Below are 72089 nucleotides of genomic sequence, written 5' to 3'. Positions count from 1 at the left end.
GTAGGTGAGATCTCTGATGGAATTTTGATAAAATCCCCATGACATGTGAGTCACCATCAAGGACTACACATTTTGGTTCTATTTGCCATGAAGTTTGAGGTATGTTTTTTCTTGCATTTGCTTCTCTCATTATCTACCCATCATCCAATACACAATACCTTAATGAAAAGCTATTGGTTTTGGAGTATATGAAGTGTGTGAGTAGAAAGAGGTGTTTTGGAGAGTTTTTGAGTGATTTGTAGTGTTTTTAAGAGTTTTAGTTGTCAAATCATAGGAAACGATAGACAAGGTGATTGTTACGGCATGGATGTTGTCAATAGCAATAAAAAAGACCCAAAAATAATGTTGGGTGGGAATTTTGAAGTTTCTTGACGTGACAAGTTTGTCACATTTTGAAAACACCCCCATTGTGCTTGTAAATGTGTTGTTCTTTTGTTTTGTTTGTTTCATTAGGTAGAGTAGTAGAGTAGCACAAACAAGGCCCAAAAAACCTTGCTTAAAAACCATGTTTTTGCAAAATATCCCCAAATGTAGGTCCATGAACTATGTAAGAAGACCCCCACGGAATTAGAAATTAATTTAGTGCCTCATTGAATTACTAATTTAGCATGTTAAATTAGCACTAACATCACCTAACTTGAATGCATCCACCCACTACCAACTAGAAATTTTAATATGATAGCTCATCAACCCAATAGAGTTAGAAAAAAGTCAACCCTAAGAGTTGGTGGTCTGCCACGTTGAAAGTGCTTCCAAAATTAGCAAATCCATAATAATCACTTAATTAAGTGTAAGAATATGAGGAAATTCACTTATAATAGAAAATCTTGAGTCATTGCATCAAACGTCAAATTAAGGCTCATTCAACAACTCATGCTGAATTAAGCCGAAGCCAATGCATTGGGTTAATAACTAAGCATCTATGGAGTTAAGCTAGCTCCACACCCCATTGAGTTAGATTGTGGACTACAGTTTGGCCAGTTCTAATTATAGAAACCTACCAATGTTGGACACACACATTGCTTCACATACATGCTCGTAGGGTTTGGTAGAGTCCTTGCAGGAGAGCCTGATCTGAAAGATAGTGCTTCAAATAACATTTTGTACAGCTACCTACCCAGCTTTGCATTAGTCCAATTTGGAAGTTCATTCTTAACTCACACTCTATGCATGGACCATCCCAAAGTGACATATCCATCTTTAAGGAATCCATGAGTTTTAATGGAGACATGGGTGAAAACCAAATGTTGGAGCCTCAATTGCTCCCAAACTCCAGCTCGGTTGTCCTCAGTCCCCTACTTCCATCACAGCATCTTGAATACAAGAAACCTTTTTGAATATGATGAGAAGGTTTGGACTAATTGAACCAGCAGACATGGTCAATCCCTTTGCAAGGTTGAATGGAGTGCTAGAAGAGCCACAAGCTCCAACTCAATCACCTATGTCAAGAAGATATGCGTAGTATACCTATTCCCACCACACTACCGGCGGTGAGCAATCTAACATCGCAAGTACGTTTCTTTGAAGGAGAACCTTAATACAATGGTACATTTGGCCCCAAGATACCATAGGACTATCAACCATAGGGTCAAGTAGGGCAAATGGATGACCCAAACAAGCTAGTAGAAAACCCATTGCCTAGATTCCCAATGTCGCAAGCCCCACCATATCCAACTTAGGCAAAAGGCATGGAAGTCATTCCATATCCATCAACTACTCCATATAGACCTATGCTCAGTATGAATATGTTGATTCCTAGGGGACCTCCAATGCAACCCATTAGGCCTCCCATTAGGCCTAATCAGCCTCGAGCCACAGTTTTAATGCCTATTGGGTCGGGTTCTACAAACCCCACAATTGTTCGACTACCCAACCCTTGAACCCTCCACTTGGACAACCCAATCATGCTAGCCGACCTTGATTTCAAAATAGCCCACACAACTACTAAGCATTCTAATTCTGTTGCTGAGTATCTAGATTCGGGATCTGACAATGACCTCATGTAGACTATAGGTCTCCAATGATCATCAAAGTCTTGTTGTAGTAATAATGTGCCGAGGCCTTGATCTGAAGTGTCGGTATGCATCAAAAATAATTAAGACATATCTAAGTGTCTCAATAGAGTGTCCTCGTTGAGAATTTCCCGAATTGTATTGAATGCTTGTTAGCGACCATAAGAATTGATAGCGGAAGTGAGAGAGGGAGAGAGAGAGAGGAGTGCACATGATATACCTACCTGTACACTAAGTTGTATTGAACATGAAGATGAAGATATACATGTGAACCCCTTAGGTTTAGGGTTAGGGTTTGCCCCTATGCCCTATGTAGATGGTGCAATTTACACCATCCTCAACACTCCCTCTTAAATTGCACTCGGTAAGTAGAGAGTGCATGTATAAGACCTATTTGTGGATTCCGTTTGGTGCATATGATAGCATCCAAAACTGAAAAGAAAACTAAAAAGAAATCAGAATAGTGTGTGCATATGTGAGCACAGTGGCTATGTAGCAGAAGCATGTACAATGAGTACAACTTACGATCATGTACATATCATGGATTTCCCCCTCTTAAATTGTGTGATCCTTCTCCTTTGGGAATGAAACCCAAAAAATAGGCCGAAGGGAAGAGGAAGGAAATATGCAGAAAGTAAAGTCCACCTAGATCAAAGACTAATCGATCGAATGATGACCGTGAATGACAGTGTGTATGGTTGCGTGTTGAACATGTCAAAGCTGAACATGTCATAAGTCACCATGGATTGTGCAGCTGCTTAGTAGAGGAGGCATCCGGATGTGAGGCTAGTCAATGTAGCTATGGCGATGTGATCCGATAGGTTGTGACATACGAGAGTGTCACCAACCCAGAAAAACTAATAGCAATGGTGAAGGTATGATGCAGTAGAATTGTAATCTCTATCAAATGATGCGAAGTCGAAGAAGACTGCATAGTCGATGTGGACACAGTGATCTAGGGGCTGAAAATCTAGGGCTGAAGGTGCAAGTATGATACATTGCTGAAGAAGAGGCCTGTAAAACTGACAAAGTACGGCAACTTGTAAAACTTGTATGCTCAACTGGCATGAGCTGAAGGTTGTCTGATGTGTATATGGCTAAACATCCATCGGCATGGGATGTAGCATCTATTGTAGGCTCGTTGAGAAGGAGCTAACAGTATAAAGGCCTAGAAACCTAAAATACAACTGAAAAATCATAAGATGTCCTTGAGGCATATGCGGTACCGATTGCTAATTAGTTGTGGATCCAAACACTGATCTACATCAAGTATGGACTATATACGACAGCCATAAGTGCATGATGAAACACCGAGTCTCCTGATGGCTAAACCTAATGATGTCTACTGCACCATCGCAGGACTGCTCTGATGCATAGGTATCCTCGTGTTGAGGAATGATCTGCTAATTGAAGGAGGTGGTGGTGATAACTGGATCCAAGGGTGGTGCAATATGGCATGACTGAGCCGATGCTGTAATGTCGTGAAGGCTGATCTGTTGATCTATATTGCTCGTGGAGACTGTGTTTAAGGAGATTATGTGCTCTGTATCAGAGGTGAAAGCATCAGTGATGATGGATGCTGGAATGAAATCACCTAAAGAGATGGATGCACTGTGGCATATATCTTTGCATGCGGTAAAAGATGTGAGTGCCTCATACTGAGGACTTACATTCTGAATAACTGCATGATCAATGCTGAACTCCTGCTCTATATCTGCATCTGATGTGACAGTAGATGGAGTTGAATCCATGCATGAAGTTGATAGCTATGCGTCATAGGAATCAGACTGTGCTGATGTGAGTGGGACTACCTCATAGTGAGGACTTACCATCAAATTTGCCTCGTGCTGAGGGCTTATTGCTGAATGTGCCTTGTGCTGAGGGCTTATTGAGGAATGTGCATGATCAAAAACTACAAGCTGATCCATGCTAACATGTGGAGCATCTGTGTCCGATCGCTCAAGACCAATGAGGCTCGATTCTACATCATAGACCGGTACATACCTTGTGGCAAGGAATGGTGAGAGTAGGTTCTCTTTCCACTCAAGGATCTCTCGTCTAGAGTCATGACCGGTGTATAATCAGCTGTGTGATGTGGATAACTCCATGCTGGAGGCAGTCTAGTGCTCTATGCAAGAGGCTTACCCGTGTACCAGCAGCGAGAGTCTTTACCCATGAGAACATTGTGTATGAGCTGCCATTGGGGGCTTACGCTAAACTATCAGAACCAAGTCATGTGAGAACTACGGTGTGCCACTTGAGGATCAAACCTGTAGAATGATGGTGGCAATTGAGTGTCGGCCATAGCCAAGACGTTGTACAATGCTGATGTATGTGTGCAGGAACTAATGCCAAAATAGACAACAAATGTGACTGTACATAGGTGGCATATGTGCGTGCAAGAAGTATGCAACCATCCTGAATCCGAGAGAGGGATAACTCTGCCAAGTGTCACATTGACTGATGAACTACCGAATACCAAGAGTACTGAGCTGGTGTCAGATGTGTGAATGTGTAACAGATGATAGATCCGAAAGGACTGACATCAGTGGAAACTAATCGAGTAATGTGGCAATGGCTTACTTGGCTTGGTGGAGTTGGATCTCCTCTACAACTACTCTAGTCTATCGAAGCGTCAAATGTAGCAAATGAATTTTATCTTGATTCATTTTAAGTGCTAGGTGCATTGCTGTGGAGCAAGAGGTGGTTCCGATGGGCAATGATGCTAACCTACGAAAATATTAGATGTGAAATCTGAGGTAATAAGTGCACAGAGCACGAGTTGGCCAGAAATTTTTCTTTTTAGAGCACTGCGAAATTCCCTCTAGATCAAAAGATACGGCGCCCGGAAGGATAGGCCAAACTTTTATCCCAAGAAGGCCAAAAAATGATGATGTGGCTTGTGGTGAGGTGGCAGGTTGAGGTCACATGTTGTTTACACAATGTGCCTGTGAAGAGACAGGTGTGCCTAGTAGGCACATGCTGATGTGGCATTGCCACATGGCTTGATGAGATGGCACCACAAGTGGGACTGAGGACTTGTCAAAGCATACTGACTGGGCACTGCTGAGGGGACCACGGATGATATGGCATTGCTTAGATGTCAATGATGTGGTAGCTAACAAGAATGCGTTGACATGGCACTAGGCATGTTCATGATGATGTGGCCTATGTCGTGGCCTATAAGAGTTTAGTGAAACCTAGCCTCGGTTAAGTAAACTCGGGTGATGTGGCAACTGCACAATCAACAGATGATGTGGCAAAGGGTAGGATTGCCATGTGGCAAGAATTTAACCACCGCTTATACCTTGGATGAACTCAACCCAACCATGTTACATCGTATCCTCCACGTGTCAATCACTTGTGGAGGACAAATTCCATTGGAATCGCCCGAATCTATAAGGATTCCGGCAACGGACGTCTTGCCCGTCGTAGAGCCGTGGATCCTCGATTGTGGGCTTGTCTGAAGCGTTGTGGAGCCGCGTCTGGTGTTTTCCTTGTAGGTGCTGTGTTGGAGACGTCTACGGAGATGAAAGGAGCTCATGAGTGCTGCCGTGGTGTATGCCTTGTAGGGACCTATGAGCATTCGTCACCACATCCGCCCGCGCTGCTTGTTGAGAGAGCTCTGAGGGTGATCGTTAGGTAGCTGCCCGTTGGAGCGTCGTAGGAGCCTTCTGCTGTGCAGGTCGCGGAGGACTTGAAGGATCTTGCCGTAGTGCAGAGCATTGGCGCTCTGTTGGTGCAGCTCGTGTCGCTTTGGAGCCTTGCATGGGCGAGGTGACTAGTTGTTGAGTCGCCTTCGTTGAAGGAGTCGCCTACAGTCCGTTGTGGCTGGGAAGCCGCGAATTGCTATTTGCCAGGTTGATGGAGCGTCGTAGGAGCTTGTAGAGGTCGCTAGGAGCCCGTTGTGGGATGCCTCGACCTTGATGGATAAGGTTGGAGGGTGAGGTGGAGGGTGAGGTGATGCGCTCACTTACAGGACGTTGGCTGCACTTGGAGGAGGCTTGTTTGGCCGGTCGTGGTAGATCTGGCTCTTTCACCGATCGTGAGTATGGAGGCTTTGCCTTGCTTTTTGTAAAGCTTTGCCTCTGTGTTGAGGCTTGGACTCATCGGAGAGGAGTTGTTTGCAATCCGCACTTCTCACGCTACCCATGTAGCCTCGCTTGGCCGCGCTGCGGTGGAGGAGCCTTAGAGGAAGTTGAGAGCTGAGGCTTGTTGTAGAGGCTGAGCCGCCGCCTGGGCTTTGGAGCCGTGAAGTCGGAGAAGAAGCTAGTGGCTTATCTTCAGGAGATAGTCGGCTGGAGCAGCCTTTGCATGGAGCAGGGTGGCTGCTGAGGTTGGAGGCGCACTTGATGGCAGCCCATTTTGGTGAGGCTTGAGAGGCGCTAATTGGCCAACCATTGAGTCGTTGAGGTTATGGAGCCGGTTGCAGGTGGATCCTTGAAGCTGTGGAGTCGCCAAGGTCGCTTAGTTGAGGGTCGAGCTTAAGAGTTCTGGTCCAAGTGAGTACACAGAGAAAGCAGGTGATCTTCTCTCCCATCTCAAAACACCATGTTGAAGATGACCCTTAGAGAGTGTGAAAACCTCACAAAGGATCCTCTCAAAGACAATGGATCACTTAACGAATGGACATCAACACTCAAAAGAGGATATCTTAAGCTCCATGTGACGGAATCGGAAGCTTTCTGAAGCTTTCTGATGCAAAATGGAGAGCGGAATGAGCTCTACAAGATAAGCAAGATAGACAATGAAGGTGCCTCATGGAAAGGGCTTGTGCCTTGACGAAAGCAAGAGCTTAAAGCCTTGATGAAGCAAGGGCTTTCTTTCTCTCTGACGGAAATCTCTCTCAATGGAAGATGCCTCACGGAAGGAGGGTTTACACTCATGAAGGGAGTGGGAGCACCTGGTGCTCTGATACCATGATAGCGAAAGTGAGAGAGGGAGAGAGAGAGGAGTGCACACGATATAGCTACCTGTACACTAAGTTGTATTGAACATGAACATGAAGATATACATGTGACAAGGGACAAGAGGAGTATTTGGAAGATGAATATATTTATTCTTGAAGTCAATTATGGCTGGACGATTTGTCAACCAGTTTCAATCTAGGGTAATAGAAAAATTGTGATTCTCTAGGATAGTAGTAATTTGCAATTTCTACTTCTAAGGTAGCACTAGAATTGGACATAGTTGAAGCAATATTATATCCAAAGGTAATGTGGCTAGATGATAGAGAATAGATAGGGATTTCTTGACCTCACACAAAAGGTAAAAATCAATATGTAATAGAACTACCTGAGTCGACTAACACAATGAACTTCTATGACAAATGCTATGGGTTTAGGAGAACCAAATGGACCTGGAGGTTGTACCTCCTTTTGTTGAGATTTCAGCTAGAGAGTGAACACAAGGGAAGCTAGGAGGGAGCTTGAGAGCATTAGAGGAAGTGAGAGCAAGAGAGGCTAATCTACATGCATGGAAGAGAAAGGAGAGACCACAAAGTGAAGACTTTGACCATACAAAGGATTAGGTTCCTTGTATTTCAGCCTTAAGAAATACTCTCTTGGGCTACTTTAAATAGAGCCAAGAGTTCCACCAAGTGAGATAAGGCACCCACTTGGTTGTACAATATCCATACACTTGTTTTCATCCAAAACCACAAGTATAAGAGACATGTTCCATGTGAACCTATCCGTGAAACCCATGTGCCCATGTGTTTCATAATGAGAATGCCATGTGATCACACCACTCCCCATTTCACTCTAGTGAATGATACAAAGCACAATTCTCAACAGCTTTACTGCTCCAGGTGTTCTTTTCCCAACACTAACGAGTTGGCATAGATTTGGGATTGTGAGTTTTGGATGCCTTATAATTGTGACAATTCTTTTGTACATGTCCATATTTGTTACACGCAAAACATCGGGGTCTTCCTTGCAGGTCATGATCGACGAGAAGCCGAGCTTTATCGAGAATTTGGGATTTATATCAGAAATTAGACCTATTAGCATTTTGTGCATTCTATACAGCAATGTACATTCGGGTCGAGACAGCAGAACAATTTCAAATCTTTAATCATCCGTAGCAACAAGTGTGTGAGTTTGACTCAAAATTGTGAGACTATCTCATTGGGGAGATGTTTGAGCTCTTGCAATTGCATCAACGTGTCTTTCATTACATCAGAAATTAGACCTATTAGCATTTTGTGCATTCTATACAACAATGTACATTCGGGTCGAGACAGCAGAACAATTTCAAATCTTTAATCATCCGTAGCAACAAGTGTGTGAGTTTGACTCAAAATTGTGAGACTATCTCATTGGGGAGATGTTTGAGCTCTTGCAATTGCATCAACGTGTCTTTCATTACATCAAAATTTCCAAATGCCCGCATAAGAGTTGTGTGGCTAATACATCTGGTGTAATCTGATGTGACAATAATGTAGCTTGTAAAACTTCAGTGTCATATTCCATGTCTGCCAAGCGTCTCCACCAAAAAAGATGTAACGACTATTGACAAAGAGACAGAGAGAAGATGATTACATAGCGACAATGCGCCAAGTTGTGAAGTTAAGAATTATCTTTTTATTAATCAATCCTTGGTTTATACAAGGGGAAAACCCCCAATGGCTTGCATGCGAGATCTTGGAGTGGAATAGGGCACATGACAGCATGTCAATGAGCTAGGGGACATGTGGCAACGGGGAGCGCCAACTGGACAGAGGACAAGTCGTCATGTTATCGAGGCACAAAATTGGTACAAGAGAAACTCGAACAATGACTCAAGGAAAGTGAGGGAGCTAACACCATCTACCCTTGTGCAATAAGTATCCAATCGAGCATATAAAGCCTTAAGTCTACCTGAGAGGGTAGAAGAGGAAGGTGTACCTAGTTCAATGGCAGGATGATCTTTGCTAAGGCATAAGATGTTTGAATAAGACCCTACTTGGCACCAATTAAAGGATGAGGACAATATTCCCTTTTATGGATTTGAAGAGCCACAGTCGTTGATCGGCTTCAAACCGATGGATTTTATGGATTTGAAGAGCCACAATCGGGGGCTTTGAGTTGGTCACACAACCCCGAGCTATGGCTAGATTGGCTACATTTCTATCGACCGAATGAAAAATGCCCATTGCTACATTATTACGAGGTAACCCTACTCTTTGGAGGAACCTCTCCGATTGGATGAATGGGCAAATAGTGACACAAGAGCCATTAGACCCAGACATTGTCGAATCTCCAATTGACACCTACACACACACACACACACACACACACACAAAATCTTATGAAGGTGCTGATCAACAAATTGGGCCAGTACTTTGAGAGTGACAATACAAATGTGGTACCACCTATCTCCTACCATGAGAATTATGTCATAGCAATTTTAGACGAACGAGCAAGTGTGAACATTATCATTGGGAGAAATGGAAAAGGCCCAAAATGGATAGTATACCCTTGGTGGTTAAACTAGCCAATAGAGCGATGGCTCAACAAATGATTGTCCTAAGGGATATTAAGACAAAAGCCTTTGGCGTCACATGTCGGGTGTGGTTCATTGTAATGGATTTTACATCAAAAGTTCTCTGCCCCATAGTAGTAGTAGTATTGTGAGAAGAAGCAAATTGTCGAGGAGAAGTAGTATTGTGAGAAGAAGCACGGGAAGTCTTCTATCAGAATTAGTAGTACTGAGATGGACCACGTGATAGATCAGTCAACTCATCTCTTCCTTATGGACCACCTGAGTAACAACCCTGATAACAACAATACTCGAATATGCATGTAAGGACATGAACATCTGCGCTTTTGACCCTTCCCTGGAAGTTCTCTATTGGGTTGTTGCAGGGAATGGAGGAACTTCTCTCTTGACATATTCTCATTGTGCACTTTAACAGAGGCGCTCGTAGGGTCATCACGCGAGATGGGTATCTTGAAGAGGGGTGGGGGTGGTGAGGCTTTCTACGGTTCTAAGAGAGCAGCAATCTTCTGATCTTGAGTGGGTGGCACACACAGTGCCGCGGTGCTCTCGTCAGGTAAGGGACGAGGAGAGCCACAGCAGTGGAACTGATAGGGACGGGGGCAAGAGGTTGTGTTCCCTGGGATGCCATATTGCTCTGCTCTTGACATCACATCTCCTCTCTTTCTTTCTCCTCTCTCTCTGCAAGATTATGTAGTTGTACTAGAAGCATGTTCTCCTCTTTTGCCAAGTTATCCTCTTTCTGGTCGTACACTTGCAACTGAGACTGGGTTTGGAGAATTTTCTGCAAACTATCACTTGGCTCCTAGTTGCAGACATAGATTTAGAAAAAAAATCCATAACATCAACATTGTTATTGTTAAGAACTTTAGTGCATCAGGTAAATCAAATTGATGATAGTGCAGCAACACGGACAACATTCTAGTTGGAGGGAGCTCTATTAGGCATGTCACCCAGCAGTAAGTAGGCATAGTTGAACGGGAGCCTGGCTTATTGTAGCTATGCTGAAGACCACAGAATTCTGAAAAGTCCACAGTTAAGGAACAAGTATGGGATGTCCTCTTGTGCACTTAGACATCTCTTGCACTATCTGTCACTATGGCCTATCCTCCACGATCGACTAGCTGACCAGACTCCTTTGTGCAAGATTAACTAAAGAAGGCGAGATTGTTTTTCTGAGATGTTCTTGTCCTACACCTTTTCAAAACTCTTATTCCAAGTTCTGTTCGAGTCTCTCCTGTGCCATTTCACGTTGAGGAGCCTTATTACCTCTTCCTATCCTTCTACCAAATGGGGAGAGGAGTCATCTGTGTTTGACTTACCCATCTGAACTCCTTTAGGGACGGGGTGGCCTCCCACTTACGGAATATTATCTCTCAACCACAGTAGTTGTCTCTCATGTATCAGTGCTTGGCTATCAACATTTTGTGATCCAACCACTTTCCCTGCTCTCAATGGTTCCAGAGATCACCCCAAACTTTGACTCCCTTCTTGTTAAGTCGAAGGGCTCCTTTCAGGTCTTCGTCGCTCACCCATGAGTTCGGCCAGATTAAGGGCAACCCGATTGAGTCTTGGCTACAAAGGTACCCATTCTTCTTGAGAAGCCCTTCTAGGTGATATACGAGCATGTTGATTCCCACGCTTGCCATATTCCCTTCCAAAGTTTTGAGCCTTTAGCAACACATGGTTCTTTGCTCAGGAGTGCAATCCCATACGGAATCTGCTTCCAATACTTGCATCTTTTGAGCCTGAGTTTGTTTACGTTACGAAGGATTAGTGTAGCCCAATGCTTGCATCTTTTGAGCCTGAGTCGGGTTCTAGAAGGCTTTGCTTATCCATTGGTTCATGAATCTTGTAGAAGATCCACAATACCTAACCCTCCTGTCTCTTTGGGCATCGTGCAGACTTGCCATTTTAAATTGGTCATTTTGTGGTGGTCTATGTCCATCCCCCACAGGAAGACCGGAAAAGGTTGTTAATCTTCCCCAGACTCTTTTTGGTTGGTGCCCAACAGGAAATAAAGTAAAGAATTGAGGGGTAGATGTAATGATTCAAGAAAAACTTTCTCCTTGCGAACGTTGGTTGCAAGCCTTGCCATTTGTTAATTTTATCGTTGATTATGTCAATAACCTAGTCCCATAGATCGTTTATTGAGCATCTGAAACCCCCAGGAATTCCTAGTAATCTGAAGACCTCTCTATCTCCTATGACTTTGCATCCTTTGTTTATAAGGAACAAGGGAGGCGCATTCCTGGTGACATATATAATTGTTTTTCATGATTGATTCTGGAGCCAGAGGCTAGACAAAACACCTTTAAGCAATCAAGAATGTCAACCACTGATTGCTCATCGTTGTGCGGCGTAAGATCGGTATCATCTACAAATTGTTGATAGATGATCTATCTTCCCTTTTCAACCTAGATACCTTTCAACGTTCACTTATCCGCCTTATCCTAAATAAGCCAACCAAGGGCATCCGCTACTATTGTGAAAAGCAAGGGTGCTAGAGGGCATCCTTGTCTGATGGATCTCTATAACGCAAAGTAGGGTGAAGCCTTACCATTAATCTCTATCTTTCCTCTGGCCTAGCAAAGGAGGACGCCCACATAGGAGATGAAGCTAGGACCTTCTCCCATGTCCTATAACGATGATAGGATCCTGTCGTAAGCTTTGCCAAAGTCAACTTTGAGGAAGCAAATGTCTTGTTGGGTTTCATCTGCTACTTCAAGACCTTCCCAGAGGGTAAGGATTGCCTCGAGGATGAGTTGTCCTGGAATAAAGCCTTTCTGCTCCTCTTATCCACTTATGTATCTTGATCCTTCGTCTGATGGCCAATGCTTTGGCAAAAAATTTATAACCGGTGTTCATCATGGTTAGAGGTCTCCAATTTTTAATCTCATCTTTAGGGCCTCCTTTTGGAATTAGCTTGATAATGCCTGTGTTGATTCTTGGATCCAAGAACCCTTTTTCTTTTGATTCCTGCCAAAGCTTCATTAACTAGGGGCCTACCGTATCCCAAAAAACTTGGTAGGAGCCCATCATCCCCTAGTGTCTTGCCTTTTTCCATTGCATCAACCGCTTCTTTTAATTCTTCTATTGTGAGGTCTCTATCTAGGTAATGACAATCAAAGGTGAAGACCTGCTTGATTCTAGTCTGGCGGTAAAGTTCTCTAGCTCTGAGTTTTTTGGTTGATAGTACCTCAATCTCTCCAAGTATAACCTGGAAGTAGGACAAGACTAATTCCATAATCTCGCCTGGATCTTGCACCACCCTCCCATCTTTCTATAGGGCATCTAACGATTCCTTAGCGTGCTTCTTTCGTAGGCTTATGAACATATCACCGTTGACTCGATCACCTTTACCTGCCCACCACTCTCGTGTAGATTCTGGCCTATCTTGCTTCCATCTCTGCCTCAGCTTTCAAGTTGTTTCTTGCATTCCTTAGTTGTGCCTGCCCCTGAGGTGAATTGACATCCTCAAGTCCCTTTATCTGCCCTTAGTGATGATCATAAAGAAGCCATCTTTTCTCTGATAGAAATGCTACCACAATAGGCACTTCTGGCCACTCTGGAGCTACACAGACCTTACTTAACTAAACATTTAAAGCCAATTGGAACTAATCATATTGGTTGGCCAATCCTCGCTTGTAGCATATGATATAGGGACTATTTGACAGCTTAGGTTTAGCTCTCACCCATTTATCTGACATGCTAGCAATTCCACAGAAAGCATTTTGCCAAAGTATTACAATTTTAATTTGCACATACAGTAGCTGGAAGAAAAAGGGGTTCACCTTGAACCGAGATCTAAAGCTACTCCCTTCACCCTTTTCTAGGGAGATTAGAACTGGTTTATGATCCGCTGGCCTTATGGCCGAGAGCATCATCCAAAATTCTTCTAGAGAATATGCTCTGTACAGCCGAGCTTTTCTGTGGTACTGTCCTATCTAGCTGTTTGACTGTCCTATCTAGCTGTTTGACCAAGTGAAAGATGCGCCTTCTAAGGCGTCAATCAAAATGACTCTTTTTTGACATGACAATATAAACCCGCATTCAAAATTTTAAAAAAAAAAAGTAAATTCGGGCCTACATTGGCTTAGGTATGTTGGGTCTCTCTCTTATCAGCGCCTTTACAATTAGCCTAGCTTGTATCAATTTTGGAGCATAATATCCCTCCAAAATCTTGGAAGTGTACTCCAGTATAGAGCAGAGTAATATCACAAGTTTGAACCAAGATCACTGAACATGTGTCTCATAAGTCCAACAGGAATTCAGCAGCCAGGACCAGCAGCCTCTCTTAATGGGCTTCTCACAATCTCATAGACCTGCATCTCATTACGATTGGTTATCCAAGTAGGTTTGAAGCAATAACTCAAGCATTTGTCTTATAACTTATAAGCAGCTGCAGTAATTGTTAATTTCCTAGGGTTTGATAAATCCTCCAAGATGCACAACGTAAGCAATTGAAAACAAGCCAATGAGCATAGAAAAGTTTGGTTTTAAAAAATTATTAGCATCAGGATCATCGAGATGTACTTCACTCCTAAGAGAGCTATCGAACATTTTCTTGCAAGAAGAGAACATATTAGAGCCAGTGTCCACGGGTCGTATTAGCGAGGTAGCCACATATATAAACTAGGAAACAAACGGACTCTTCTGTTAACACACTCACTTAACTAGAAAGCCACTGAAAACTTGACTGGACTTATTGAAGAGAACGGGAAAGAATTCATAGACCATGAGATTATGTCATAAAGTGTAGAGTACAAAACATACAGAGTTGCTGACCAAAATTGGTCGACTTGGCATAAATGAATTTTACTCGGATTTCTAATAAAATTACAAGCTCCCCACAAATGGGCAGCCAAAGAATGTAACGCTAGAACAGATCCTCCAAAAAATTGTGAAGACTCCTAACTCTTGACGAAGCGTCAAGAGTGATGTACAGATGCCCTGCAATGCAATTCATATGTAACTTTTGTCGAAAACTAACGACGAAAAAGTGAGTAGAGAAAAGGTCAAAACATCTACGTGAAAATTGTCACCACATCTCTTCTATATCCACGGACCATAAGCAGTCTTGGAATGCTCTCTACAAGCAAATCCATATATTCCATATAAAAACGAGCGGGATGATGGGGAGGTGGTGGGGGAAGACTGACCAATACAACTGCTGCCATTCTAGAGTACCTCAGGATTATTGAGTTCAATTTTAACGTGGTATAAAGGAATTTGTTCACCTGCTGCTCACTGAAAACCAAATCCTCCTGCCTGCTCTGAGTAGACTCCTTCAGCTCAGCTGCTTCCACAGCAATCCGCTTTCTTGCCTTGGAGAAAGCTTCCATGGCATCCTCTCTCCCGGCTTGCGCTTCCTGATCCTCCTGATGTACCTCCCATGATTTCATTGTGACAACAATCACTTCTGCTTGCATACGAAGATCATAAAGAAATTTCCGCACATCTGCTTTTAGTTCCTCTGCTGATGTATCTTCTTCCGCAATGCAGAAAACCTGAATCTTGCAGCTTTCAAAGCTTTCTTTTGAACGAAGCAATTGCGAAAGTAGCAACATAAGACCCCCATCCCGAACAATCCAGTACAAATCAATTGTGCCATACTGCTTTTGAAACTCTCCTGGCCACTCATCAAGACCCTTGACAATGACAACAGCCTTATTTGCCGTGATGCAATCATTGATCATACTGACAAAATTCAGTGGGATTTCGTTGGCATTCTCCTCTCTCCATATCTCTGGATATCTCATTACAACAATGTTTGGCTTTAAATTTCCCAAACCCATCGTTTGTATCACACCACGGAAACCTTCCCGCATGTTATTTGCAACAATTATTTCCCCCACACCTTCGCAATTCTTATAGTCAATATATGTACTAAGAAGTTTACATGCATGACGAGCTTCCTCATCTTTCTCTGGGTAGTCACCATCAATTATGGACAAGAAAATAGACATGCCACGGCCTTTTTTCTTCATACAGTTTGCAAAATCTGCAAGCTTGGGATGACATGGGACATCTTGTGGCAGGCTGCCCCACGGCCTACAGAATACCAAAGGTATAGGATACCAATTCTTTGGGTGGACTTGGTTTGCTGCAAGGAAATTAGCCACATAGAAAGAGCCTTAGTAGAACATTTGAAAAACATTACCCGAAGAAATAACAATCCATTCTAATTCCAACTCGCTCAGGGCATTGAATAATGAGAGAGGCGGGGGGCGGGGGAGGAAGGGTATCGTGTTTGACAGAGACCAACCCAGAGAACGTTCTCCAACAAACAAGCCCTTTCACACTGATCAACTAACAAGCATAACATTTTGCTTCAAAATCTGAAATTTACAGGCACCAAAGCAAAAGCTAGGAGAAGAGGGGCAAGAAGGGATTTTGTTGTTCTCATCTTCTCTTTAGTTAGCCAAAAGATTGCCTTTTTCTCTTTTTTCTTTGGGGGCATTGTTAAGGAGGTGGGGCAGCCAGGAAGCTTAACAACCTTCGCCAAGGCCCCCCCTCCCCATTGTTTTTGCTGTTGTTATCGTTGTTGTTGTTGTTGTTACTATTACTATTATTATTATTATTATTACGAGAGAGAGAGAGAGAGAGAAAGAGAGAGAGAGAGAGAGAGAGTGAATCAATACATCCAATAAGAGCTGCGAAGAAACAGACCTCCAAGAGAACGAAGACTTTGCAAAGCCAGTTGAAAATAGGCGCTTTTAAAACCATCACCCCAATCACCACCTTTTCCCTTTATACTCACATAGTAGTATAGAAGGCTCGCAAGTGCCAGTGACACAACCGTAAATGACCATGATATCAAAAACATGATTGCTGGTGCAGAAAAGCTAATCAGTACAACATAGCATAGCCAAAGCACATTCAGACAGAAACCACCAGCGCTAGGAAATAGAACATTACCCACACAAAGTAGAGCACCAAAAAGCGACAGGCTCCAGTGATGAAATTTCCAACGAGGGCGCCAGCTTGGAGCATCAAGCAAGTCAAGCAGGAAGCACGATAAGTTGACCCCCCCATAACACATTAAGAAAAACATCGTGATCACAGGAGTGATAAGATCCAAGTTGCCAATGATCACACATCCAGCACAAATAAGCATTGTGAAAAGAGTTGCAAGATGTGGCTCCACACTGTCTGGAGCCTTGAAATACTTCAAAACTGGGAGTATGTCATCATTTGCAATGGCTGCCAGTAGACGAGGAGCGCCTGTCAAACTCTGAAGGGCGGCTCCAAGCGTTGATAAAATAATACCAATCTGCACCACCGCAGCTACAGGCCATGCCACTGAAGCTGTAAGCAGCCTAAGTCACGTAAAGGACTGCCGATCTGTTAGTTTAAGATCCTACTTTGATACGAAGTACTTAAACCAAAACAATCATAAACACAAATTGAGTTAACTTTGCAATATATTCTATCCATGTTTTTGCTCAATCTCATCCCAAAAGCAACAGAAAGCTCTCTCTCCCAGTCACAGAGTACCAACCCACTACAGTTCATGCATAACACCAATTCATTGCTACGATCAAATGACTCAAAACATAACAGTATCTCAAAGGCATTATAAGTAGCATTATTATCACTTCCTTCACCTCAGCAGCACAAGAAGCTGCACGTCAGGATAACATTTGAGGATGAGTGCATTCCAATTAAATGGATTTAAATAAGATTTTGAATTTCTACAAGTTAAGAATGATCTTTCAAACAAGTAAGAAAAGTTTTGAGCTGAGAAAAAGAGACTAAAAAAACAGGGTGATCAGGGAACGAGAGAAATTAGGAAAATTCTCCAACACCCAAGAGGCTAGGAGTCCCAAAAAGGGTATATAGTACTCGAATGGAGATGCAGTACTGTAAATAAAAGGGGTGAGATCTGCTATTATAACTAACACAATGAAGTTAGATGTATCCAAACCAATCTACTCCATTTACATATATGAGAATTTAGATATCCCCAATAGCATGTCCACAACCTGTTTCCGCTAGCCTCTGGTCCCAGCAGCCTAGGTAACCCTGTCTATGACAAGTGGTAGCCCGGGTCCAATAACCTATTACCTATCAGGCAGAGGATGCCACCAATCTCCTGGATGCATCAATGCAGACCCCTCTAGTTGAACAACTTGTAAGGATGGAGAACTCGTCCATGTGTATGATAGCTGAGGCCATATGTGTGCTAGTAGGTGAGGCAGTACATGCAAATGTACTAGTACATCTGGAATGCTGGTTCATGGAATCTCCTTAACCTCTACTGAATCCCTCCTTGTCCTCTTGGATAAAAGGGGCGACCAATGTCTGTTGCATATCTGGTCATGTGATATTGCAAGCTCTTCATAGCTGCTGTGATAAAAGGGGTGATCAGTGTCTGGTATATATGGCCATGTGATTTCACAAGCTCTTCATAGCTGTTGTGTCTGTCTCCTGATCTCCAAAATGACTCTCCCATAAACTTCTCTGCTCGCTAAAGAAAGTTCACAATAGTACAAGATCCAACAGTTCTTAGGTGAGTTGCAATATAACTCAGGGCGGCTGAGGCATGCTGTCACCAGCTGATACAACAAAATGAAAATGGTGAAACGCAAATCGAAAGGGGGGAGAAATGCTATCATAAGTAACACAATGGAGATAGATGTATCCAACCAATGTCCTCCATTTAAATATGTGAGAATTAAGATATCCAGAGCTGAGTGGCGAAGGTCTAGCAGGTGTGTGCCCTCATTGCATGTCCACGATCTGTTGACTATTGTCCCAGCAGCTTAAGTAATCCTCACGTGCATAGCTCAGGCAGCTGAATGCTGCCAATCTCCTGATGCATCAATGCAGATCCCTCTAGTCGAACCACTTGTGAGAATGAAGAACTTGGCCATGTATATGATAGCTGAGGTCATAAGTGTGCTAGTAGGTGATGTAAGAAATCCTAGATTTACTATATTTAGAACTGTGCTAAGGAACAGAAAAGAGACTGAGATAGCAGAGAACAAGGAATAACTGTATTGCTTGAATATCTGTAGGGTGGATGTGATTGTGATCCATACAATTTGACCTCTCTTATATAGAGAGTGAAGAGTCACACATGAAAAGGTGTGTACTCCAAAGGGTATGTGCATGAAGAGGTGTGTACCCCTTGTGAAGGGTGTGACCCTTGATGAGAGGGTACATTACAATAGGAATGTCTCTTCATTAGAATGTCTCTTGTGAAGGGTTGTGCCTCATTAGGAAGTGTCCCGTCGAAAGGGCAAGTGTCCCGTCGAAAGGTCATACCCTTCCACAAGTGTCCATTCATTAAACCATCCATAAGTCTAGAAAGAGAAAGGAATACGTCACAGATCGTGACATCCCCTCCCACTCAAAAGAAGACCCTGGTGGAGATAATGAACTGATGTAGAGAATATCATGGTAGATTCTGAAAATACTGCTGTAAAAGATCAGGGTACTGCTGTAAGTCTTCATCAGACTGCCAAGTAGCGTCGGAGTCGTCCAGATCTCGCCAAAGAACAAGGAATTCCGTGATAATTCGATGTCGAGTCTCTCGCTGTCGATGGTCCAGAATACGCTCAGGAATAAGGAGAACATAATCGTCTTCGATTTCTGGGACATAATCACCTGCAGGAGGAACTGCTTCATCGCCTGGAATGTACGTCTTTAGCCAAGAAATATGAAATGTTGGATGGATTTTACCCCATGATGGTGGTAATTCCAATTTATAATTTAAAGGTGAATTTTTCTTGACGATCCGGAAAGGTCCATAGTATCTTGGTCGCAACTTAGGAAACACAGACTTAACCGTCTTATAGCGATGTGGGGCTACAAATAATAGCACCATGTCACCAGTGTTAAATTCCAGGTGACGTCTATGTTTGTTGGCAGACCGTTGATACCGCTCTTGCGCTTTTCGCATATGATCCCTGACTTGCAGTAGAATGTCTTGCATTTCTTGAACCAATTGATCAGCTAGGGCCACTCGATGTTGAAGTACAAAATTTGTTGGTACAATCGGAGTGTGTCCATAAGCTGCTTGGAATGGAGTCATGCTGATGGCACTATGGAAAGAGTTATTATAAGCAAACTCAAGGAGTGGTAGATACTCTTCCCAGGCTGCGAGGCGTGACTGAACATAATGTCGAAGCATTTCTTCCAGAACTTGGTTGACTCTTTCAGTCTGTCCATCTGATTCTGGGTGGTAAGCTGAACTGAACAGTAGAGTAGTACCCAAAGATTCGAACAGTGAAATCCAAAAGTGACTGGTAAACTTAGGATCTCTGTCGGATATGATATTCTTGGGTAATCCATGGTGTCGGAAAATGTGTTGTATAAAGAGTTTGGCTATGTCCGGGGCCTGTGCACTGCTTTTGCAAGCAACAAAGTGTGCCAATTTGGACAAGCGATCAACAATTACCATAATCTGAGTGTTACCTCGGGAAGATCGTGGTAGTGTTGTAATGAAATCCATGGAAATACTTTCCCACCTTTCAGTTGGTACTGGAAGAGGCTGAAGAAGTCCTGTTGGAAGTCGTCGACTTGCTTTCATTTGTTGACATGATAAGCAAGATGTGACCATTTTGATGACATCTCTTTTCATCTGAGGCCAGTAGTATGTTGCACTGAGTAACCGATAAGTCTTATTGATGCCTGGATCGGCAGCATAAGGAACTACATGATGCTCTTTTAACAAAAGACGTCGAACATCCTTGTCATGTGGTACACAGACGCGATCTTGATAATACAGAAGGTCGTCCGTATAAGAATAGGATGAGAAAATCTTTTGTTCGCAAGTCGAAGGTTGATCTTTGAAAAGAACCTGTACTGCGGTGCCGAAGTCTTTATCATTGAAATACTTTCCTTTGAATGAATTCGGAACATCCACAGATAATGTAGAGATTACCATGGCTGATGCTAGAGGTAACCTGCTGAGAGCATCTGCAACTACATTGCGTAGTCCTGGTATGTACTCAATGGTCATGTGAAAGTTGGCCAAAAACTCAACCCAGCGTGCTTGTCGAGCGTTCATGACTGGCTGAGTAAAAATATACTTGAGAGAGTGATGGTCTGTCTTGACCACAGAGTCGGCACCCATGAGATAATGTTTCCAAGAGCGATAAGCATGTACAACAGCAAGAAACTCCTTATCATAGACCGAATATCGGGTTTGGATATCAGAATGTTTATGGCTATCAAAAGCAATAACTCTGCCTTCTTGCATCAAGACTGCTCCTGTAGCGATGTCGGAAGCGTCGGTCATGACCTCAAATGGAAGATTTGGGTCAGCAATAGCCATAACTGGTGTAGTAGTGAGTGCTTGCTTGAGTTGTTGGAAACTATACTCTGTTTCGGGAAGCCACTGAAAAATTGCTGTGCTTTTCAATAATTCGGACATAGGAGCTGCGATTTCGGAAAACTGATAGACCTTTGTATGATAGAAGTTTGCCAATCCGAGAAAAGAGCGGACATCATGAACATTCTTAGGAGTAGGCCAGTGTCGGATTACCTCGACCTTCTTGGGATCCACAGAGATACCTTGAGCTGAAATAACATGTCCCAAATATTCAAGTTGGGTCTTGAAGAACTCACTCTTCTCAATGTTGATGTAGAGAGAATTTGCGCGGAGAACTTCAAAAACTTGGTGAAGATGTTGTTTATGCTCATGTAGTGATCTGCTGAAAACGAGGATGTCATCGAGGTAAACGATGACGAACTTATCGAGGAAAGGCCTGAAGATGTCGTTCATTAATGTCATGAATGTGGCCGGGGCATTGTTTAACCCAAAAGGCATGACCAAACATTCATAGTGTCCATATTTTGTTCGAAAAGCTGTCTTGTACTCATCGCCTTCTCGTATACGAAGTTGATGATAACCTGAACGAAGATCAATCTTGGAGAAGTGTGTTGCATGTAGAAGTTGATCAAAAAGGTCATCAATGCGAGGCAATGGATACTTGTTTTTGATAGCGAGCTTGTTGAGGGCTCGGTAGTCGATGCAGAGGCGCATAGACTTGTTCTTTTTTTCCACAAGTAGTACAGGAGATCCGAAAGGGCTGCGACTGGGCCGAATGTGACCTTTGTCGAGTAGCTCGGTGACCTGTCTTTGGATTTCTTCATTTTGAGTGTGAGAAACCCGATAAGGAGGTTTCGACGGTGGATTACTGCCGGGAATAAGTTCGATTGGGTGATCCACTGGTCGTCGAGGTGGTAACTGCTTTGGCAATTCCTGTGGAAAAAGATCCAGGTAAGGCTGGAAAAAAGGTTGGTTGAGGTATTCAGGAGGATCCTTTGTTGGTGTCTCCTCGACTGCCGTAACCGACAGAAGTGAAGTCTTTGCTTGGCGTTTACGAACCCACTTCTTTACTTGTAGGGCAGAGGCAACTGGGGTTGAAGGAGAGCCCCTAGAACCAGTTAGCTCAATAAGTTTTCCCTGGTGGACAAACTGGATAGTATGGCTGCGAAAACTGATTGATGGATCATAGTCGTAGAGCCATTCTTGTCCGAGTATGACATCGTACCGAGAAAGAGGCATAATGTCGAAGTTTAACTTGTCCGTATAATGTTGGATGCGAAAAGACAAGTTTTTGATCCTGGTGTTGCACAAGAAAGTTGTTCCATTTGCGAGTTCAATCTGATAGTCCATGAGGCTAGGACTGGTGGTCAACCGAAGTTTATCGACCACAGAACTGGCTAGGAAATTATGAGAACAGCCACTGTCGATGAGGATGGTGACCGTTGTTCCACGAATCGATCCTTGAACACAAAGTACTTGAGTGGCCAGGGAAGGTTCGGGGTTGCTGGCAAGGCTCAGGTGGATGGTATTCGCCATTCGAACAGCTTTGCCTTTCTTGTCTTGTGCTGAGGTAGCATCATCTTTTGGGGAAGTGCTAGGTTCCATATTAGAATTTTGCTTTGGTCGCTTGGGACAATCGAACCATCTATGGTCGCCTGTACAGATGGTACAAAGTCCTTTTGAGCTGGAGTTGTTCTTCTTGTCAGTGGCCGCACCTTTATGTTGGGGATGTCGGTAATGACTTTGTGAAGAAGAGGAAACACGATCCTTGGGGGAGTGCTTCTGTTGGAATCCAGCAAATGATTTCTGAGGCTTCTGGGGATCTTGAGACTGTCGCTGACCTTGATTACCGAAGTTTTTGCGAAACCTGGTATTATCTTGAGGGCGAGCACCTTTGGCCATAGGAGAGTTCTGTGTGCGAGTAGCACTCTGCTTCCCTGTGTTGAGGAAATCTGTAATGCGCTCCGCGTAAGCAATAGCGCCATCTGTGGTGGTGATATTGGCTTTAAGAACATCAATGCGTAACGAGGGTTGTAGACCTGAGATGAAAGCATGAAGGCGATCATCCTCAGTTAAACCATCAATCTCTAGCACCAATGTGGTGAACTGAGAGATATAAGAAGACAGGGAACCCGTTTGCTCCAACTGTCGAAGTTTTGATCGTGCTTGGAAGTCCGCATTGGCAGGTACAAACTGCTTACGGAGCACGTGTTCAAAACGTTCCCAAGTTAACACACTTTTTCCGTCCTTTAAGCGTCTTTGCCACCATAGAAATGATGTATCCTTCAGGAGGGAGGCTGCCAAGGCGATCTTTTTGCCTTCCGTGAGGTCAACAGTGTCAAAATACATGCGCATTTTGGCGAGCCATTGGTCAACAGTTCGGCGATTACGTTGACCAGTGTAGGCTTCCGGAAGTTTGACGTCAAGTCGCTTTGTTTTGGAAGCTTGAAGTAATCGGTAGAGAGTACGCAGTTCAGTATTTTCTACCTCGGGGGGAAAGAGTCCGCATCGTCGTCGGGTTGCATCACGTCGTCCTCTGTATGTGCTGGACTTCGAGAATCTTGGAGTTGTTGAACTTTTTGAACCAGGTCGGAGATGCTGTCCTGAAGCTGAGATATTTGAAGTTGCAATAGAGATTCACTTTGAGTGTTTCCTTCAGGGGTCTTTTTGGGACTTGATTCTTTAATCTCGGGAGAGGCTTCACGCGAGCGGTGCGACATGTCGGAAATTCCTGTGAGAGAGGCGCGAACTTGCGCTCTAGTTTGTACCATCCCTGAAAGAGGATTCGGGCTGCTCCCTGAGGTTGCTCATATTGGAGGGGGCAGGCGAGGCAGGATGGAACCACCCGTGGAAATCTGGTAAGGGAGGTCCTGTCGGAGGTAACACTGGAGATTCTGAAAAAGGTGTTACTGCTCGTGATAAGACAGGGGTAGGTAGCAGAGTCCACGGATCTGAAAAAGGATAAGGAGCTGCTGTCGGAAGAGGAGGATATCCAGGAGAGGGAGTGCCTTCAGGATGTAAATACTGAACTGGGAGAAGGTACACCCTGTAAAGGAGGATATCGGGGAGCTGAAGGAGGTGGAGAGTACCCTGGGGATGCCGAAGGTGAAGGGTAGAACTCTCTCCAAAAATGAACAGCAAACTCCTGAGGAATATCGTGTTCCGGATATCTTCGTGTCTCGTGGAACACAACCTGTACTGTGCTGAGGAAATAATGTAACTGAGGTGCCTCACGCAGAAGGTAGAGGATGTGATCCAAGTCACTCGGAGGGCACGTGACACAGAAGACCCAAGATGCAAAGGCTCCAAAATGGGCTGGCTGTGCAATTTGAACACGATATTGTGTAGTAGCAGGTGCCTGAGGTGTCCTTGAATGGCCGGGTGAATTACCGGGGGTTTCCATGCTTTAATATGGATTCTTTCATTTGCTGTAATTTGTTAAAAGAATCCTGAAAAAGCAAATTGGAAAGACTCCACCTGGCAATACTTTAATCTGCCAAATGATTGCGTAGAAGAAGGCTGCAAATCGTTGTCCGGAGGTCCAGGTTGCAGTATTTTGTGAGAAGTGCTCGAGGCTGGTCTCGTCCGGGCTGTCAACGGGCTTTCTTCATTGCGAGAAAAGGCAACTGGTGCTGAATTGGCAGGGTAAACATGGCGAAACAAGGAGAGGCAGCAGCCTGTCAGGAAATCGGGTATGCAGGACTGCAAATAATGAGTAATCTGTCAGCGATCATCGCGAGGCAAAGGCTGGCTGGCAGCGCAATGTCAAAAGAGGGCTGTGCAGCGTTGTACTATCCGTACGGTGTGTACAGGCCAGGATTGTACGGTCTGTACGGCCTGTACGGCAGGCTGTACGGACTGTTCGTCAGGCTGTACGGGCAGCGCAGGGCAGTACGGATGGCGCAGGCTGCTGTGAGTTCGTTAGGCTGTACGGACAGCGCAGGGCAGTACGGATGGCGCAGGTTGTACGGACTGTTGCGCAGGGCTGTACGGATGGGCTGCGATGGCTTGCGCAGGCTGCGGGAAATCCGTACGGCCGTTGTTTTGTGTTTTGTGTTGGCTGGAAGGTACGCCCTTTCGTTGGGCTGCCTAAGGGTTATTTGCCCCAAATTAATTTGGGGGTTAAGTTAACCCTAGGGTAGTTAGGGTAAACCTAGGGTTAGGGGATGGGTTTAATTTTTGTCCCTTTTTACCCCTCTAGGTTCCCTTTTGTAGGTACTTGGGCCTAGGAGGTGTGCCTATTCGAAGGGGTGTGACCCTTGGAATAGGTGCACCTGTTCATGAGGGGATATGTCCCTATTGTCAAAAGGGATGCGACCCTGCATGAATAGGTATGTCCCTTTGCCCACGATGGGGTATGTCCCATGAGTGAGGAGTCGAGACTCGTCACCAAAAGGTGTGTCCCATGGTGGAAAAGGCGCGTCCCTTGGTTTTGGGACAGCCCAAGCACCTGAAAGGACACGATTTTGGTCGTGTCCATTCACATCAACTTGTGATGTGAGGGAGATGGAGAGGCCAGGATGACTTTAGGCGTTTAAAAATTTTACGCTCATCCTCTCCATCTCTTCCATGCACTATGTGCACGGATGTCCTTCTAGCGGCAAAAAAGTATCAGATCAGCGCTAGAAGATGGGGGGCATTTCCTACAGGCAGGAGCGAATTTTGCTCTGATACCAATGTAAGAAATCCTAGATTTACTATATTTAGAACTGTGCTAAGGAACAGAAAAGAGACTGAGATAGCAGAGAACAAGGAATAACTATATTGCTTGAATATCTGTAGGGTGGATGTGATTGTGATCCATACAATTTGGCCTCTCTTATATAGAGAGTGAAGAGTCACACATGAAAAGGTGTGTACTCCAAAGGGTATGTGCATGAAGAGGTGTGTACCCCTTGTGAAGGGTGTGACCCTTGATGAAAGGGTACATTACAATAGGAATGTCTCTTCATTAGAATGTCTCTTGTGAAGGGTTGTGCCTCATTAGGAAGTGTCCCGTCGAAAGGGCAAGTGTCCCGTCGAAAGGTCATACCCTTCCACAAGTGTCCATTCATTAAACCATCCATAAGTCTAGAAAGAGAAAGGAATACGTCACAGATCGTGACAGGTGAGGCAGCACAACCACAGGTACTAGTTCATCTTGCTGCTGCATGGAATCTCCTCAATAGTCCTATCCTCTATTGTATTCTCCTTGTGGAGGGAAGGAGTGATAAAGTGTCTATGGTATACCTGGCAATGTGTTAATACATAGCTGCTTTGTGTGTCCTGATCTTCAAAATGAAAAATGCCATCAAGGTATCACATGGTAAGACAAGGTGCTAATCCCTCCAGAATTGCTAAGGTCTGTAGGTTAGCCGGGGTTTAGGTTGGCCGAGGTTTGGGTTAGGTTAGGTTTAATTAGTAGGTCAGTTAGGTCTAGTTAGTCAAGGTTGGTTCGGTTAGTAGGTCTGGTTAGCTAGGTTAGGTTTAGTTAGTTTGGGTGTAGGTTAGGTTAGTACTAACTAAGGTTAAAGCTTGGGTCAATTTGGTCTAAGACAGTGTCCTAAAGGTCTTAGGTTAGAATTGTACTAACTGTCCCAGGTGACTTAAGGAACTTTCACATCCTGTTTGGAGCCATTTTGGCTCCGTTTCGAAGCTTCTTCGACAACATTTCTTCCGAGCCTGTCCATCAACATTTTTGAGCTCCTCTCTCCAAGGCCAGTCACCATGGCACCGAAGCGTGCTCCTCGTGATATATCGCATGACTCTAATGAGGCTACTCAGTATGAGCAAGTGCTTGCCACAGTGGTTGCATCCACTGGTGGTGCAGAGGTTCCTTCCACTCAGCCTCTCTCTCCTGCATCCCAGGAAATGCAAGCAGTGCAGACGCACTTTCTGGATGCCCTTTCCTCTATGCTCCAAGGTGCTTTCCGCCAGATAGGACAGGAGTTCAACTAGCAGCTTACCACAACCATGGCTATGCACGATACGGCTCTTGTCCAAATGGGACAAGAGATTGGTTAGCAGATCACATCTGCCATTGCTATGCAGGATAAGGGTAAGCAGCCCGCACCCCAACAAGGGGACCATTCAAACAGTCAGGATGTTTTGTCTGCTCCACTCAAAGGTTTTATGGCAAATGCCCGTCGTGCCTATGAGCATCAATCTTCTAGACCATCGCATGTACCCCAACTTGGGGATTATCTGGACATAGATGCTGCATTTTCTGTGCCACAGAGCACCTTCTTGCAAGATGTCAGGCCATCTTTTGGCTCTCAACTTTCTGCATCTATGCAAGCTGAGCCGTCTCTTTGGGCTGACCCGTTGGTATGCATCCGGCTAGTGCTCCTCTCACCACACCAGCGAATATGCCTGGAGCTGGCTTGGGTTTATATAGCAACCCACACCCCTGGGAGAGAGGTCAGCTCTTCTCAGCCCTTTGGTATGCCATCATTTCGGAGAGATGCATTTGGCAGAGAGTACCAGTCCGGAGTTCATGCACCTATCGTTCCGCCAGCGAGCACATAGCCAGACACAGCCGATGCATCAGATGGCAGCAGCTTCTACGCAGCAGGGGGTTGGTGGTGGGCAGCAAGCCACTTTTGATGACATGTTGGCAAATTCTTTGTGTTCATACACGGCCCTAATTGACGCAATCAAACTTGAGATGCCCTTCTTTGATTATGTGAACCTCAAGCGTGATAATGCCCGTACTTCTGGAGGTTACACACACAAGAATTATGCAACCAAGGATTTGAAGGACAAACTCACAGTGCAACAGTAAGATTGATTTGAGGTCCGGCTATCATCAAATTAGAATGAAAGTTGGGGATGAGCACAAGACAGCCTTTCGCACGAAGACGGGACTGTATGAGTTCAAGATGATGCCTTTTGGATTGACCAATGCACCAGCTACCTTCCAAGCACTCATGAACAAGATTTTACAGCCTCTCCTTTTCAAATATGTGCTGGTATTTTTTGATGACATCCTCATTTACAGCAAGGATAAGCAGGAGCACATCAAACATGTCAAGCAAGTGCTGGAAATTTTGAGGTTGCATCAGCTTTATGCTAAAGCCAACAAATGCACTTTTATAGCACAAGAGGTTGAGTATCTTGGTCACATTGTGAGCAAGGATGGCATTCGAGTGGATCCTGCAAAGGTGAAATGCATTGAGGATTGGCCGCAACCACGCAACCCTACTCAGTTGAGGGGATTTCTAGGTCTTGATTCCTTCTACAGGCGCTTTATTCACAAGTTTGCCAAGAGGGCAGCCCCTTTGACAGAACTTTTGTAGAAGGATGCTTTTATGTGGTCTACAGATGCACGGCGCAGCTTTGAAGACCTGAAATTCACCCTCACTCATGCTCTTGTGTTGGTATGCCCTGATTTTTCACGTACTTTCATTGTGGAGCCAGATGCCAATGGCAAAGGATTAGGGGCTGTGCTAAGACAGGAACACGGGGTAATTGCTTTTGAAAGCAGGAAATTGGATGCTAAGGAACTAGATTATCATGTGTATGATCAAGAAATGTTGGCTATCCTCCATGCTTTCGAAAAATGGCACCACTACCTGTACGGTAGCAAAATCAAGGTTAAGACAGATCATAGGACACTCAGGTATTTCCTTACGCAGCCCAACTTGTCAATGAAGCAGAAGAGGTGGCTAGCTAAGGTTCAGTCTTATGATTTCGACATTGAGTGCAGGAAAGGGAAAGAAAACGTGGTTGCAGATGCCTTATCCCGTATGTGGGCTTGCAGTTTGTCTGCCATTTCTACCATCTACCAGGAGTGGATTCGTGGTACTCAAGAAGAATACATAGATTCTAAGGTAGCTTCCGTATTTGAGGAGTTACAGAGGCCATCGAGCCAGGGGCATGCTGAATTTAAGCTGCATAATGGGCTGTTGTGGTGCAAGGACAGAATTTATTTGGTGCCAGATTCAAAGTACCGACTGCTGGTCTTACAGGAAATGCCCTCATCTCCTATGGTAAAGTACAGTTGACCATTTATTTGATTATAAATGATTGACGAAGGACCCTACGTATGGTGAAGGCAACAGGCCAAATAGGGGTGCACAGGTAACGTCGTCTCCATGCAGGCACACGATCAACGGAAGGATGATGGTGATTGTCCATAGCAAGACGTCTCCACGCAAAGCAATACCATCATGATGAGAGACGTCTTCACGCGAAGACAATTCCTTCAAGAGGACACACGTGAAGCTTCTGTCCAAAAGCAAGCGATACTTCGTGGCGCAGATTCATCATATGCTGGTTAGGCGCACGCAGAAGGTCTCGCGACGTGCGACACAAGTAGTTTCTGGAAGGCACGACACGTGACGCAAATCCGTCGTCTATCTTCAACCCAAGGATTAACCTTAGGGTGACGTGGCAAACATGTGTACAGGGCAAACGTGGTAGATGACCTGGCAAGGGTGATGTGGCATAAGCATGTGCAAAAATGACATGGCAGCCAGCTCAGCAGGTGGCATGGCACACTGCTGACATGGCAGCCACCTCAGTGGATGATGTGGTAGGACACGTGGCCTCTAACCTGGACTGCCAGCTAGACAGCTGGGTGGCAGACCTGAGGTTAAGCTAACCTAACCTTGGTGAGTGAATTGGTTAGAGGTCTAGTTAACTTGACCCAACCAGACTAGTCTGGTCACTGTAACCAGACTGTGACCAGTCCAATTAGTCTAGTTGCAGACTAGCCAGAGCCAGAACCAGTCAGTCTGGTTAGTGTAACCAGCAGTTACCCATCTAGTTACTATTGACAAAAAAAAGAAGAACACACAGTTACAGAGACTGTTTCTGCCAACAGTTTTCACCTATCTGAGAGAGTATTTACTGTCAGAAAAAAAAATCAGAGAAAATCAGAAATTTTCAGAAAAAGAATATGCATGCCTTTGAGCAGTGAAAAGAGGGAAAAACAGATGCTTTTTGAAGTCATTTGCAGCAGCCAGAAAAGGGGCACACAGCTTTGAGTTTATGCCTTGAGTTGACAGCCCGGCACTGTCATAAGTTGTGAATGCAAGACACCTCTTGTTGAGGTAATTTTTCTCTTTGAAAAGCAAAGGCTTCGTGCATCAGTTGCATACATAGTGTGTGTAAGAAACTTGCAGATCTCAGACAAGTTGTAGGAGAATGGCTCAATCACCTATCCAATGGGATTCACAAGATAGGGATGCACATCCAAGACAAAGAAGTATGCAGCAAAATCAGTAAGAATTTGAGCAGATGGTACGCATTCGTATGCAGCAGATGGAAAATCTCAAAAGGGATCCAAGAGCTCAGCATTTGTTTCAAGCAAAAACTATGCCTAATGCACCTTATGATGTGCCAATGCCAAAGGCACACTCTCGTGTACAGCCCGAGAGAGATGGATCTCATCGGGGACGGCGGTCTCATCGCAGGAAGAGATCGAGGCATCATCATCGATCTCCAAGCCCTTCACTGTCGACCTCAAACTCAACTTCTATATCTTCTTCTTCATCAGATAAAACATCCAGGAAAAAAAGGAAACACAAGAAGTCTAGGAAGAGCAAGTCTTCCAAGACCAAGGAATTCAAAGATGGAGGTAAATCTGTCAAGTTTATGACCCATAATGGACAATATGGTCATACAGACAAAGCACTACAGTTCATTAGACAGTTTGATGCTGCATTTGGTATAGAAAATTTTCCAGAATCCTCCAAGTTGAGGATGGTCAGTTTGCACGTGACAGCGATAGCTAGTGCATGGTGGGTCAACCCCAAAGAGGTGGAAGGGCTTCAACAAAGCCTTCTACCAGCAGTTCATGCTAAATAGTTTAGAGATCATGTTCTTCAAGATTGGGACAGTTTGCATATGGATGCAAGGGATACAGTGGATGTGTAAAACCAAAAGCTTTGTGATGCTTATTTGCAGGTTGCACCTTTCAAAAATATCTCCAAAAGAACCCAAATGAGAAAGTACAGAGCAGATCTCGGCCCGAAAATTCAAGCAATGGTGAATGCCTTGGGCTAGCTAGTCTCGTGCCGTTACAAGATCCAGCCACAGGGCTATCCTTGCATGCAAGAGGTACTGAAAGGAAGAAACCTGAATTTTCAAAAAAGAGTATCCCAAGGTTGAAAAGAAAGGATTTCAACCTCAGAAGCCGAGGGGTACTCAACTTTCAAAGTCATATAAAGGCAAATCCCCATTCACTCCTGAACAGATAGCTGAATTCCGAAGAGATGGGAAATGCTTTAGATCTATGAAAGAGTGGCATATGGCTGTCCAATGCCCTGAAAAGCCTTCGGGTTCTAAGGAGTAGAAAAAGCCACAAGTACCACCGAGACCAATGGTGGGAGCAGTCCCGGATGTTTTGGGTAGTACCTCAGACCCAAAGGAAAAAGAGCTTTTGCTATCATGGGAAAGGTAAGAGATCAGCAAGCATTAATCCTATTTGATCCAAGGTCTACAGACAATTTCATATCTGAAGATTTAGCCCTCAGATTATGGATTAAAACTGAAGAGCTAGGCAGAGCTCTTCAAGCTGATCAAATGTTCCAAGGAAATCCAGTGCAAGTTACTCCTTTGATTGGAAAGCTTCGTGTCCATGTGCAGAGTTATGTAGATCAGGAGGACTTCTTAATTTCTCCTCTCAAGCAGCATGATGTTGTACTTGGTACACCGTGGTTCCATCAAAAGGAAGTAAAGATAGAATAACCTGAGAGTGTGATGAGTTTTATCCATACGGGGAAAAACCAGCATTTAGTTGCCATGAATAAAGGGGAAACTATCCCCATTGTATCTGATGTTACATGTGGTAAAGCAATAAAGTCTGCAATTTCCGCGTACATGGTTTTTGTAAAAGAAAAAGAGAATGATATGCATGCTGAAATGAATGATGCAGACAAAGGTAAATTTCAGTTTCTTGTAAACTTTAAAGATTGTTTTTCAGATGCTTTGCCAGGGGAGTTACCCCCAAAAGACCAGAGGATCATCAGATAGAATTAATGCCTGGTAGTGAGCCACCAAATAGACCACCTTATAGGGTCAGTGAGACTCAGAGAGAGGAGATTATGGCTTAGGTGCAAGACTTGCTGTCCAAAGGGTTGATTCAGCCCAATTCATCTCCTTTTTGCTCACCAGTACTTTTAGTGCAAAAGAAAGATGGTTCTTTTCGAATGTCGATTGATTACCGTGCATTGAATAAGATGACCATCAAAAAAAGATTCCCAATACCACGCATAGATGATGTGCTTGACCAGCTCAGAGGAGCAACAGTTTTCAGCAGGATAGACTTGAAGAGTGGTTATCATCAAGTTAGAATACAACCACAAGATGTGCATAAGACAACTTTTTGCACTACATTTGGGTTGTATGAATACTTGGTGATGCCTTTTGGATTGACAAATGCTCCCGCCACATTCAATAGAATGATGGATCGCATCTTCCGAAAGTACACGCACTTCACGGGTACTTTCTTTGATGATATCCTAGTCTTTTCAAAGACAGAAGAAGAGCACCGGGAACATCTTGCTTTGGTGTTTCAAGAACTTCAAAATCATCAGCTTTTTGCCAATAGCAAGAAAAGTGAATTCTTTTTGGAAGAGATCCATTATCTAGGGCACATATTATCCAAGAATGGGATACAAATGGATCCTCCAAAGATCCGAGCTATCCAAGAATGGCCTGTGCTGAAAACAGTGCATGAAGTCCGTAGTTTTTTGGGACTTTGCTCCTATTACAAGAGATTCATCAGGCGTTTTGCTGATATCGCAGCTCCACTACATGACCTTACTAAGAAAAATGCAGCCTTCACATGGGAAATGTCACAGAAGAAAGCATTCAATACACCCAAGGAGAAGTTAACTACAAAGGCTATTCTTGTAGTCCTGGATCTTTATCAACCTTTTGATGTTGATTGCAATGCCTGTGGAGAGTGTGTTGGGACTGCATTACATCAGAATGGACATGTAGTAGCATACAAAAGCCGAAGATTGCGTGATGCTGAGAGATATCTGGGAATCTTTGAAAAAGAATTGTTGGCTATAGTTCATGCAGTGAATACATGGAAGCATTATCTTTTGGGTGCAGATTTTACTGTTAAAATAGATCACCAAAGTCTAAGATATTTTCTAACTCAGACAAAACTCTCCGAGAAGCATATGAAATGGGCATATATGTTATCAATGTATCATTTTCAGATTGTCCATACTCCAAGAATTCGGAGATGCCTTGTCCCAAAGACCCCAGGTCAACAATGTGACCATTGCTTATCATCAGGACCTAGAAGGCATGAGGGAGCAATATACCTAGATGAATCCATGAACATTCACAAACTCATCCACTAAAAACACAACATAGTGCCGTTTCAATCTCACGATAGTCATTCATTAGATTGAAAACCATAAGCTCCATCACGCATAGCAAGGACTAGCTACTATGACATCCCCACTGACGTCATTAGCGCCCAACAGTGAGTGTAGACCATAGTATAAAAACATGCTCTCACACATACAAATCCACACACCCACACATACTTGAGCATCCATTTATACAAAGTCTTCGTACTGAGTTTCTGTCGGCACTCCGGAGGTGAAGGGCAGACTCACCCGTGACAAAGGCTAGCACTAAAGGAGAAGGCTAATCAAAAAGTAGTCCAAAATCTCTTCATTCAAGCTACAACTGCTTGTGAAGTCTAAACGATTTCATGAGGAAGCAACATGCTAATGATGCAGATTTTGGTGAGATTTTACAGCAAATGCAAGAGGGGCAGTCCACCAATCACTATTCCCTCAAAAAGATGGGTATCTAATGAAAGATGACTGCCTATGCATCACCAAGAGATGAGGAAAAATATTTTGGAGGAATGCCATGCACCTCCCTATGCTGGGCATAGAGGAATTACAGCAGCAAATCAAGCACTAGAGAGGTATTTATTTTGGCCAGGGATGCGGAAAGATATACATCAGTTTGTTACTGAATGCCTTACGTGTCAGAAAGTGAAGTATGATAGACGAAAGACGCCTAGCCTACTTATGCCTCTTCCCATGCCTCAAGCACCGTGGGAAAGTATTACAATGGACTTCATTTTTTATTTGCCAAGATCAAAGTCAAGGAATGATGGCATTTCAACTATCATTGATAGATTCAGCAAGCAAGCTCATTTCATTCCGGTTCACAAAACCATAAAGGCAGATCATATGGCTAAGCTTTTCATGGCACAGATCTTTAAGCATCATGGTATGCCTAAGTCCATTGTCAGTGATCAAGTAACCAGAATGACCAGTCTATTCTGGAGAGCTTTATTTGATAATATGGGGACGAATCTGAATTTTCCTTCTTCTTTCCATCCCCAAACAGATGGTCAAAGTGAAGTAGCAAATTCTACAGAATTGGATATGCTGAAATGCTACGTGGGTGACCAAGGTTCAGCCTGGGAAAAGTACCTACCATTGGTAGAGTTTGCTTACAATAATATAGTACACAGCTCTACAGGGAAAGCCCCCTTTGAGGTCATCTATGGGAAGGTGATTCTGCCACCTATCCTAAGGACCAAAGACGAAACATTTACAGCTGATCAATTTGTGAGAGACCTCCAGACAGCTTACAGCCAAGTCCGGACAGCAATTGAAAGGTCTCAAGAGAAGCATAAAAGAGTTGCAGATAAGCATAGGAGACAGTTAGATCTCAAAGAACGGGATTGGGTACTTTTAAAGTTCTAGAAAGCTAGGCTCCGCAAGTTTAAAGGAAAACAGAAAGTGTATGCAAAGTTATCTCCCAGATACTATGGCCCTTTCAGAGTTATAGAAAGAATAAATGAGGTCGCATATAGGTTAGCATTGCCAGAGCATTGGAGGATTCACAATGCATCCATGTGAGTCTTCTAAAGAAATTTCAGGGGTCAGAGCCTACAGAGGCAATATTAGAGGATCCACCAAAAGTGAATGAGCTAGAGGAGGTTCTTTAGCCAGAGCAAATTGTGTACCATACTGTACGCAAAGGCCCTCAAGGCAAGGGTACCTTGTAAAATTCAAGAATTATACGGCATTGGATGCCAAGTGGATGGATCTTCAGCATGTTGTCCGATCATCCATAGCTTTTGGATGTTTACAAGAAAGCTTTTCAGTTGATGTCAACAAAATAGAAGCCGAGGGGATGTCATCACAATGTAAATATCCTAAGTCAAAGTACAGTTGATCATTTATTTGATCATGATTAAAGAATTTTCCATCTAGGTTAATTATGGTCAAAAGAGTTCTTCTATTGGTCAAAGAATTAACAACAGTCAAAGATACTTGACTTCGGTCAAGTAAGCCTGATGTCGGTCAAGAAGACTTGGTTTATACTAAGAAGGTTAACTGCGGTTAGCCAAGATGTGCCAACTTTGGTTGGAGAGTTGTGCCAACTTCGGTTGGAGAGACTTGACTATAATTAAGGCGCCTCGACCCTTGGTCAAAGCTCCTTAATTATGCAAGAGCATTGAGTCCGATCAACCAGAGAATAAATATATTTATATATTTGTTATGTGTGCACGTGTCCAGTGGGACGCCCACTGTGACTAGCATTAGTTCACAATGTATTATTTGCAAGCAAAGTGCTAACAATTAATGGGTGCCATAGTGGTGCACTTTAATTAATTGTTGCAGGTAACTAAGAAGGGTTATTTTCCCAAGCGCTATGAAGCCTAACAAGCATCTAGGAGGCTGTTCGCGTGGTCAAGTGCTTCGAAGACTCCAGAGTTGCCCTTAGTGGCATGTAATTAGGAAAGTAATGTAGAATTTGACAAGTGGCTTGTTGCCAAGAAAGAGAGCCTAAGAACTCATGTAATTTGATTCACGTTTTGGATTTTGTATGGGCAGCTTCACGCTGAGCTCTTGTACTCACTCTCTTTCAAGTAATAGAGAAGTGGTTCAAGGAGGTCCAGCCCGACATGTTGTCATGGGCCCTGGTTGTCTATAGAGAGAGGGGGAGAGAGAGAGCTTATGAGAATGTTTTGCAGTAATTTATGAGCGAGTGGTTTCATTAATGTTTGATGTACATTAGGATTGCCCATTGGGTGCATGTGAGAGGAATTGGTCCGCCTACTCTCTCATTCACACAAAGATACACAACAAGCTTAGCAAAAACAATTGAAGCGGCTTATTTCTTGTCGCTCTAACTTACGTATGTTGCGCAATATGCATGAGATGCCTATGGCTAGACAGGTAGCCTTTTCAACTTCCTATATTGTAAACTCATATTTTCTCTCCATACTTGTAAGTTGTACACAATGGTACTTCTCACTTGACACTTGTAAGTTGTAGGTCTTACGTTCTAACTACAGTCTTCGTGGTCAAATTTTCAGGGAAATGTAGATGAATGCAAGCTATAGACAAATAAGCTTAGAAGTGTCCCCAGAGAGCGCGATCCAGAGCAAGACCAGATTTTTAGGAACCTCTACTTGGAGCTGGAGGAGATAGATCCACAAGTGTCACGCACTTACATTGGGAGAAGAGTCATCGTTCCAATCAATGGCACTCATGGTCGCAAAGCATCCACAGGCCATATTAGGACATCCAAGCCATCAGGCCATATTAGGACATCCAAGCCATCGACTTCCCGAACCTATGTGAGGCACAGCTCCGGAAGTATATCAACCACATCCATTGCTGAGGACACCCTTGTGGCTCGAGAGCCGGAGTATGATGAGAAGGGTGACTATGGTGAGGAGTCTCATGGATCCTCATCATCCTCTAGTCAGAGTGATCATAGTCTTGGATTTGACAGTGACGGGAGTACCTAGAGGCCACGACCTAGGCCCTAGGCTCTTGCTTGTAGTGTAAAGCTTTTTGTAAGACTTTTTGCATCTATATTGGACCTTAATCCCCCTTTTGGTACTCACTTCTTCATGTCACGAGTCACGACTCGCTAATATTTGTAAATGGGAGAGGCGTACCAGCAAAGAGAAAGATAAGATATACGACTGCCACATGGGCAGCAAGCTTAGATGCTGCAGTAGGGCCTGCAAACCAGTACAGAGTCAATATGGCTGCAAGGCAGACAGTAAAAGAACTAAAAAATATTGAGCGTACGTTAGATGGTACGTTCGATACACACAAAAAAAAGAGAGAGATATTTTAGAGTTTTAGAGTAAGTACAAGCTTTTCTTGAATGGACATTCAATGCTTAGAAGATGTCCATGACGAAACACAAACATTCTACATGTTGCATAGGTGCAATTTGCAAAACTTAAAAGGATTGAAGATATATCATGATTCATGATTCATGTCAAAAGGACTGAAGATATTGACCATGATAATCCCCAAACCCCCTCTTTTCACCGACCCATTGTGGGCCAACCCCTATACATCTACACAAATGCTCCATTAGCTTTCACTGAGAAGCCCAACTACTGCTGCAAATTCCTAGAACAAATACTTAACATGTTTTTTGCCTTCTTAGGAAAAAAGATTCAGAAGGCAGTGGAATGTGAGGAAGCTGCCATAAGCTCCTCTAGCCAACCCAGATGTCACTTCTAAATCCGCTTTCCTTAAAAAACAAGATCTCATAACCGCCTCATGGAAGGATGAAAAGAGAGAGAAAGAGGCTGAAATGATGAGAAGGGGCTGAAGGATATCTCAACGGAGAGGGGAAGGGGAAGGGGAAGGGGAAGGGGAAGGGAAGAAGTGGAATAAATATGGCAGGAAGAAAAGAAGAGGAAAGGATAGAGCTAAGCGAAGGAAAGAGGGGCAGAAACCAGTCTGCCTGGGTGTGAGCTATTACCATATAACTGCCAACCTGGCTGTCCAGGCCCTCACCAGCTTCTTCCCCCTTCTCCAATGATCCCTCTAGGGCAGACCGCAATGCTTTATGGCAGCCTTCTAGCTGCTCCCATAAACTCAGCCCCAAGGAACCGCCAAGTATGGGGCTGGGAATGATGGACGAACTTCGCACTGCCTAGGATGGACCACAAAACAGACCGAAGAGGTGTGAATGAGCAGCACTGCTGCTATCAAATCGTCATGTAACAAGATGGCTTCCCTTGCATGAACCAGTCCAATTTATGCATGCTAGTCCCTAGACTATACTTGCCTATGTCGCTGCCTCTTTGACATTGGCATCAAACATCGAGGATGTAGCAGTCGTGTTGTCGATGTTACCACCTTGTTATTAGTGCATCCCTTTTTTTAAGGAGACAACCTAGGTCCCTTAAAAATTACCCTGTCAGTCTGAGCTTCAATGCTCGACATTCTAAAGCTCATATTGCTAATATGTGAAGGTCACATTCTCAGTGATAAACAAAACCAATGCAGACTACACATAGAATGGTTGCAAGCAGATAAGCATAACAAGCAAACCAACTTTTTTTCTGCCGTATTTCTCTTATCAAACTTAGCATCCTCAATTTCATCCCTTTGTCAAATTTCATAACTACAACTTCATTAAGAAATAGAAGTTTGAAGCACTTCACACTTTTCAACTAGAAAATGATTATGTTCAGCAACACCTGTTTGTGAGGAGCTCCTCCCTGGTAGCAACTGCTCCGAACATGAAGGCGGAGATTAAGTATAGAGCTGTTGTCGCAGCAATGGCAGACAAAGTGCCTTTAGGTATCGACCGTTGCGTATCTCGTAACGATGCTGATCGATTAGAGCCTGCCATGATTCCAGTCACTGCAGGGAAGAAAAGTCCCAATAATGCACTGGAAGAAAACCATCAATTAGAAACCACATGGTCCATCCATACAGTGCAGCCTGGACTTAGCAATTGCAAGGAAAAGCAAAGAAAATCATGTTCACTAAAAGCACATACTCAAAACCCCAATATGCCACTCCATCTGGTGCTGGTATTCCTGCCCTGTTTGTTCGCTGAAATTCTGCTCCCCAATTCTTTTTTAATGTGCTGAATCTCAAACCAGTGACACCTAACGTCCACCACAAACAATAGAAGCCAGTGCAGGAAAACCAAACATTAAGTCATCATCCAGATGACTGTCCATGTAAACTGCATCCAGAAGGAAGTATAAAACATAAAGGAGAATGGCACTTGATTTCAACCTTCATGAGAACGTGCTGCAAACATTCCAATAAAAATGAGGACCACCGAAAGTAGCACAGGGATGAGAAAAGTCGGTGCAACCTTGTTGATGATCTTTACTCCACCAAATACAATCAGACACAAGACCACAGTAACAATAACTCCATAAATCTGTAAATCATGCAAATTGGGGCTGTTCACTGCTTCAGCAGTCGTTCCTGAAGCGGATGGAGCCAAAACTTCTGTGACAGAGGCTGTGACAACAAAAAATATCCCAAAACCAAGTAAATACACATGCAACTCCTTGTTATGTATTGTATCTACTTGACTCATTCTCAATTTAAAAATTTCAAATCCCACAAGAAAAATAAAATGGTAAGATGCTGGAGCTGCAGATTATTTTCTCTAAACTGTTGTGGTGTCAGGCATCAGAAAGAAAGAAGTTTATTAAAGTCTGTGAAAGACCAATGGGTCTATGAGACTGAAAGAAAACCTGAAGGCTGATACAATGAGCAAAAGGGTGGAGCTACTAAGCGAGCATCCTAACCCATGCTAGAAAACTGTGTAGACATAGTCAGTGATATCATCATACATGTCTATACAGCCATCCTGGGTTCATCATCCTCATGTGGAGACGCAGTCTAATCCAATACAATACAATAGGCATACAGAACATCAAGATACACCCAATGACAGACTATAGGCACAGTAGGCAAGAAGCCCGTAATGATCGCTGTCTGCTATCTGGCTTAGTAATTCGCCGTGCCCTCCTGGCCGCTACCCGACGCCTGACGAGCGCCACGGTAACCCTGATGGGCCGCACCCAAGGTCTGAAAATAGAGATGTCTGTGAGTGTGATCTGTGCATCTGTCCTCTGTCAGGTGTGCCGCGTCTCGTTCTCCGGGTCTCTGCCTCTCCTACTATCCGTGGCTTATATTATTTCTGCAGCAAGTCAGTTGAGATTTTCCCCCTCTGGTCTCTGGTGTAAAGTAGTTTCCACCATGGTTAGGGCAGGACTTCAAGGACCACTCTTTGATTGGCTCTGGAAAAAGGGACCTAATTGAGGAAAAGGCCAGTCTAGAAGTTTGGGGTCCGATTTAGAGCCAGTGATGTGGTTGGCTGGTTGATTGGCAGTGGCCTGTCAGTCCTTGTAGGCCTGCTCTTTTCTCAGATAGACTATTTAGCATTATTTAGAGCAGCTAGATCAAAGAGGATTTCACCCATCAATGAATTTTGTGGCTCTTGGCATGCATTGAAAACAGCAAGTACTCACTTTGAAAGAGTGTCAGTTGGACCAGTGAGGGGTTTTGTGCTGCTCTTCTCTTCCTCTCTTTTTTCTAGATCATTTAGTCTCTGTGACGTGTGTCAGGAGGAAGCCCTATCCCCCATGTATATTACACTTGTTATTGTTGCTCTTCTCAAGCCTTTGCATGCCTTTCTATGGTTTGTCCAACACTGTTTCTGTGAAGGTTTCCTAATAAGTAATTATATTGACAGCAAACTTTATCAATCTTCCGTGATTTACTGCTGCAGGGATAAAGTCCTTCTGGTTGTTATTGTTGGAGATATCATAGTCAAAGAGTGTGTTGGTGTGAAGTGTTAGTGTGTAGTACTAGGTGATCTTGTACTAGTCTATGTGTGTGAGTCTTGTGTGAGTGCCACGAGTCATCATGGGACGTATCCCATATGCACTAGGTGCTCAGTGTGAGTGAGTAGCCTACATAAGGCTTGTACTTCACTTGTCTTGTCATACTTGATGGATGAATGAAAGCCTTCATGGTTTCTACATTTGTGTACCACTTCTTCTCTCCCTAGCCTCTCTCTCTCTCTCTCTCTCTCTCTCTCTCTCTCTCTCCCCTTTCACCTTGTTTCTAACAGTTATCACTGACTGTGCAATTTAGGTTATATCGGTTGCTAACATGGCTGTGAAAAATCAGCAATCACAAAATGACTTGGAGAGGATGGATGCCCTTCTGCAGTTGGCAAAAAAGAATATGCAAGATGCCCAAGCCAAGCAGAGGAAGTATGCGGATGAACGCATGAGATATTTGTCTTTCAAAGAGGGAGATTATGTGCATTTGCGTCTCCATAAGAACCGTTATGCCTCGCTGAAAGGTAATACCAACACAAAGCTTGATCATAGGTATTACGGTCTTACAGGATCATCCACAAGGTTGAAGAGGTAGCATATCAGTTGGAGCTACCCAATACCTCCAAGATCCATGATGTTTTCCATGTGTATTTGCTGAAACCACACGTGGGGGGACATGTCCATGTTCTTCTGAGTTGCCACCTATGGATGAGGAGGGCCACATCCTCTATGTTCCAAAGCGCATCGTGGGTTTTTAGAGACCATGTACTCCGCAACACGGTCTACATAGAGAATCTTATCAAGTGGCGGGGACTCCCTGAGGATGAAAATTCATGGCATCCAGAATGCATTGTCCAGGACACCCCTATCTCCTACCGGACTGATTAGCAGTTGCTGTTTGCTGCACTTTTGGACAGCCATGCTGTGAAATTTTAAAAGCAAAATTCTATGGGAAGGGATGGCTGAAATGAAGGGGGGAAAAGGGGTAATTTACAGGACCTTTAAAGGCTCTTAGGTGGGAAATGTGACGGGCCTATATAAGTCCCCATCCACCCCTATTTGTAGACCTTTTTTGATGTGACATCTAATCCTATCTACCTCCCCTCCTCCTTCCTGCTACCTGCTACCTGCTGCCTACGCTCACTCACTCTCTCTTCTCCCTACTCACTCTCTCTCTCTATCTCTATATCTTTCTCTCTCTCCTCCCCTTTTGCTCCCTTCTTCCCCTCTATCTCTCCCTTCTACTATTCTATCCCTCTTTCTTTAAAGCTGCCCCTTCCCCCTTTTCTACACTAGGGTGAATTAAAACTCATTCAACTACAAACTCGACCACTAACTGTGGCTAGGGGAAAATTACTTACAAGAAAAAAGCGCCACTAACCTTGCTAACTAACTAATACATTGGCCACTGTCTTAAATATTCAACACCCCCTAGAATGAAAATGTCCTAGTGTACAAGGAGTGATCTCAATCACCAAACTAAAGCTTTGTGGGAATCTTCAAACTTTTCTCTAGATAGGGCCTTGGTGAAAAGATATGCAACATTCTGATATGTAGGACAATAGATCAAATTTGATTTCTCCTGCATGTAATCTCTCTCTAACATAATGGGAAAAAATCAAAATCTTTGAGCTCAAGCATCCGATTTGCATCAAAGTTTTTGCATTGGGATTGTAGTTTTGTGATCTAATCGACTATGCAATTCATATTGGCATTGCATCAACAAGTAAATAGAACTTTGCAAAAGTGGTATATGAAATTCATTCCATTAAGCAATAAGGATCCATAAGGGTCCTAATCTAACTAATCCACTTGGGGGCTCTATTCTAACTAATCCAATTAATCTAATTAATCCCTCCCCCTCCACCCTCCGCTCAGCCTCGCCATCCTACTCCCTCCCCTACGCCTCGCCAGCCCCCCCCCTCTCACTCCCTCCATTACTCCCTCCCCTCCGCCTCGCCGCCCCCTCTCTGAGTCCCTCCGTGCACCCTACCTTGCCCCCCCTCTCACTCCCTACTATGCCCCCCGCCCCCCCTCCCTCTCACTCCCTCCGCTCAACAAGCAAATAGAGGTTCCATGTCCCTCCATTCTTCCATGCAATGATTCGTAGAGTTAAAGAGCTATGGTAGGCTATTAGTAGAGTTAGGGAGCGATGCAGTTTCAAGAAGGGGTGGCGTGGCATCTTCGTTCCCCTACAAGGTCCTTCCTCTACCTCTTGGTACGTGCCCAACCCATCTCTTGCATCTCTGAAGTGCTTTCTTACTTCTTCGAGGGCCTCCTATTTCTCTTCCCTCAGGCGGAGGAAGAACTTTTGATTTTATTTGCGAGAGCGAAGATGGGTTTTTAGGAAGGAGCGTTGATTTGTTTAGGACAAGTGAGCGAGGCTTTTCTGAGCCAGCAACGACGCTTACGGTCCTAGTTTGCGTGTCCTACTTAAGAAGAGGAGATGGAAGAACGGAAGTTGCTAGAACGGAAGTTGCTGCAATAGATCTGCAATATACTAAGAATCTCAAAATGCGAGGAGGAGGAGGCGGCGCGATCAGAAGCTATCCAAGCACGAAGCCTCTTTATACGCCGTGGGCAGGGAGTAGGAAACATCTGGAAAGACCTTTACAAGTGTTGTGCAAGGAACGTGGCATCTTATCCTTTCTCCTTTATCGCTCCCCATCCCCCCCTTCCCCCCACCCTCCACTAGCTAATACCATTTTTCACCAACTGGAGTCCCCTATTCTCTCTCTAACATGATGATTATGGATCTCAATGTGTTTCGCTTGTGCATGAAACATAAGATTCCATGCCACCGCAATAGCACTCTACGCTAGACATGACCTATATAGAGGGTATCCCACAATCGCAGAAGATTGATAGAGCATCCCAAGAATTACATGCGAAAGTGTTTAACTACGGAATCCAAAACTTCTTTACTTATGTTTACTTCACTGTATGTAAGCAAGTAAACAAACATGTCCCTCGACACGTGGATTGTCTTGCTAACTCGGTACAACTTCTATCCATGAGTTTGTGGTGGGTAGTTAGTCATCGGGTACTTATCTTCACATGACTCTAGACTCTTTTGAATCACATCAAGCACATGGGAATAGGAGATTGATCCAAACCCATGCACATGATCCACATTTGGCTTCAATCCATGCTAGATCTTGTAAGTGTTGTCTCTAGATTTGCATGAATTGGAGCCTCAAGGGAGTCAGTAAATGTAAACCTATATATCATGTGCATTCAAGACCTATTTCTATAATCCCTTATCTATGAATATTGTATGATTCAAAGACACCCCTTTTCTATACAAATTTGTATCTTTTTTCCAAAATGTTTTTTAGGACATCCCTATATAAATATGCTTTTGCTAAAAACAAAATGTAAAAATGCCCTTCTATTTAATGCACATGATAGTCAAAAAATGTATACCTAACTCCCTGATACTAGAGCCCAATTATTCAATAGATACACATTTGTTTTGGCTACTCTACCCCCAGGTAGTTTGGGAAATTTTGATAGCACAACATGCTCCTCACCATCCCTAGCATGGTTTGGTTCTTGCTCTCTAGTATTCCATTTCATTGTGGGCCATATCCCATAGTAAACATCTAGGTGAACCCATGTTCCCTACAAAGCTCATTAAAAACATTGCTATAGAGTCCTTCACCATGTCAGTCCTCGAAGTTTTTAGTTTGAATTCTCAACCAGCAGCTTGTACTCCAACTTCTGGTTTGAATTCTCAACTAGAAACTTGCACTCCAACTAGGAAGATGAGATTCGGATGTGCAGTGGATGGTATGACGAGATATGGAAGAGATGAAGTGTATAATGAGATTCGCATGTGCAGTGGATGGTATGACGGGATATGGAAGAGATGAAGTGTATAATGACAAGTGCATGCATGAACACTTGACGAAATATGGAAGAGATGAAGTGTATAATGACAAGTGCACGCATGAACACTTTTCGGGATGAAAATTTGTTGGTCCAGAGCATGTAGTCTTGAAAGGAATGTATGAATGTGGAGGTCCCTAGTTTGGATGAAAAATTGGAAGATCTAGGCATGTAATCTTGGAAGGAATGGAGGGAGTGGTATGGGGGGTATGGCAGCCTTATGAGGGGGAAGAGATGGTTGAGCTTATGGTGAAAAAGGCGGAAGATATTGTTGATTTTATTGTGGAATAGTGGTAATTAATTTTAAAATTTGTGGAATAGAGATGGTTGAGCTTAGGTGCAAAAGGTGGAAGAGATGGTTGAGCTTGTTGTGTAATAGTGGTAATTGATTTTCCTTTAAAATTTTTTGTACTACTATCTCCTTGGCACCTCTAGATCCCTGACCCCGCATGCTCCTCAATGAGCTTCTGTAGACTTAGTCTCCATAGCGTGATCTCTCTACCTTTGCTGCCCTGGATGTCAGCCTAGGTGTGTAGATTCCTGCGAGCTATGACTGCAGGTCCTATGCCACCTCCCTTGGACTCGTAGAAGCCCTTTTGGCTGGCCCTCTCCTGCTCCAAAATGCTCTTGGATATGATGTCAAGTGAGGCCCCAACTAGTCCAATCTCATAACATGGAACAACAGCAAGCCATTGTACAGCAGACCATTGGCGAACTTGGAAGCCATCTTGCCATCTAAAGTACGTCACTAGCTCAGTACCAGGGAAGTGACGGGCAACAGTCAACCAAACAAACAGCTGAATACAGATCACTGACCTCCAACAGCTGAGCAAGGGTTACGAAATCAAGCTTACAATCCAAAAGTGCCACATACTACTCAACACAGAATCAGAAAACTTCATTACTACAGCAGATGTGATTGCATGTGATCAGAATTGATGCTGGAAGCCATCTGAAAAATAAAACAAGACGTGCCCAGACTGAGGACCTGCTCGTGCCTCACATCTGCCACTGCATGCTGAGAATCACATCTGACAGGTGCTGAGCCTAAGTCCTGACCGAAGGCCTCTGACTGCTCAGGACAGACTCCAGTGGACCCTTATTATGGCATGTCGCATATGCATATAATAAGAGCCATCACATGATGTACCTTTCACACTTTTGAAGGTTGCTCATGCTTAAACATTCTGACTATGATCCAATCTATATGATTTATCAACATCCATGCTTATCCCAATAAATACGAAGGGAAAAATCTCAATGGCAACTAATCCAGCAGCTCCCCTTCTCACCCCGCAAAACCCACACAAAAAAACTAGTGTAAGGGGACAAAACCCTCCAGTCAAAAAGATTTGACAGAATTACTATTATTCTTAACATTCGCCACAATTATATGCATTTTTTTAAAGTGTGAATTTCACCTTAAAACTGATTGTAAGATCCAACCCTTCTACTAACTAAAATAGATATAAAGCTAGGCACAGGGATGAGATCCAACCACATGGACTGAACTACATATGATTATTTATTTCACCCTGTAGCCTTCATAACTCTTGCAAGTTCTATGCTTTAGAGTGCAAACTAATTTCATAGAGCACAGTTCTTTGCCTTTCAGCTTTAAAATGTTAGATATAAAAAGAGCAGATAGACTCACATGTCAAGTTTGACTTTCTTTAAAGAAGTTCTCCTTTTAAGCCAATCAGGACAGTCTCAATAGACAAAGGAACACAACAGAATATGCTGGTGTACCTTTGAAAATCCCAGCTCCAGGTAGTGCATCCATGAATGTTTCCACAGCTCCTAGGATATACCTACAGAAGACACAACACATGAACGTTTGTATTAGATGGGAAACATAGAAAGGCTTGTGAACATCCACCATAACCATAGTATCATATCAAGATATGTCTATCTACATATGAATCTGCCCAAACCCATCATGTAAAAGCCTCTAAACAATTCTAACAATATCATCAATTGATTCTTTGAAAAAAGCCCACTCATACTACGAATATTCTTTGAGTATCAACGACCCTCCCTCCAATATTTATACCTTCAGAATATACAAATTAAATTTTTTGACCCTCCAAATTAATCTCACATTTGTACACAAACAAAATCATAAGCATTATAAAGCTTCCATACACCTACTTACAATGATGCAGCAATTGCATTGCCGAGGAAAAAACACAAGCCAATGCTTACGCCAACCTCTGGACCAAGTGCTCGGCCAATCAAATAGTAAGGACCACCACCCTGATCACGAAACAGTTGCCACAAACTCTATCATACAGATGTGCACCAAAAACATGCAGAAAACCACTAAACTGTTTTCCTCCTACAAAGTGTGATCCTTGAAGAACACCTACCTAGTCTACTTCAACAAAGACAGAAGCAGAAATTGATGCTGGCAAGAGGCCACCAAGGCTCTGAATTAAGAAGACAAGGGTTCATACTAGTTACTTAAGAGATCAAGTGCTATGATTGCTCGTAGGAACGTATACCTTCATTGCTCCGTTAGTGGCAATTGCACTGAGTGAGATTCCAGTTAAAAAAGTGCAGAGACAGCACAGTGTGACTAATAAGATAGTATGCCATACACCTGCAATCCCAACAATCCTGCACAAAAAAGAGTGTTTTGATATGAGCTAACAGAGTGTAGCACGCATTACATGAAATGAACCAACCTACTCAAGTATAGAAAGTTATGTATGAAACAACAATACGGTAAAGTTCTCAAACAGTACCATGTAAATCGAATGTAGAAAATGATACCCAGTATGTTTTGTAAACATGGTACGAAAACCCCCATCAGTGTTCCAAGCTTGGCGTCTCTACGCTGCAAATTTGAAAAAAAAATATCAACGCTAGACTACTACATCTCACGGAACGCAAATCTGACACCGTCAACTGCAGCCCATTCGCACCATTTTGATGTGTCTTTAAGATATAAAAGAGACTGGAAATACGACCGACAACGAGCCTGACTAGAAAGACTAATTCTTTCGAATCGACAAGCGATCCAAACCATTTCTCCGAATCAGTTTTTTCTTGAGCAGTGAGGAGGGTAAGCATTTACCGGACGACGTCCAAGGGTAATCGCAACATCCTCACCATCCCTAGGACTTGCAGGTGCGGCAGGTTGTTGCCCTGCCATACTGCAGAGAGGATCAACCGAAACTTCAGCGGACTATGTTGGTTCCGGAAATTCAAATCTACATTGGGTTTATTATCTAGATCACCCATTGTATCGATGCGCTCGCATACCTCCGAAGGCCCAATATGTTGACCAGGGAATCGAAACCAAAGAGCTCCAGCCTCGACTCTCGGCCTGTGCGATCGAAAATCTCGTGAGTGGGAGACTGCGGTCCTTCGTCGCCATTCTCGTTAATGCTTGCTGGTTTGGCTAACACTGGCCTGCAACACGCAAACTCCGGATTGGATTGGCAGAGCACCGCAAAACCAGTATCCAGAGCAAATCAATGAACAGAATTGGAAGATAAAAGCTCGAATCGGCATACCTGGGAGGCGCGGAAGCGCTCATGAGGAGGGAAGGCTGGCTGGGACGGGGGGAATCGAAGGGTTTAGCAACGGAAGCGACTCCGTTTTCTCGCGCAGGATCCCCGCGAGGGATCGGAGGGGCAGAGGAGTCCATGGAAGCTACTTCAAAGATTGAATTACAACAGAGACGATTGAGATTTCCGGCGACAATCTTACAGAGGATGGAGCTTGGAAATGCAGTGGATCAAAGGAAGAAGAAGAAGAAGATCTTAGATCTAGAATGAGCAGGCTTCCTCTGTACAAACGCTGAAGATTTTGAACTGGACACAAGGTGGCCAACCCACATCCTAACTCAACCTCGGCCTCGTGTCATGGCCTGGCTTGGCTTGGCTTGGCCTGGCCTGGCCTGGTGGTCAGAGAAGTCCTCTTCTGTAGAGAACTCCAGCAAGCAATCTCACCAGGAAGGGCTTGCTCTCTAGTGAGCAAGGTAGGGTGGCGTGTCAAGGAGAGTTGGGTGCTAAGATTTGGGGGCCGGGGGGGGGAGGGGGGGGGGGAGGGAGCTCAACCTCTACCTTAGGCTGGGTTCAGACAGGGCAATAGCCAAACAAGAATGCCGTTGTTCCGCAATGTTCAAACGCATCGGACTCCTTTAGGTTTTCAATCATCCCCATGGAAGGTGCTTGGCTGTTGCAGCCCGCCAGAGGCTGCAAGTGGTTTTAGGTTTCTTAACGATGCTTGGGTTTGAGAGGGGGGGTGCTGAATGAAGTCTTTGTCAGCATACATGTTAGTACTCGAATGCTCTTCTCACACTTCAAGCCAACGCCCTTGTAGCATGGATGGCGTTCACGTCATCTAAGCCCACCCTTTAGGCTGTTTACAAACCAAAGCAATGCCAGTCAGCTTCCTAAGTGAGTGGGCGCACCCCCTTTGTAGACCAAAGCAGGAACTTGCAAAAATCAAAGCAACGGCCTACAAGATGTGGAGCGATCAACGGCCTATAGAAATTCGAACCCCACCACCCTCACTTACAAGGGACCTTGGCTTGCCCATGGTGATGGGTGCCCCGCATTTCAAGGAGCCTCTCAGTTTTTCCCACATGAAGTCCACGTATGTGCATATCCATTCTGCCCATCGATGGGCGTTTGGTCTGTAAAGAGCCTTAGAATTGACTCCTTTGCAAGAATGCAGTGGATCAAGATCTTAGAAATGCAATGGATCAGAATGGTGAATCAGCAAGCCCTGGAGCCAATACACATGCTCGAAACTTTTAAACATTGGACACAAGCCCATATTTAACTCAAATTCTACCTTAGATCATATCTTGGCTCACTCACCGTGTAAAAGAAATGCAATGGATCAACGGAGGAGGAGATCTAAGATCTAGAATGACAAATGAGCAAGCCTCTATATACATGCTCAAAGCTTTTGAACATTGGACACAAGGTGGTCAACCCACATTTACCTCAACCTCTACCTTAGAATCATACCTTGGTTGTCTCACCCTATACAAGAATGAAGTGGATCAAGGGAGAAGGAGATCTTACAAATGCACTGGATCAAGGTAGACGAACATCTTAGATCAAGAATGGTGTGTACACATGCTCAAAACTTTTGAGCATAAAATGAGAGCTGAGTTCTTCTCCACTCACCCTTCCTCTAAATTTTACCTCACATTTGACTTGGTCCTTACAAGTACTCTACCATTCAAATCTTGGGCTTAGACTCCACTTCCCATGTCCTTAAGGCCATCCTTGCCCATTGCCTAAATGCATGTGCTCACACACAAAGATGGCCTACATATTCTCATCCTCAAATCGCTTATATGGGTCCCCCCATGAGAGAGCTTGCTAATCTCTTAAAGGAGGCACAAGATGGTATATCTCCTACTTTATCCCCCACCCCATAGCCCCCCACTAAATTCCCCTCTTTCTCCTACCCTTGTAAAAGGCTCACTTGGACTACTCATGGGCCCTTAATAGTTGGCCCCCTTATGAATGTCACATATGATGAAAGTATTGGTGGCTAAATGTCAACATGTCCCTAAGTCAATATTGATAGGAAGAATTGTGGGGAGGTGGGACACATTTTGTTTAAAAGAGTTTCTCATTCATGTCCTTACAACTTGGATATGCGAGCTTGGATATGCAAAAATACATTGGGATTCCAATTAATGCAAGAGGCACATGCTCTCACCATTACGTAGCACATCTCCTAAATTCGCTTTAGGCTTTGAAAGATTATTTTTAATTATTGTATATTTGTAGGCTCTTTAAGTAGTACATAATGGGTCTCTAACACTTAAAAATTCATAACATTGCATAGAATTGTCATATAAAATGAAGATTTGTAATTTCACAAGTACCAAATTTATAACTCCGGTATGTTTATTTCTAAAATTATCAACGCTGAAAGTAATCAGCCTTATGCAATGTGCAAAATAGTCAAGTAGACTCCAAGGCATTCGAGCATTTACTACAGTTTTGAAAGGACCTTGGAAGACTAGCAATGAATACCATATTATGTAGATTATGGAAGTTGTGAAGAAGTGATAATAGCCGATCATAGATTAGATATATTATTATCCTAGATTGTAAAAGTTGGAATTGATAGCCTTTTGGGAGCAAGGTCCTCATAGGAAGTTGATGCACAAGAGTTTTTGAGGGAATGGAGAGCATAGAGGGGGAATCAGAACTCAAATCAAAACACACCAAAAGAGAGCACTACTAGCCTTTACACCCCTAAATTTTAATTAATATCCCATACTCAGTTGAATTTTTCCAAGCTAAAGGGACATAATAAGCTATTCCCTTCATCATAAAAAATACAAGTTGAGTAATACATATTGGGAAATACCATAGTGTTTACAATTTCTGAAAGAATTTAAACCATTTTAATAGGATGAACCCCACTCCATGGATGTGACCATCAAGTAAGGCCAAACGCTATTATGGTCACATCATCTGATGGCCATTGTTTACATGTGCATGATTTTTGTGTGTGTGTGTGTGTGTATGTGTGTGTGTGTGTGTGTTTTTACAAAACATATGCATGCCAATTCTCTACTTTGTTGAACTTTAATTCAACAAGTATTGTCTTTTTAAAATTTCCCAAAAATCTATGTATGTGTAGTCTCAATGGTAACTCACGTGTCATGGGGATCTTGAAGGAATGCCAATGGAGCCTCCACTCCAAGCTACTCCTTGTGAGAGCAATGCAAGGCACGAGCTGTCCACATGTGTCACTCAAGCAGCTCCCGGATTGTTGCAATGTGTTTCCACGAGAGAAAGGGGGAAGGGGGAGAAGGGAGAGGAGAGGGAGAAGGGGAGAAGGGAGCGAGAAGGAGGGAAGGTGAGAGTGAAGGGGGATGGAGTGGCAAACACAAAGGTACTACAAGGGAAACAAGAGAACACGCAAAGACACTCTTGAAGAGAAGAGGGAGCTTGTATTCCAAACTTGTGCATACAACAATGAAGACCAAAGTCAATGATTTGGCCTTTTATACAAGTCACCTTTTGAAGGGAGTGCTAACCCTTTTCCTTTTTGCACTCTCCCTCTCTTTACATTCGCGCCAAGGCATCTTCTCTATCCTTTCCTTCCCTCTTTCTATTGCAGCTCTTGTTGTTACACTTCTCCGTGTGTTGAAAATAGCACTTGTGTTAACCATATAATAGAGTTTGGGACAATCTTGGCATTAGGAGGTGCTCCTGCTAGGGTCCCAAATAGCGCTTGTGTTAATGGTGCCAATCTGGAAGGTCCTGGCGCCTGCCTTTGTCCTAAGCCATTTGAGGCTCAAAACTCGGATGGCGAGGTCGATTGTGAGCCATTTGCGGCTCAAAACCCATATGGCTCATAAGTGTGCTCCATGGCTATGACCGTTAAAGTAAATCATGAACCCTAATCACCTATGATCACTTATTACCATGCATTATGTGGCTGTGGCTGTTAACATGCCCCCCTTCCTATTGCTGAGCTTAGCCGCTCTGGAGGAGGTTGGTGGAGAGGACCGTCAGTAGGACCGTGTAGCGGTCTAATTGGCGCAGGTTGATTTGGGTGAAGTACGAGAGCGAAACTTCCAAAAGTGGGTCCTCGTAGGTGTGAATGTGATGACCATGGAGGTTGTAGACTCAAAGGTAGAGGCAGAGGTCCTGGAACTGAGAGGGGACGATGTCAGGGTTGAAGACAATTTGGTTCTGGAGCTTGTTGTCAATTGGCCGATTGTGAACACGGAGATCATGGGGTAACAAGAGGATGAGGTAGTTGAAGTGGACTGCTACAACAACCGCGGGGTCGAGAATAGAGCTGTAGGTGTCATTGAATGATTGGAGGCGGAAGCAAAATCCCTCCTGGGTCATTTCCTTGGGAAATTGTACTTTGAAAAGTTGTACAGAATATTGGTGTCCTTAGTACAAAATTCATCAGCTTGAGGAGCGTGTTGAGTGCCTCTTCCGAAAGGTCGACAGGAGCATTGGAGGAGATGGACTAGGAGGTCCCATGCTATGCAAAGCTTGTGTTAAAAGCGTTGGAGTACTGTTTGTGCGAGGGAGTGGGGGTGGGACGGGATGGGTGGTTTGCTAGGGCAGTTGGGTGGGATTAGAAGGAGGCGGTTGTGGGATTTCAGTGGGGGGGGATGTGGAGTTGAAGACTGCTATGGCTTCCTGCCCTTCCTCCTCGGTGACATCTTCTTCGAGGTATGCTACGTGGATTGTTTCAAAATTGTTGACCAAGGACTCGAGAGAGTCCTAGAGAGCTTGTAGCACCCGATTATACAGAATAATTATGCCGACGGGATGGTAGGCATTGGAGCAGTATGCAACTAGGTGCCCTTGCATTTGGATAGCTGATGCCCGATTGTAGGTCTACATCCAATTGATATCGGCTTGGAGGCCCCGTCCGAAGTGCAGACCCATGGGCTGAGTTCATTGGGCTTGGCTAGTTGCATCACGTCATCGTCCTTTGGGTAATTGGTGGACTCGGTGATGACCTGGCACCATGCTTGGAAGTTGAGCAAGATGGGTTGGGCAGCAAGGGTCTGAAGGTCGAGGGATGGAGGAGGGAGGGGCTGGCGGTCGAGAGAGAAGTATGACATGGCGAGGATGGAGCGACAATGGTCGAGATTGCAACAGAGGATTGTTTGAAGTGCATTGGGAGGAAGAGGGGGGTGAGGTCTATGTGGAAGATGAGGTTTTGTGCGCGGAGGGCATCAAAGTGCATTTGTAGGGTTTGGGTGACGGTGCGTGGGGTGAGAGTGTACATGGCGAGTTGGGCAGAGACCTCCCAGTACATCTAGAACTCATGTTGCTCCCTGTCTTCCAACACGGATTCCTCTGGGTGGCCAAAGGTACTCAGACACTCGTTTTCTGTCTGCATGGTGATGGCAGTTAGGGCACGCTCCTGTGCCAAGAGATCCTAGAGGGTTTGAATCTGCCTATCGATTACCTCCTTTCCTCAATGCCTGGCACACGTCCTGTGGTGGCTTTGTCTGCTAACCCATATCCAATTGGCGGTTGCTGCAGTAGCATATGGTAGAGTACTGGCATGTAGAGCATGGGGTTGCCAAGGACTTCGTCGTGCATCTTGAGGTCGTCCCGCATCTGGGTGCAGAAGTAGTCTGCCCAATTGGTGGTCTGGGTGATACATCCACTGATTCTGAGGGCTCCTCCTCATTTCCTTCCAACCACGGTTTCATAGTGATCCCCCTTTCGTAAGTAGTCTTTCCTTTTTCATCATGTTAATTAGTGTGTAGGCCTAGGCAGCGTGACCCTAGACTCTAGGCCTCATAGTATGCAAGCATCGTTAAGCCCTCTGGTTTCTCGCGCCTAACCATAATCACAATACATGGTTCTGGGATTATGGCTGATGTAACATTCCCTTCCCCTTGAGAATGGTTTACATCCTCGAAAACAAAATTGGGAAACCTCCTTTGGAGACTGCTTACCCTTTCCCATGTTGAACTCTCTTCAAATCTATCTTTCCACTTAACCAGACATTCTTTCCATATAGTATGTCGCGTTCTTTTTTCTTGTCTATCTAAAATTCTTTCTGGTTCATGTGGTAAAGATGCGGGTTCAATGAGTTCAACTAGGACTTCATTTCCAATGAGATTATCATCATCTCCTAATTTTCTTTTTAGCCTACTAACATGAAAAACTGGATGTACTCTACATCCCTCAGGTAAGACAATTTTGTAAGCAAGTTCTCCAATCCTCTTAAGTATTGTGAATGGTCCACAATATCTAGGAGAGAACGTCGGACATTTACTTATCATTAGAGATTTTGAAGATTCAGGTACCTTAAGGTAGACTTTCTCATTTACTTCAAACTCCAACTTTCTACGGTGGGGGTTTGCATAACTTCGTGCTCTATCTTGAGCTCTTCTTATGCTATCTTTAGCTAACTTAAGCATTTGATTCATATCCTCAAGAAAGTCTTTGGCCGCTTGAACCTTCTCTTTTTTGAGTCCCACTGTCATTGGGGCTCTTGGTTGAAATCCATACATCATCATGAATGGACTAAAACCTGTAGCTGAATGTTTGGCACTATTATATGCAAATTGTAATATGGGCAAATACTATTCCCAATTAGTTTGCCGTTTACTTACGTATGCTCGAAGCATATCCTCAATGATTTGATTAACCCTTTCAGTTTGACCATCACTCTATGGATGATCCGTGGTGTTCATATTTAATGAAGTTTCTAACCTCTTGAACACAGCCCTCCAAAAATGGTTGTTAAATTTGCTATCCTGGTCACTAACAATATTGGCTGGTAGCCCATACAATCTATAGATATGCTCCACAAATAACCTAGCTAATTCTAGAGTTTTAACATCGTCACTGACATGAATAAAATGAGCCATCTTGGTCAACCGATCCACAATTACCCACATAGAGTTGTGCCCTCTCTGTGTCCTAGGTAACCCCACAATGAAATCCATGGAGATGCGTTCCCATTTGCCAGATGGAATCTCCAATGGGTGTAGGAGACCTCCTACCTTAAGGCGTTCAGCCTTATTGACCTGGCATTTTTGGCACTTCAATACATAATCTTGGACGTCCTTACCTATTCCAGGCCAAAAGAATTGTCTTTTCAGAAGCACATATGTCTTCTGAATTCCCGGGTGTCTAGCACTCGGGCTATCATGACATTCAAAAAGGATTTGGCGCCTAATGTCATTATCATCCAGGACACATACTCTACCCTCGTAGAGCAGGTAGCCATCTTCAATAGTATATTTTTTCCACTTGAGTCCTTTATCACCAACCTGTGGTGTGTCGCCATTTCCATGTGACTCCTCAGTGAAAGCCTCTCAATTAGTTGGATCTCTATTTTTAATTGCTTTCCATATTTCAGAGAAGTGAGGATCAAACTCACATTTCCCCTTTAAGGACTCTAGGAAATCATTCTGAAATTGAGTAAAACTCAATTCATTAACAATTGGCATTCGGCTAAGAGAGTTTGCTACCACATTGAACTTCCCTTTCCTATATGTCAATTGTATATCAAAGTCTTGCATTAACTCAACCCATCTAGCTTTTCTACCTTTAAGCTATGGCTGATTACAAATCCACTTAATGCTCTCCTGATCAAAGATGATCTCAAATTTTGCACCATATAAATAGTGCCTCCACTTTTTTAAAGCAGAGACTATAGCATATAGTTCCTTCTCATATGCCGATTAATTTCGTTGGGCACGATCTAAATTTTTGCTTTCAAAAGCCACCGGTCGACCTTTTTATCTAAGTACCACCCCAATGGCAAAATCACTAGCATCTGTCTCAACCACGAATGGTTCACTGAGATCCACTACTTTTAAGACAGGAGCTGCCACTATAGCTACCTTTAATTTTTCAAAACTTCTCTTTTGAGGTTCATCCCATATGAAGGTACTTCCCTTCCCCTTAAGCTGGTCCGTCATCAGAACAATAATCCTAGCGTAATCTTGGATGAATCTCCTATAGAATCCGTACCCCTTCTTGGGATATTATATGTCCTAAGTATTTTACTTCTTTTGCAAAGAATTCACATTTGGATTCTTTAGCAAAGAGTGAATTATCCCTAAGTAGCTGGAACACTTTTCGCAAATGTTCCAAATGCTTTTTCCTGGTTTTACTATAAATAAGGATATTGTCTAGAAATACTACAGCAAATTTCCCTATGTATGGCCTTAAGACACTATTCATAAGTGTCATGAAAGTTGTTGGAGCATTTGTTAACCCAAATGGCATTACTTTAAATTGATAATGCCCATACCTAGTACGAAATGATGTCTTAGGGACATCCTCTTTCCTAATTCGTACTTGGTGATATCCTGATCTTATATCAATTTTAGCAAAGTATTTTGCCCCTTGCGATTGATCAAAGAGCTCATCAATGCGAGGCATAGGATACTTAACTTTTATGGTGATTTTATTTAGTGCTCGGTAATGTATGCATAAATGCATAGTACCATTCTTTTTCTTTACCAGTAAAATTGGTGTAGACCAAGGTGAGCTACTTGTTTGGATTTGGCCCTTCCTAAGATATTTCGTTAGCTGTCTTTCGACCTCACATTCCTCCATTTGACTAAGCCTCTACGGGGGTTTACAAACAGGGGTAGATCCAGAAATGAAATCTATTTTATGATCTACTTCTTTCTCAGGAGGTAAACCATCAGTTAAATCAGACCGAAAAACATCTTTAAATTCAAACATTAAATCATTGAAAGAAGATTTATACTTTTTAACATTATAAAAAACAACATTACTTCTTTTCGATGTAGAAGACATAAAATCACCAATAAAACTAAGTTCACAAAGATATACCTTGCATTCTTCTTGGTGTAGTAGTCGTTCCAATTCCATCGAACAAATAACAGGAGAGTTAGGAACATCATGTTCTCCTTGAATCTGGAAGACTCTACCCTCTTTTTTAAACATAATGGAGTTATTAAGATAACTCCTCTGTAAGCTATGCCCAAGACTATATAGCCATTCTCGACCAAGTATCCTTAAGCTCCGGTTCCTTGGACAAAATTCCTCTAGACCTCAAGTGCATGTATAAGATTTCTGCAGAGGTACACTCTAGCTCAAATTTAATTTTGTATATTTTTTGACTATCCTAGAAATATCCCCATGGGCATAGGGATAGAGCTAAGGCAACGGGCGTAGGGGTAGAGTTACAGTGACAGGCATAGGGATAGAGAGTTGACACGTGCCAACATGATGGAATGTAGATGGTATGCCCACGATCGTGGGGTTAGTGCTAAGGCTACGGGCAGTGGGATGCTTAGGTCGGCAGGATGTGATTATGGCATTGGTCGTTGGATTAGCTATAAGACAATAGGTGTAGGGACCGATAGATGTAGGGTTGATAGTAAGTCGATGGGTCATGGGCATAGGCTCAAGACCATGGGTCAATGCCTGTCAGACCAATGGGATAGCAGATTTTGACACGTATTAATTAAGGTGGTGGGTTAGATGGCGGATAGTTGTTAAGTCATGGGGATAGGCACTAAGCCGACAGGTCAATGAAGGTTTGACTATGGGGATAGCGCTGGCGACAGTGGGATAGCGCTATGGCGATGACCCGTGGGGATAGGAAATGTCTGAGAACACAAATTTTGCTGACTTCTATTTGGTGATTTTTGAGTTTTTGTTCCAAATCTGAGTGTTTGCGGGTGCTATGCACTACCTAAACTACCTACACTAAACAAAAAAGAGCAAAAAACTTCAACTTTTAGTGCATGAATGAGAAATTCCTACTCGTGGGGCTATCCACACTCAAGAACCATTTCGAAATTGAGCTTCCATCTTCATTTTTGGGTGTTTTTGTTGGAGTTTGCTATTACACACACCTTAGCAATCTTCTAAACTACCTTCCTATTGCTTCAAAACACTAATAAACATAAAAAACAAGCTTCCCATGAGAACACCCATAGACACTCTTGAGAAGAGAAGAGGGAGCTTGTATTCCAAACTTGTGCATACAACAATGAAGACCAAAGTCAACCATTTGGCCTTTTATACAAGTCACCTTTTAAAGGGAGGGCTAACCGTTTTCCTTTTTGCAGTCTCCCTCTCTTTACATTTACAAGGCTCTTGGGCCCATATGGCACCAAGGCATCTTCTCTATCCTTTCCTTCCCTCTTCTTTTTCAACTCTTATTGTTACGCTTCTCCGTGTGTCAAAAATAGCACTTGGCTTAACCATATAATAGCGTTTGGGACAATCTTGGCATTAGGAGGTGCTCCTACTAGGGTCCCAAATAGCACGTGTTAATCTCACCAATTTGGATGGTCCCAATGCTTGCCTTTGTCCTAAGTCATTTGAAGCTCATAACCCGGATGGTGAGGTCGATCTTGAGCCATTTGCGGCTCAAAACCCATATGGCATGTAACTGTGCTCCATGGCTATGGGCCGTTAAAGTAAATTATGAAGCCTAATCACCTCTAATCACTCATTACCATGCATTCTCTAGCTATGGTGCCTGTTAACAATATATCAATCAGAATAGCTTCGAGGATATTAATATCCTAGTATACTTGTTGAACTTTGTGAAATTTATCCAATTAATTGAAGGAGAGCTACTAACCGCCACCATCCAACATAACATTTTTGTTAGAACAAATTATGTTACATTGGGAGGGAAGGTTAAGAACGCATCTTCCTAGTTGTTATGCATGTCACATTTAATTGACATTGCAATGAGAAATACCCAATTCTATGTGTCATCGAAAGTACCTTATCCAAGGCCATTTTGTTGTATATGTAATTGTTGAAGTTGGTGTGTGTACTATCGTGATCACTGGGTAACATGAATTTTCCAATGTGACCACACAAATAAGTATGTGTTTGTGTGACCATCATGTTAAAAAGTCAAGTTTAATCATGGCTATGGTCAACATTCAATCAAAATTGGCTAATCACACCAAGCTTAAGATAGGTATTTAATTTACAAGGATAAGAGATTTAATAGATATGAGAATTTATACACGTTCCTATATGTATATTTATATATATATCTTTATACATACATACATACATACATACGTACGTATGTATATATATATATATATATGAGTATATATGCATATTTATATATAATCAAACAATCTAAATCGATGCATTTACTTTATTTAATATTTAACATAAAAAAGAGACCAAAAAGAATAAATAAAGAAATAATCAAATTTAAAAAACACCTTAGAAATTTTCCCAAAAAATAATGCAAATTAGAAGAATAGAACTGTTGTGACCAAGAGCACTATGAGCAGAGGTAACAACACACTAATAATTGGAAGGAGTAACTCAAAAAGTAGGCAAACCATTGGCCTAGGTCGGCAACGGCACAAGAGAGGCTCCTTTGAGGAAACCGCTCACTCGTGGAGTCAACCACCCCACCTCATAAATTGAGCTCATGAAAGACACAAGCAAAAGAACACCCAAGAGGACCGGAGAGTTCATGGGATCCAAACTCAAGTTGAGCCAGCACACAAGAATCACTCAATGGGCACTAGGAGGAGGAGGTTGCAGAAAAATCGAATGCTCGAAAGGGTTGCAAAAACATAAAAGTGACGACCATTGCTTAGGGAGATAGGAAGCTTCGAATACGCAACAATAGTTCTAAACGCCAAGCTTTCAAGTGACCTGCGAGATGGCACTCCTCGTGAAGACGGGTTCAAAGATCGACCAAGAAACAACGAAAGGTAAGGAAGAAGTGACGGCAAAGTAGTTCAACCAACTGGTATGCCATAAACCTTTATAAATGCTTTAGAGGATATTGTCAGCTTAAGCCCACACTCACAATCACCAAACCACTTAGAAACATGCTAGATGACACTAATACCCAACCACACAATGACATTACTACTACTAAAGGAATCTCCATGCATAGGCAACACTCATAAGATCGTGTAGAAAAAAATATGGATTCCACACTCAACGAACCACCCGGCAAACTTAATTATAAATCATTACTAGACATCAGCTCTAAGTACATTAAGCAAGCAATAGTAGCACTTCTACTAAAACCGAGTCAATTCTATATGTAATTTAAAGCTAAAATCTCAAGCAAGTAACAAATTAAATAAATGTCATTCTAAAAAAACAAACAAAATTTTAAATATAACTAAGGAGAGCCTCCTTCAGAATGAATTGAAAGTCTGACATACTTAAAACCGATTAATATGAAATCTTGTGATTATTAAGCCACACATAAAAGCATCATATAACGGCTTCTAAATCCTAAGACTTTCTAATCTTTAGTATTTGAAAATCCCAATGTTTATATCTAAACATAATAGGGCCACTCCTAAATCCTAAGTCCTTCTAATCTCTAGTACTTGAAAACCAATGAAAATAAGTTCATCTAAAGGATGGCGTCTATTAAACATTAAGCATGATGACCAAAGATCCTAGGAGTAAAAAATTGATTAAGGGAGGAGACTGAATCAAAATTAATGAATAAGAAGACTTGAAAACACTTTGATTCAAATCAAGCAATTGAATTTAGACCAATCCAATCAAACAATCTCCTTTCACTATAAAATCCAAATGGCATCCACCCAAAACTCCAAAATGCACCGACCCAACAGTTAAAGACATATAAAGTAAATGTCTCTAATCAACAATAATCATAAAAATCCACACTGCCAACCATATATGATCTCCAAGTAGCAACAAGTGTCATAATAATATGTAGATGAAATATGTTTTTGGAATACTATAAATTGTTTACAACAGATATCATGTGAAAATTATCCATCATTCACATAGCAAGCATGAAAGTTTGTTGAACTTTGCAAAAATTCATAGGGTGGAGTGTGATCCATTACACCCCGTGACACACACTCGGTCGTGGTCTTTTGTAGTTGCATTGCAGTCTCCATGTTTTTCTTGCATACTAATTTGAAGGTAGTAGTATCTTGGTATGTCTTTTCAATTTTGATATTGGCTTGTTTGTATGTGTGTGTGTGTGTGTGTTGGGGGTGGGGGGGGGATGGTGAAACTTCCTAGACTACAACAATAGTAGTATCAAAGTTTGGAAATACTTAGAAGGCAAAGCTTACAATAGACAAAGCAATCAATTAGTCATGACCCACTTTCTTATCATGAGAAAAGCATGCAACAAGAACAAATAAGGCTTCTTTACCAAATTATTATATAGAATTCTTTTAGGAATGGGTTACTCCATTGTCAAAAACAATACGTCATACAAATTACATATCACAATCAATAATATATTCATAAAATTATTTGCAACTTAAAACAAAGGCAACTTCAACAGTTACATGGAACTTAGTTAGATTATAGATGGCCATAATACATGAAAGCTCGCAATAGATTACTAACATATCTCCCAAATTTGTTCCATGCAAAGATAAGTGCATCATAAATTACAACTTGTGCCACTGAAATCCATAATCTTTGCCATCGACATCATAAGATAAAAGTCTCATAGTTACATTCTCGAATTTTATAACTAGACTAAATATGTTAGCATGAGTAATACATTAAAAAACTAATGTTTTAAGGGATAAAAGTGTTAACATAGTGGAGTTTTGATCCATGGGACAAAGGCAGATTCCCTTTCTAGTCACTACATTTATCCCATATCCTAAAGGTAGGTCGGATCACTTGCCACCATCCCACTAACTATAAGAGTATGCACAAACATACTATGTGGGGAAGACAAGCTTTAAGGAAGGCCTATAGTTGTTATGCATGTCATCAGAAAAGACCAAATTCCAATATATGCCCATGCCCACATTGTATGGCCAACCACACAGTCAATGAGTGCCCAATCCAAAGGATCAGACTCAACCCACCAGAAGTGGCCCAACCCCTAAGGTTATGATATGCCATTTGCAATGTTGTAGGTCATGATGTAAACACATGCTTCTACAATATGAGGGTTGCAAAACCACGGTCCCAGCACTTGCCAAACATGAACAAGAAGCCTAGAATTTTTGCTATCCATCCAAATTTGCCTACATATGTGTGGCCTAGGCTTTAACAATGCTACTATTAAGGTTTGGCAAGTCTTTTCAAGGCAATTTCGATAACCAACAAATCAATTATTTGTCATAGCTCACTTTCTTATCATAATTAATGAATGTGCAATAAGAAATGCTTTTCTGCCAAATTGTTCCAAGGATGGTGGGTTAACCCATTGTTAAGACAATACTTTAGAAAAAGTAAATATCGCTCAAAAAAAGATCATTAAAACCATTTCAACTTCACAAAAAATTCAATGTATAATAGTTTTTTGGATTATAAGTGGCATTTGTACTTGAAAACTTCAAAGTGTTGGTATAATATATTATTGCTACTAACAAGGGTTAGGATTGCTCACAAATATTAACCCTAGCTAGCAACTTAAATCATGGCCCATGTTAACATATGCAATTTGCATAATTTAAGATAAACTCAAATCATGGTACATCATGAAAACTAACCCAATTTCATGAGTCCTGCTTAACCAAGCATACTAGTGATGGTGGTGAGCACGGATCACACATCGCATCATAATATGGTTTCCCATAGTAATTATGTCACTAGGAGGAAATGGGGATGTGATCCTCATATCAAGCTTCCTTGCTATGTGTTCCTCTTAGCGGTGTAGCCATTTACTTTGGTAGCTATACTGATAGGGAGCTTGATACATAATGTGACAAACATTTGTGTTATGAACTTGTCACAAGTACAAGTTCTTGAAAAGGGTTTCTCCCCATCAAATGGACACTAGGTGGAGGTCCATCACAAGAGGTCTTCCTACCAATTGTGTAATGTAGCAACATGACCACCAATTCATAAGGCATTTCCATCCCAAGAAGAACAACACACATGCTAATAACACAAACTATGTGTTGCATTCAAACTCCATGCACTTGTAGAACTTCACAATGTAATTATGCATGTTTGATTGTTTCTTCCAGCTACTTAACATGAAGCACCTATTAATTTTATTTATAAGAATAGATCAAATGACCAAGTTGACCCTTGCATAATGAAATAACTCACAATTTAATTGAGTTGCAACAACAACAAAAGAACACTTACTAGGGGATATTTGGAAGGGCCTCTTTGATTAGGAATGTAAGCAACCCCTTAACCTAGAGATTAGGGACCTTGCAATAGCAAGGCTTGGGCACTTAAAAATTTGGAGAAAACCTCATTGGCTCTCATTAGTGAAGAGACCACTCCTTGTCCCCAATCCATCTTATTGCTACTCTCTGTACCCTCTACCACTTATTTCATATATTCTCATGGTAGGAGGTCACCCACACTATTTGGGGTTGTATCCCATAACCTTCCCCTTTCTTCTTGGTGGGCCCCTAATCTGGTATAACTCTTTCCCTCCCAAAGACAAAATTTCTCAAAGGCCCACCAAATACCCCAGCATCTCCCAAAAGCCCTCCCAAACTACCGCGATGCATCCAAGCCTTCTAAAATGCTCTTCTTCTATGTAAGATCTCAAATGAACTTCTTTCTCCTCTTTGCTCACTCTCTTCCTAAGATGGTGAAATGATCATCTTCTCCTATACCAAAGCAATCAATTGAATCTTGTGTATGTGACAATTTGTAGGATGAAAATGATACTTGAATTGCTCAATAGCTTAAGCTAATGTCTTGGATTAAAATGCAATCCTCTACAATTGGTCCACACAAGGTTCCAAGAAAGGATAAAGAAAAGAAAGTGAAACATTGGAAAGGTCACATTGTTGGGTTTTTAAGGAGAACAAGATGTCTGAGATTGAGGGTCCAACATGTGTACATGGCTCCACATTTTAAGTATATTTATGCATCATACTATTATATTGTCCTTTGCTTCAAGATAGTCTTTTTGGCAAGAAGGACTTGATGATGGTTATTGTGAATCATTCAAAGATTCTACAAGATTTGTTGCATTTCTACTCTATTGTTACTTTTCATTGCTCAGCTATTGTTTCCACTCTATTGTTACTTCGATACATTTCCAATCTACTGTTGTTATTCATTGCTTGTTATTCTTTTTCTATGCAAGTGTGTATATATGCATTATGGCATTTTATTTGCCCATTCTTGAAATCTGTTAAAATTATGTATGGTGTGTGTGTGTGTGTGTAAGCATGCATGCACACATTAGAGAGAGAGAGAGGGGGGGGGGGAGAATTTTGGGGTGTGTGTGTGTGTGTGTGAGAGAGAGAGAGAGAGAGAGAGAGAGAGAGAGAGAGAGAGAGAGAGAGGCAAGCATCTTGACATGCTACTTATCATAGCTTGGCTATTATGTAGACATATCTCTTTCCACAAAAGTCTAAATCTAGCCCTTCAAGAGTCTCATAGGAGCATTTTAATCTTTCCATTCCCACATTGGGGAGTTAATGTTGTCAAAGCAAACATCTACCTCATAACAAAGCCTAGAATCTCTATGTATGTTACCAGATATGTCAGTGTTTAGGTATATATGGAGTACTTTGTTCCTTATCTCTTCCTACCTTTGATATTCCATAATGGATACTCCTTGATCTATTTTCTATGGATGCATTTAAGATAAAGATGTGGTTAAATCTTTAATCATCCTTGAAATTTGAATTTAAGATAAAGACGTGGATGCATTTAAGACAAAGATGTGGTCAAAATGTATGGGGTGAGTTGGTGTATGCCTTCCATTGTATTTATCCATTAGTTCAAAGCAATCTTCTCCCTTAAATGAGAGACTATGTGGGTATGCAAAGATTTGATGCAATAGTGATAGCTTTAGATCCTTAAGCTACTAATGCATGCAATTAAAACCGATTGTTGACAATAAGAGATGCAAGCTAACTTTGCATGAATTAATCGGTTCACACACAAGATAGAGATGACACAAAATTATATAAGAACATCTTCTAATAATCAATCGACTTAGGATGGAGCTCACTTCTACTGAGTTTTTTGCTTATACAAAAGACTTCAGAATGGCCCAACTAATGAACCCTACAAAATCATGAACTAGTATGCCCTCAAAGAGCTTGACACTACACAGGCACAAATCTTGGTTCAACAAAGAGACCAATACAAACTGCACCAAGCCTTCTTGTAGAAGATCACCGCCATGAACACCGCCAATCTCCCTAACCTCCACGTGCTGATCAATTGCCTTCAATTGCCATGCATCTTGAGTTCCAGAGAGGTCACTATGCTCCACATGCATGATCCAATCATAAGGCTCGAAGGTAACCAATGGAGGTGTGAGTCAGACACCCTCCTAAAACAATAATCAATCACCCCATGAGGACGACCATGAAATCACTAATTTCCTACAAGCCCTCCCTTAGCCAAAATGAGGAGACAGATCAAACTTCATGTAAACAATCCAAAAAAATGAAATTCATGCTCACAAAGAGCACCTTGAAAACTGTTACTGATGTCCACAAAGAACTTGCAACAATTTGCTCACAAAGACATAAAAAACTATAGGACCATGCTCATAAAGAGCACACAGATACTAGTGTCCACAAAGGACCCATCGACCAACAATTATTCAATCACCATCTGCTCATAAAGAGCTCAAAAACTAGCATCAAGCTTTGCACTCCTGCAATCTAAAAAGCCCAGTCTTGATCTTTGACACAATCATCTTCTACCAACATAGTCTTCTCTTTGTTATCTTCAACTGCAAGTGCTTTGCCTTTCTCTTGCTTCAATATTTCATCTCGTTGTTTCGTATAGCAAAATCTCTCTCTGTGCCCTTCCTTTCCACAATAATTGCATCTTTGAGTATCACAACCTTTCTTCTTCTTGTCATGAACAACATACACCTTTGAGTCATAAATAGAATTGAAATTGTGCTTCTCCTCACTGAGCAACATCCCCATAGAGTTTAAAAAATCCATGATGTCATCCAATCATACGATTCTGACTGTCTCTCCATATTGTTCGAGTGGTAGAATTTTCAAAAGAATCGCCTTTTTATCTTCTTCGTCAACCTTGGCTCCAAGATCATTTAATTGTCGCAGCAGTGCTTGCATGTGGTTTAGGAATACGCCAAGGGACTCTGATTTCTCCATCTACAAAATAAAAAGATCTTGTTTAAGGTTAGCTTTTGAATGCTTCATATGTACCCCAAATAAGGATTCCAGGATCTGCCAATTTTCTGCCACTGTCAGTGTCATGTCGAGGTAGTGGAAATAGAGCTCTCTCCATATAGCCGATGGCCTTTTCATTCTTTGTATCCCATGCTGGGATTTTATTGGCTTCATGCGATCTCTCCTTTGGTCTTTTCTCTATCCCAAAAACCACACTCCATAGACTCTTCTGCATGAATAAGAGATGGGTTGCCAACTACCAAGTGGGGAAGTTCCTACCGTTAAAAGTAACAAGTACTCCACCAGCCTTTTTGTTCTTATACATATCCATAATCACTGAGTTAAGAGCTCAATGAAACAACCCTCTGCTAATAAATCTTATGGTGAATGTCTTCTCTTCAAACCATGGTTGCTTCGAGGTCTTCTCGATTATCTAGGCACCATAATGAGAGGACATACAGAAGAGCATCTGCACAATACTCTCTTGGACATGGAAGCATCACCCTCAATACTCATGACCACCTCAATCTCTCAACCTATCTTTGATACCACAGATAACTTTAGAGACTTAAGCTACTAATGCATGCAATTAAAACCGACTGTTGACAATGAGAGATGCAAGCTAACTTTACATGAATTAATCGGTTCGCACACAAGATAGAGATGACATAAAATTGTATAAGAAGATCTTGTACTAATCAATCGTGGAGCTCACGTCTACTGAGTTTTTTGCTCATACAAAAGACTTCAGAATGAACTGACTAATAAACCCTACAAAAGCATGAACTAGTATGCTCTTAAAGAGCTTGACACTACCCAGGCACAAATCTTGGTTCGACAAAGAGACCAATACAAACTACACCAAGCATTCTTGTAGAAGATCACCACCATGAACACTGCCAATCTCCCTGACCTCCACGTGTTGATCAACCACCTTCAACTGCCATGCACCTTGAGTTCTAGAGAGGTTGCTATGCTCCACATAGCTTTCCATGCAATCCACCAATCACCTTATACTTCATGTATGGTCCAATCACGAGGCTCGAATGTAACCAACAGAGGTGTGAGTCAAACACCCTCCTTAAACAATAATCAGTCACCCCATGAGGACGACCATGAAATCACTGATTTCCTACAAATAGTTCCTTGATAATATCCTCTACCAATTGGGAAGGCTAGACAATAAGAAATATTAGGAACAACAAAATAAATGTGCTCAGAAGTGCTTCCCAAATGTGGACTTTGGATCCTTGGAGAAATGAAGTCTCTGTTAAAGTGTTCCCTTGTATCAAACATGTTGTTTACTTGCATGAAAGACTAGATGTTAGCTGTTATCTACACAAAATTTTTGGAGTAATTGAATCAAAGAATCATGAATTCAAGGAAATTTTTGAACCATATGGCTTCTTCCATTGCTATGGTTAAAGCATTGTATTTTTCTTCTTCAAATTAGCACTACTTTGGTAAAATGTCATAGGACACTTTCATGTCCTGTTAACTTAGCCAATTCCTAAAAAAGAAAAAAGAAAAAGAACATAGCCACTTCCTAGAATTATTCAAAGGCATTGATAAGGTATTTTCAGGTTTTTCCTATTTACCGTAATAGCTTATGTGCTAAAAAAAACTTGGAATTGTTATGGACTAGAACTTGCACCCATTATTGGAGTTCCGCCTAAATGTAACACCAAAATTTCAAGCTCTTTTCTCAATTTTTAGATAAAATGGCTAGGCTTCTTAATTAGAATGAGTTTTCTTAGAGTTTGTAAGTCCTAGAGTCTATGGATAATTATAACACATATGTTTAAATTGCTTTGGATCTAAATAATCATACTTATTATGATAGGGAAAAATCTTTTGGTGAGCTTTTTAATGTGAGCTTTTCTACCATTTCCTTTGTTTTTGTGAGCTTTTCTTAGAAATCCATACGTGTTTTTGTTATAAGAAAGATGGGGAGGTTAGAAAGAGGGGGAGAGGATATAGGATATGTTCATTTTCATAGCATGTGGGAGGGGTGGAAGAGTGTATACTATGCACAAGGGGGGGCGAATATGAGTGGCAGTAGGAGGCAAAAAATTATGGAAGATATGTCCATATTCAAAGTAGAAGGGAGGAACTATGGGAGATATGTTCATTTTAAAAGTGTATAATTTGAAACTTTTGACCTCAGATTTGGATTCCTCGTTGAATTCCAGTCATTTTGAGTACCAACATGACCATATTCTGATAAAAATTGAAAAAATGGTGTTTTTGTCATTTTGGCCTGTTTTGGGCCTATTTTGAGTCTGCGCAGACTCAAAGTAGGCCCAAAACAGGCCAAAACTGAATTCATGACAAAAACACCATTTTTTCAATTTTTATCGGAATATGGTCATGTTGGTACTCAAAATGACCGGAATTCGACGAGGAATCCAAATATGCGGTCAAACCTGTCAAATTATACACTTTGAAAATGAATAAATTTCCCACATGCTCTCCCTTCCCCTTTGCATTTAGTAGATGAACATAACTTTCACATTCCTCATCCTCTCTCTCCTCCTTACACTCCTCTTTGCATACCTTATAAGTTCCCCCTCTACGTTCTCCACTATGATAATGAATATATGTTCCAACTTCCCTCCCCTCCCTTCTCCATGCCACCTTACCCATGTGCCCATCCCTCCCCCTTTCCTTTATCTCCCCTCCCCCCCCTCTCTCGTCTTAACTGCAACCACAACCCAAATTTTCAACCCACCCTACTCCATGAACGCCCCCCCCGCCCCCTCTCTCTCTCTCTCTCTCTCTCTCTCTCTCTCTCTCTCTCTCAAGTGAATGAAAAGCTCGCAATATTCATGAAAATTGAAAAAAAGCTCATGACAAAAAGCTCACAAAAAAATCACACCCATTATGATATATGGCCTCAGATGTAATTCTAGCAAAATGCTGACAACGCGGCAAAATTTGATCTATGGCCAAATGTTGACAACAAGGCACATTTTGATCTTTTGCACATTCTTTGACATATCTAACAAGTTGCAAACTCAAGCATACTTTGTATATGTCTTCAATATGATATTATGGAGCACCATGATATTTTAGGGGAGCTAATATCATGTAGAATACCAAACTCAAATCTTATTTTGATTGTTCATTATGTTGTAAGGGTTAATTAACATCATAAGAACATTAGAATGTTTATATTATACTTATTGAGTGCCTCTAATCATGAATGAGTGGTACCAATAAAACAAAATTATGTCTAGAACACTTATAGCCAAGATAATTCAAGACTATGAAAGTGAGATTTAATGCGCAACCTATTTTAGTAGTTGAGATTAAGAGTACTTACTCTCTTTTATTGGAAGCCTTTATTGTGATGTGGTGAATTTTACCTATGATATAACTTTAGTATTGTAATATATGGCACTTTGTTCCTATTATGTTTAGTATATAAAGATGCTTATTTATGAAATGTGACATAGAGTGCAACCTATGAGGGTAACCACTCTTTTTAATTGCTAAATCAATCTTGCCAAAATGGAGCACTGCTTCATTGAAAAACTGTGTTACCATACATTTGTGAGAATTTGTAATCACATAGTGGTTTTTTGTGCTTCTTATATTTTTAAGAAATAGTCCTATGAGTCTACCATTATCTCAAGAGAGGGAATTGTAAAAAAAAAAGCTACATCAAGTTGTTATTTTTTCTCCAAAGTATAAAAAGGGCACTTTTATGTCTTGTTATGCTACCAAACTAGTGCTAATGTCTATGAGACTCTTGGTAGTTTCTTGCTTATTTATTTTGTGCTACAATGAAGGCATCCACATAGTCATTCTCTAACTCTCATAGCAAATTTCTTTGTTTGAATACTCATAAGAAATGTCCAAATCACACTCTTAGACTTAGTCTTAGTCTTTGTGTGAATACTCATAACAAATCTCCAAATCATATCTTCCAAGACTATATATACTACTTTAAAGGTTGGTTGTCATATTGTCTAGAACCGTTGCTCTCCTTGTGAGAGTATTTGTCCAAATTGCAAAGCACGTTTTAAACGCTAGGAAAATTTGCTCTTTCTCTATGGTGAGAGATCCTATCGAGTGGAAGTAGGAAGGGCAAACAAGAAAATAAAAGAGGTTCTTTAGGTCACCAGACTATACAATTAGCAAAGAGAGGACTCAAAACATGAACAAGCAATGGAGATCATAGATGACTCTAGCTGAGGATAGCGTTTGAGTCTTTTAAGTAGGGAGGTGGACACTTAATTCCCATATAGCGGGCAATGCCATTTGTAACTACATTCCCTCTTGATTATCATTCTATAGGCAGAAGTGTCAGCCTCTATAGCACTTTTGATTTTCTTCCTTCAAGATAACGAGATTAGCTAGATATATTTCAAGGACACCTTTTCTAGATAAGTCACTTATTCCAAGCTTTACACTCCTTGGCACATTCTTCAACCCTCCCCCCCTCCCCTTCCTCAACCCCCTTCCTAGTAAGCAAGGGTAAGATAGCACCCCCTTCTACTTCCTCATCGCAGCATCCCATTCCCTCTCTTCATTTGAGAGGGGGGGGAGTGAAAGGGAAGGAGTTCGTCCTCTCGGTCAGCAGCTCTCAATTTCCAGCTTGGGCTTCCCTAACCATATGACTTCTGGAGATTGGGACTCTAGAATTATTTAGAGATTTTGGACTCTTACCCTTTACCCCTGGAGGTAACGCTTGTGATCTTTCAGCCCTGGAAAGGGGGTTTGATCAGTGTAGTGGGCTTCCAGACACACCCAATTCGGAGATTCCAATTTGCCTCCATAGGGTTGGAGAAATGGTCCCCAATGGTGTTTGATGCTATGCTGGGAGATCAGATTTCACGCATGATGGATAAGTGGATGGGGCCACAGGGACTAGACCTTTGGCACGCCCATGGTGCAAAGGTGAGCTTTCAGTTGTGCTTTACACGAAAGAAGCCAATGTGTGGTTTGGCAGTAGGAGTTATCACATTGCCACTTGAGGCAAAGGTTGATCAGGCATACTACTGGCCACTCTAGAAGTGTGTGGAGTTGTTCAGGATGGAAGTTTCCTTCATGATGAAAAGGGCATGGAAGATTGGCATAGCTGGTGTCCACCCTAGTATGCCGATGTATAGACATGGACTACTCGCCCTCCAAACCCCTGACAAAGTCACATAAGGTAGTTTTTCTAGAGCAGGCACCCACTCACAGGAGAGCCTTGTTTTCTACATCCCTGTCCTCATGAGCTAGACTTAGTGAGTTGGAACATGCACGGCCTCCATGACCATGCTCGTATAGTATGCCCAATCCTTCGACAAGACCTGCAAAGGATAGTGGTAGGGCAGTCAGTGGACATCCTTTTGATGCAAGAGCATATGCTCTTAGCATTAGACATTAGGTGGTGAAACCACCTCCTCTCGTGGAGAGGTCGGAGGTGTGGTCCCACGTAGTAGAATGGAGCAGAGGGGTCTGCATCTCAGTCTCATAGATAGTGGCTCTAAAGTAGAATGTGAGAAGGAGTACCGACAATCAAAAGTACAACTTTCCCAAGCACACATTTTGACCTCCAGATTGGGAGAAGCTATTCCATGTGTTTGTGGATGCCTCAAATCCGGGCAGTTGGAATTGTGCTAATGCAGTAGGATGCGATGGGGTGGTTCCAGCTAGTCTACTATGCAAGTCGCAGACTATCACCAGCAGAGTGGAATTACTCAGTGATAGAATGAGAAGGTTTAAGAATGGTTTTTTCTATAAAGAAGTTTTGGCACTATTTGTTGGGGTTCCAAATTGTGTTCATTGTCGACCACTTTGCACTGCTGTACTTGGTCAAGTAGCAGAACTTGATAGGTCAGTTGGCGTGATGGATGCTACTACTGCAAGAGTGATTTTGAGGTGGTTCATTGACCAGGGTCATAGCATGCGGTGGTAGATTACCTATCTTGCCTTGAAAAAGGGGAACCCGCAATTGGTATTGAAGATGAATTTTTGGACGTGGAGCTCAATGCAGCCATGTTTGTTGCTCGTTTGCTGTTGCGGAGTCAGCTGAGGAGTAGGTGAGCAAGGTTATCCCATGGCAATGGTATGATGAGATGATGCACTTCATGATGTCCATGCAGATGTAGATTACCTAAATAGGGATCAACGGAAGCGGTTGACACTCATAAGCTATGGATTCAAAGTGGTGGTTGAACAGCTCTACCACAAACATTGGACAGATGTTCTGCTTTGGTGCATATTGCCACACGAGTAGGAAGTGGTGCTCTCGAAGGCACATTGTGGACTGGCAAGTGGTCACTTTGTGGGAGAAATTATGGCCAAGAAGGTGCTGCAAGTGGGGTTATGGTGGCTGAC

General features: G+C 42.6%; 1 protein-coding gene across 1 annotated transcript; it reads right to left on the bottom strand.

Moving 5' to 3' along the window:
• Positions 1-14248: 14248 nt before the first annotated feature.
• Positions 14249-49309, bottom strand: CCC1 (cation-chloride co-transporter 1). The gene is made up of 14 exons (XM_087393387.1): positions 49194-49309; positions 47752-48248; positions 47498-47647; positions 47310-47388; positions 46978-47069; positions 46735-46849; positions 46386-46486; positions 45980-46041; positions 38769-39002; positions 38524-38635; positions 38219-38413; positions 16413-16813; positions 16164-16325; positions 14249-15597 (listed from the first exon to the last, which is right to left on the bottom strand). Exons 2-14 carry the CDS (start codon positions 47883-47885, stop codon positions 14519-14521), a joined length of 2916 nt encoding a protein of 971 aa, XP_087249513.1. The 5' UTR covers positions 47886-48248; positions 49194-49309; the 3' UTR covers positions 14249-14518.
• Positions 49310-72089: the final 22780 nt, after the last annotated feature.

This window comes from Dipteris shenzhenensis, chromosome 22 (assembly GCF_047967505.1).
Source record: "Dipteris shenzhenensis isolate YYH24624 ecotype China chromosome 22, Dip_SZ_1.0, whole genome shotgun sequence".
Lineage (NCBI taxonomy): Eukaryota > Viridiplantae > Streptophyta > Polypodiopsida > Gleicheniales > Dipteridaceae > Dipteris > Dipteris shenzhenensis.
The sequence above is the reverse complement of the archived record's forward strand: the minus strand, read 5'-3'. Positions and strand labels throughout refer to the sequence as shown.

Excerpts from the sequence above, each read along its gene's own strand:
- CCC1 (XM_087393387.1), bottom strand. The coding sequence starts at position 47,885 with ATGGACTCCTCTGCCCCTCCGATCCCTCGCGGGGATCCTGCGCGAGAA. Across the intron at positions 46,850-46,977 it reads TTCTACATTCGATTTACATG|GATTGTTGGGATTGCAGGTG; the intron begins GTACTGTTTGAG and ends TTTTTTGTGCAG. Across the intron at positions 16,326-16,412 it reads TGGTGCTCTACTTTGTGTGG|CAATCATGTTTTTGATATCA; the intron begins GTAATGTTCTAT and ends TTTCTGCACCAG.